The sequence below is a fragment of the Cryptomeria japonica genome, chromosome 5 (genome assembly GCF_030272615.1).
Source record: "Cryptomeria japonica chromosome 5, Sugi_1.0, whole genome shotgun sequence".
NCBI lineage: Eukaryota > Viridiplantae > Streptophyta > Pinopsida > Cupressales > Cupressaceae > Cryptomeria > Cryptomeria japonica.
The window spans coordinates 324,559,576-324,631,664 of record NC_081409.1 but is presented as its reverse complement, the minus strand read 5'-3'; the positions used below and the strand labels follow the sequence as shown (position 1 = coordinate 324,631,664).

At 37.0% G+C, this 72,089-nt stretch overlaps 2 protein-coding genes across 3 annotated transcripts; both read right to left on the bottom strand.

The window, feature by feature from the left end:
• Positions 1-13,739: 13,739 nt before the first annotated feature.
• LOC131062415 (cytochrome P450 704C1) lies at positions 13,740-70,389 on the bottom strand. 2 transcript variants are annotated; one of them, XM_057996070.2, is made up of 6 exons: positions 69,586-70,388; positions 66,783-66,998; positions 15,554-15,841; positions 15,073-15,417; positions 14,295-14,495; positions 13,740-14,208 (listed from the first exon to the last, which is right to left on the bottom strand). In XM_057996070.2, the coding sequence occupies exons 1-6, from the start codon at positions 69,877-69,879 to the stop codon at positions 14,017-14,019; spliced, it is 1,536 nt and encodes a 511-aa protein (XP_057852053.2). In that variant the 5' UTR covers positions 69,880-70,388; the 3' UTR covers positions 13,740-14,016. The 2 variants fall into 2 exon arrangements, with proteins under 2 accessions (XP_057852053.2, XP_057852061.2); XM_057996078.2 differs by lacking the exon at positions 66,783-66,998 and having other exon boundaries at positions 69,586-70,389.
• Positions 23,596-26,828, bottom strand: LOC131055596 (uncharacterized). The gene is made up of 5 exons (XM_059221444.1): positions 25,964-26,828; positions 25,553-25,851; positions 25,046-25,443; positions 24,511-24,922; positions 23,596-24,400 (listed from the first exon to the last, which is right to left on the bottom strand). The coding sequence occupies exons 1-5, from the start codon at positions 26,698-26,700 to the stop codon at positions 23,814-23,816; spliced, it is 2,433 nt and encodes an 810-aa protein (XP_059077427.1). The 5' UTR covers positions 26,701-26,828; the 3' UTR covers positions 23,596-23,813.
• Positions 70,390-72,089: the final 1,700 nt, after the last annotated feature.

Here is a 72,089-nt window from a genome sequence, read left to right as displayed (position 1 = left end):
CGAGTGATGGGAGCACCTAAAGGGGCATTGTTCGAGAATTGGATGTATCATTATATTGAAGAAATATCAAAGGGAAATATGATCAATTGGGCCAAAATAATAAGTGATAGCCTCAACTTCCAGTTGTGAGGTTTGGAGAAAATGCGGACATTTAGCATGACCTCCTACCTTGTATACACACTAGCCAAATTTGTATTGTACAAAGGATTGATATGTAAGGGAAAAGTCGGGAATGGGCTAGGGCAGTACAAAATTTATGAGTACTATCCACAACTCCATATGCACAAGATTCAACATTACAAAAGGGTGAATAATGCTTTCCCCATGTACATCACAAGGCTGCTGCAGGGTGGGATTCACAAATGGTTGTCCAAGGAGGCAACGAAACTTGTTGATAAGTATGGATCGTGGTATATGCAATTTCCTACCTTCACATACCTATGGATTCAGGGATTTTGATCCAAACCATATAGACTTCCCACGTATCCGACATATAAGATTATTTTACTTGAGGTGGTGAGACAACTTTTGGAGTATGATTTCCTCGAAAAAGAAAAGCATAGAACGAGGATAAATCTCTTGATTGCACTTGGGAAGACATTGGAGATATGTCACATTATGGCCGCAACAAATTCAATTATTGGAGAGCTAGAGTTATATCGCCTTGGAACCTACAAGAGAAGAAATTGATTTGATGCAATCTAGAATATTGTGAAGAACAAAGGAGGAAGATTCACACATAGAATCAACATTGAGGACTATTGGGCTAATCTTATGGATGAGAATGCAGTTAGGAAGAGGATGTCATCTTGTATGTTAGTGGACTTCATGAGGAAGTGTAATCTTTTCTCCATCCCAAATCAGGTTCAAGATGATGGTGATCCTGTCCATCCTCGATACGTAACTGAAAAAGGATAATCCTATCTTGTCACCCAGTTGGAAGCAACCCGAGTTTGTGGATTTGAATGTTTTAATGAGAGAAGTAAATGATTACTCCAAGGAATGAGTTGACAAGTATGTTAATGAATTGAGAAAGTTGAATGTCACCTTTACCTATGAGAAGCTGAAAGATGAGGAGTTTTCTCTCAACAATGACGAAAGAACAATTAGTGATGTAAGGCCACATGATGAAGGAAAGGTATGCTCGAATAATCACAAGTGAGAGGCAAGGAGACTGTTTGCCAAAAGTCAAGGCAAAAAAAGCACAAGTCTAACACTCCTCAATCCGCAATGAGTTCCTCGCCAGTGAGAGAGAAGGATATGATAGAGAAGGACAATGAGTCCAGATGGGATTCCGATATGGAAATCCTATCGGAGAATAATCAAGAGTTACATGCTACAACACAGTCGACAACACATGATGATGATGAAGAATAGTTGGGATCTCCTACAATCCAACTGGAGGACAACATGGGAAACAATGTGGTAGACTTAACGAAAGATAAGGATACAGATGATGATGTGATTTCAGCCTTGAGAGGACTTGATCAAGACATGAGCCTCGAGGATGGGATGGAGATTTCTACTATTCCCGATTGATTGTTGTAGAGTATGGAGAAGAAGAAAATGATAGAGGTACAACCTATATAGGACATTGGTGATTTCTTAGCCATGATAGACAAAGGAAAAGAACAAAAGAAGGTTGAGATGCTCTCTAGGATTGCTAAAGATGATACAGGTGTTCGCATTGCACAAGTAATTGCCTTGATGGGTGATAAGACCAAAGATGCAGTCACTCCTATGGATTATCAGATCACCACGATTGACCTTAGACCAACTACAAAGAAACAAGAGTTCCAGGAACTTGATGATACGGTCAAGGCAATCAAGGTGTGATTTGATAGGACTATTCAGAAGAAAGATATGCTTGAAAAAGAGAACAACAGGCTCAAGGAATACATTGAAGGGATGAATTCCCAAAGGTGTGAGAGTTCTACTTTTGTCTTGCCTATTGCAATTGATCGCAGATTCCCTTTTGACTATGAGGCAGCGAGGAATATACATTAGGAGATTGGAAAGTGGATTGAAGATGTTTTGAAGCAAGCAGATGATTTTGTAGGTTAGCTTGTCCAAATATTTGACAAGACGACAATGCTTATATTCAATATACAATATTTAGAGGGAGTTTGGGATGATTTCCAACCAGTGTAGGAAAAGACAGTTGCACACCTCAGAGTGTTGAAGCGAATCTTGATGCCTACGTTGATCCAGGAGGTTGTTGTGCATGCAAGTGATGTTTATGATTTCCAAGGATGGTATTGTTCTTTGGCTATGCGGAAGTCTACTTATGATCATGCAAGACAAGAATTCACAGAGATGGAAGGATTGATACAAGAGATTCAATCAAAGATCCTTACATCTATTGATGAATTATTGGGGATGGATGTTCTTGCAACCAACAATTTACACTTAGAAGAATTGAAAGAAAAGATGAAGTTTATTTACTTCAATCAGTTAGAATATTTGAAGAAGAATCAGATAGATGATTTGGTTTCTCGTGTGGTTCACATCTGATGAGCCTAAACAATGGCTCTATTTTTATAGATTTATGATATAATACTCCTACTTAAGTCTTATGGTTAGATGACATTTGGATTATAATGTTTTCCTAAGATGATACCTTTCAAGTGTTTTTGAAACTGGTTTAACCTATGCCTAAGGATGTCATATAGTGGTTTTATATGATCTGTCTATGCAAATATCTAAAGTTAATTATCAATATGGTTTATGTTATATCATGTTAGCATTAGTATATACACATGTTGTTGTGCATGTTAATATCTTGATGCTGGGTCGACAAAGGTGAGGAAAAGACAGATGGCGGTTCAAAAGACTATTAAGTATGTAACCGCAATGCAGACCCAATCAAAGAAATGCAGTTATGATCAGGATCACTGGACTAGTTCTTCAGCAGATCGATTTATGAAAACATTTATAACTGTTCCTAGTGGATCTTAGATCTAGGAGGTGGTCATGCTATATTTTCTCAACTGTAGGACAGATGTTGTTCTACTGTCATGTGTTGACTTCTTCTTCTTCTTTTGTTAATAAATTATGTTCACCTATTTCGTAGGGATGTGAGAAGTTAGTTAGAAGTTTGTTATAAGATTTCCTATAAATAAAAGGGATCTCTCTCCTCTTGGGGATAGCAGGAAAAAAAAGATAGTATTTTGTAATACACAATTTTCTAGTGTTATGTATGTATTTTCCAGAAAAGATGAAATAAAGAGATCAAGTAATTTTGGATGACTAGATAAGTGTAATCTGAAGTTCTGGCAATACTCACTCAAGGGGGGCCACTTGGTGAGTAATCCTTGGTATGTTTTAAATTAGTTTTCATATTTCTATTATAGTTGTTTTCTGCAGTTGTATGTTCCTGCAACCATGACAGTAGAGTAGTTCCTGCTGCTCGCCAGAACTTTATCTTTTAATAGTAATTGTTTAAGGCAATTTCCAGTTGTAGGTTTAAGTATTAGTTTATTAGAGATTCTGTGTGTTTACTTTAAGAAGAATTCATTTCCTGCAGTTATATCAAATGGTTGCAATATGAACTTGGTGCACATACAATACTGGCCCATTTCAAGTTTACGTCCTTGGTTGATAACTAAATGAGCCTTTGCCACAGGAAAAGTTAGCTAATTAAGGATATTCAATCTCTGAATTGTGTTTACCCCTTAGTTAATATTCCAGTTGTGAGGACCAACAACATCCATAATTTACAGAAACTTATGCTGGATTGGGAAAGTATCTTTGATGCTTGCTCATATGCCTTGGATGTGATTGATGCGCAACAGGAAGCTTTACCCAACGTCACCATGGAGGAGCTCAACTCAGTCTTAGCCAAATTCTTAGAGTATGCAGCTATAGAGAGGGGTGTGGGACAAAATCTTCTAGAAGATTCCTTACTTGATGACTAGGTGTCATCCAATTGGACCTCTTCTTTTTTGTTACAAACCCTAATTAGGGTTTTTTTAGGGCAGTGTTGGCAAGATCTTGTCCCTTGATTCTAAATGAATCTTGGCCCTTCATTTATTTTGAGACTCTATATAAACCCATTTGCCTCTCATTTTTAAGAGATATTTTTGGGAATTTTCGTCTACATGCTGCAAATTTGAATACAAATCATTGAAGTTTGATGGTTTTGTTTAGATTTTGTATGCATTTTTGGTTCTTATTGCCTCCAAAATTTAGATTAGAATTTATTTCAAGTATTTTAAATTGAATGAAAGAATTGTTGAATACATTTGAATGAAATTCGTTAATCCATACCCCTAGCTTCTTGTTGATAGTAAGTTCGCTTTGTGTGGTCAACTGGAAATTGAATTGAACTTAACTTCAATTATTGTACTTCCATTAGTATGCATTGCCTTGATGGTATTGATGTTGATGGTGATAATTTGAAAATCTATAACTTTACCTTAGACGATTGCACTAAGCATGTGTTAAATTGTTCTTTGATGGTGAAACCTTGCCTAGTTGAATTTAATTGAGTCATTCACTACATCTTGCATTCTAGGTTTTAGATTAGAACTCCTAAACCTTAATCTCTTTTGCATTTTATTTGAAGATCCTTTGTTAGATTAGAATTAGGAGCTATAATTGCAAAATCATTCAACGTTATCGACAACATATCCTCATTCATGATAAGCTTAAAAAACGTGAACAATTATGTAAGTCCCCAAGTGGAAACAACATATCACATTAACCATTGAGTTACCCACATGTCAAGAACTGGTCGTAGAAACCTTGGAATCATCGTAGTTGATCAGATATTTAGCATCTGAGGTGATTTTGTTCAAGGGGGTAAAATACTTTGGTATTTTATGTTGTGTTCAATTGTGCCTAAAATACACATCAACAATACCATAGCACTCTTAGTCCACTACATTTAGCCACTAGGTTCCATCTTAGACCCTAGATATGCTTAGCATACATCTTGCCTAGTACATTATAATCAACATTCTAGCATCATTTAGTACGGTTTTGTTCTAACAATACATAACTTTTATTCTACAAAGTTAACTCACATTTTATGTGGATGTTGAAATTTTATGGAGTCATTTTTGCATGTTATAATCGATATATCTTAAGACAATTATATATAAATAAGAATACACTAGACTATCTTTTTAGACCACCTATTGAATTTGTGCTTATCAAAGTATATGGTTTTCAAAAAGCTGAATGCTACAATAGAGCATCTTCATTCATGACATTTTTGACATAAATGGACTCTACTACATGACACTTTTGCCTCTTGTATTTTTTAATTCTCTCTTTTCTTGATTTCATTTTCACTTTGTGGTTGTGTGTAGATTATATTTTTATTCATGTGGAGTTATTTAACACATGATATATATTAATTCTCCTTTACCACAAAATAGCACCATTTAATGGCTATGTAAAATAGAGGTGTTACCTTATTCATGTGTGTCATACTACTCATTTAGCCATCAAATGCAATATTTTGTTTAATCCAACCAGTGTACAAATAGTTGCTTATTGTCATATTTTGAACTATATTCCACTGCAAGAAGTAATGACACCTATTTTGGCACCATACAAATATCATAGTTTTCGGTCTTATATGATGGTCTATAATGCACAATTCCTAACTGGTAATTTGAAACTATTGAGTTCAAGTGCTTTGAGTGCAAAGCATCATATGAGATATTGATTAAATATTCTAACCCTTGTTGGCAATTGACACTCATCCGGTGGTCTCCGATGATTTCTGGTGATTTTTGGTGGATGATTATTGGCTTAGGGTTGTCATTGATGGCAAATCTTTATGGAGATCTGATCCGACGGTCGTAATTCCTCTTATCCGGAAGTAGGTGTTAACCGGTAGCGTGTTGACCGGTATTTCAAATAAAATAGAGCATTTTTTGGTCAGGATGTGTTCTGATGATTGTGGTGCATTGAATCGTGTTCCTGTTGATTGGGTCAACTTAGATACATTATTTTGGTGATCTGCACATATCTTTTTGGATTCGATCAAAGCCAACCTATAACTACATGTTACACCTTCAGGCCGACATGATGTGTGATCTATTTTGTGGGTATCGGTATATAAGTTTAGTATGGGCAATCTTTTTTATGGATGATGTGATTGTATGCGAGTGAGAGGTGATCAAGAATCCGTTTTGGCGCAGTTTCACGTGCGCATTCTTGATCCGGTAGCTAACTGAGACAGTGTACAAGGCAGAACGAAGAGGCTGATCCAGTTAGTGTTTTTGCACTTAACCGGAACTCATCCAAGCATAGTTGATGCTATTTTAGAGTTCATATATTGTAATTCATCACTGTAATAGATTTGTAAGTCAGTGAGACTTCCCTGAGGGTTGTAGTCTTCCGAGTTATTGTAATTGAGCAGTGAGCTCTAGGTAGTGTGTCTGAGTCCCTGTGCATTCCCATTTTGTAATATTGTTTTGCTATTGGCCATAGTGGAATAATATTGTGGGTTCAAATCCCACCGTGGTTTTTCCCATTTGGGTTTCCACGTAAAAATCCGGTGTTATGATCGTATGGTTATTTGTTTCATGTTTTTGCATTTCAGTTTTAAGTGTTTGCTTCCAATAGTTGAAAGTTAAGTTTGAAAATCTGAAAAACTAGTAGATCACTGATTCAACCCCCCACCCTCTCAGTGATCCTTGAATCCAACAATTGGTATTAGACAACTCAGTGTGGCACTTGAGGACTTGAGGACCTTGATGCAACTAGAAATGAGATCTGTACCTTGAAAAAGAACCTGAATGTTGCTGATAATCTCGTTAATGAACCAAAGGATCAAGCAAACATCTCTAGAGACAAGAGGAAAGAATCGATGGACAAACTGGAGGAGAAAGAAGATCAGATCATGAAATACCAAGATAAAATTGATGAAGTTAACAAGCTTGAAAGAAAGAATGTTGCCTTGAAGAATGAGATGCAATCCATTGTGATGAGGCTAACTAAGGAGATTGAGGACCAAAAGAAGAATGGAGAGAATCTGGAACAATCATTGAAGGAAAGAGTTGATGAATGCTCCAAGCTTACCTATGAGAATGATTAGTTGAATCTTGAGTTGACACAGTCAAGGAATAATGGTGAAGAACTTGAAAGACAGATTGCTATCTTGAGGGACGAACTTGCTACTGCTAATGAATACAAAGAAAAATTCAAAGCTAGCTCAGCAAGGCTTGATGAGATGCTGGAAAGTCAGAGGCATGGAAAGGACATGCGGGGATTTGGATATGAGAAAGGTGAATCCTCCGGATCTGGACAAGGCAATGCAAAACCTGATCAAAAGAAGAGCAAGAATCCTCTAGTAAGACAACCTAATGCTCATAAATTCAATGGTAGATGCTTTACTTAACAAGTTTGGTCATATGGTGAATCAATGCAAAAGTAGGACGAATGATGGAATGAACAACATAAATAATGTTCCTACATTTACCGGTCAGTGTTTCATATGCAATAATTTTGGTCACAAGTCAAATGTGTGTAGAGCAGTAATGAATAATTTTCAGAACAAAAGATGCTATGCATGTGGAATGTTTGGGCATATCTCTAATCAATGCAGGACAAGACCAAATCAGATGAACTTCAAACCTATGCAGAATAATGTTGTTTGTTGAGCATGCAACAAAACCGGTCACATTGCAAAATAACACAGAAACAAGAACAATGTTCCAATAGACAAGAGTAATTCAGCTAAGAAAGGAAAAGCGAAAGTAGAGGAGATCAAGGAGAAGAATGAGAAGATGTGGGTAAGAAAAGATGAATCCAGAGCTAACAATGGATCTGCACTCGAATCCGATGCAGGATCTTCTTCCGACAACTAGGGCTTTATGCCTTATGGGGAGTTTTTCATGCAGATTCTAAGAACCCCCTCTTCGGTGGTCTGCAATCGTTTCTGGAAGGTTGCAGAAGGATTGAATCACATATGCAGATGATATCCGGAAGTTTCAGAAGGATCTAGTGCTCCAATATGCAATTTCATGTAAATCATGGTAACTGGTTGATGCATTTATTACAGTGGAAAATTAGGTTTTCGAAGGATAAAGGTGCATTTCAAGACTTCATTTGTCACAATGCGATCAAGCGAGTAGAGCAGAGAAGAGAGTAAAGCAATCTGACAATTCTACAACGATTTCAACGACTCCAAAGTGAATTTCAGCGCCTGGTTGTGTAGCAAGTGAAGGAAGCCGCAATCAGGTGGAGCCCAACAAAGCAAAAAGGCAAAATCGAATCCTACTCCTACCGCAAGGCCCAAAAGAGAAAGGAAAGTCAAGACTCAACCTGAGTTCGGTACCCAAAAAGGTAAATCTAAATATGTTCCCTCGTTGACAACAAATCAGTTAATTGATGAGATAATTGTAGATGGCAATTTGAAGAATATTGGAGTTTGTTATGTAAATTTTGATGAAGGAGACAAGAAAAAAGTTGAGGAAGCAGTTGTACCATACTTGCACAATTTTAGTAAAGCATTAATTGAATTAGAAAAGACCATTCCAAAGGATTTGTACAATTTGATAGATGCTAGAAGAATGACTGCAAGTAAGATTGATAGGGAGATGAAGGAGAAAGAATTGATAAATGTTTGCACCTGTGTTTCACAAAGTGAAGCTAAAAGATTGGTTGAAGAGGCAAACAAAAAGGAATTTAGAAGCAAAAACATGATTAACAAAATAATGATTATAAATGTAGAAGAGGTGAGGAAAGAGACAGAAGAGATATGGAGGAATATAATTACAAATGACCCTTTGTACAAGGATGCATTCAAGTCATCTCAATCGGAAGATAAGCAAGGTGTTTCTGGAAGTCAGAAGGTTGAAACTCAACTAAAAGACCAAGGTAATACTCCACTTGATGCTGAGACCAGTGATGCTCCTCCAGTGGTGGATAGCTCTATAGCCCCTAAGACCCAACAGGTTGATACTGCACCAAGTGGTGACACCGGTGCAACAAATAAAGGGGATAAGGTTGAGAAGAAGGATGCTGAGACAACAGAGGCTAAGGTTGATGAGGTTGACAAAGGCAAAAGTATATCTGATCCGGCAATTGTCACTCCTCCGGTTACAGGGACCCTGCCTTAGATTCCCATTAATCTTGATGGTTCTGTTGATCTTGGGAAGATGTCTCCTGTTGAGAATTTTATGCTCGCAGTTGTTGTGCAAGCCCAGGCCAGCCAAGATTTGGTGAAATCGGAGACTAAAGATAAAAACTAATTTTGATGTCTATAGATGTTTTGTAGAAGGTGGCCCCCAATGTACAGATAGATTCAATCAACAACCCCTTTGGTAAATTGTTACAATTAATCAACAGTGTAAATACCAATTTTGATTCTTTGGAGAAGACAACCACACAGAAAGTTTTGGATAAGTTCAAGGATGTTAGGAAACAAACATTCCAGAAAATGATTGAAGATGATAGGGTGAGGTTAAATAAGAGATTGCGGATTATTTTTGACACATTGTCAGAAGCCGAAAAATTGTATAAATCTTGTCTCATTTTGCCTAAGTTCACTGTTGATATTGATGTTTGTCAAGGTAAGCTTGCTAGTATTTTTCAATCATTTGATCCTAATGCAACTCTAACCAGAAGTATTGAACGACATATTATAGCCCTCCATGATCAGATCTCAAGCCTTCAAGTGGATAAGGAGAAAATTTTGAGAAAAGTAGGTGAACTCCAGAACCTGATTGCCACTCGGTTGGACACTATACTAAGTAATAAGGTGAATTGTATGGACCGGCATGTATCATCAAATTTAAGAGAGTTTGAAATTCATGCTACTGTGTTCAGTGCATTTATCACAGTTTTGGACAACTTGAAAAGTGGGTGGGATACTCACTTAGGATTTTTGAAGACTGTTTATGCTGACCTCTTCAAGTATTTGTAAAGTGTTTGTCATCTGTATATAAATTTTGGATAACATCCCATCCTTGGCATTGCTGTCAAAGGGGGAGAGGGACGGTGAAAAAAGTACAGTGTGAATGGAGTGTACAAATTAGATTTTTGATTTTTGGGTTTTTGACCTAAGGGGGAGCCTTAGAATTCTTTCATTCTTGATCCAATGTACAGGTTTCACAATGCTAAACACTTATTCATTTTTCACGAATGTTGCCATCAATGCCAAAAGGGGAGATTGTTGGCAATTAACACTCATCCGGTGGTCTTCGGTGATTTATGGTGGATGATTATTCACTTAGGGTTGTCATTGATGGCAACTCTTCATGGAGATCCGATCCAGCGGTGGTAATTTCTTTTATCCAGAAGTAGGTGTTAACCGGTAGCATGTTGACCGGTATTTCATATAGAACAAAGCATTTTTGGGTTCGGATGCTTTCTGATAATTGTGGTGCATTGAATCGTGTTCATGTTGATTGGGCCGACTTAGATACATTATTTTGGTGATCCACACATATCTTTTTGGATTCGGTCAAGCCAACTTGTAACTACACGTTACACCTTCAAGTCAACATGATGTATGATCTATTTTGTGGGTGTCGGTATATAAGTTTGGTATGGGCGATCTTTATGATGGATGATGTGATTGTATGCGAGTGAGAGGTGATCAAGAATCCGTTTTGGTGCAGTTTCACATGCGCACTCTTGATCCGGTAGCTAACTGAGACAGTATACAGGGAAGAACAGAGAGGGTGATCCAATCTGTGTCTTTGCACTTAATCGGAACTCATCCAAGCATAGTTGATGCTATTTCAGAGTTCATACATTGTAATTCATCACTGTAACAACTTTGTAAGTCAGTGAGACTTCCCTAAGGGTTGTAGCCTTCCGGGTTATTGTAATTGAGCAGTGTGCTTGAGTGCTTGTGCATTCCCTTTTTGTAATATTGTTTTGCTAATGGCTATAGTGGAATAATATTGTGGGTTCAAATCCCATCGTGGTTTTTCTCATTTGGGTTTCCACGTAAAAATCCGGTGTTATGATCTTATGGTTGTTTGTTTCATGTTTTTGCATTTCAAGTTTAAGTGTTTGCTTCCGGTGGTTGAAAGTTAAGTTTGAAAATCTGAAAACCAGTAGATCATTGATTCACCCATTTCAATTTATTTCAGATTTCATTCATTGTAATTCATCACTGTAACAACTTTGTAAATCAGTGAGACTTCCCTAAGGGTTGTAGCCTTCCGGGTTATTGTAATTGAGCAGTGTGCCTAAGTGCTTGTGCATTCCTATTTTGTAATATTGTTTTGCTAATGGCCATAGTGGAATAATATTGTGGGTTCAAATCCCATCGTGGTTTTTCTCATTTGAGTTTCCACGTAAAAATTCGGTGTTATGATCTTATGGTTGTTTGTTTCATGTTTTTGCATTTCAAGTTTAAGTGTTTGCTTCCAGTGGTTGAAAGTTAAGTTTGAAAATCTGAAAACCAGTAGATCACTAATTCACCCATTTCAGTTTATTTCAGAGTTCATTCATTGTAATTCATCACTGTAACAACTTTGTAAGTCTGTGAGACTTCCCTAAGGGTTGTAGCCTTCTGGGTTATTGTAATTGAGCAGTATGCCTGAGTGCTTGTGCATTCCCATTTTGTAATATTGTTTTGCTAATGGCCATAGTGGAATAATATTGTGGGTTCAAATCCCATTGTGGTTTTTCTCATTTGGGTTTCCACATAAAAATCTGGTGTTATGATCTTATGGTTGTTTGTTTCATGTTTTTGCATTTCAAGTTTAAGTGTTTGCTTCCAGTGGTTGAAAGTTAAGTTTGAAAATCTGAAAACCGGTAGATCACTGATTCACCCATTTCAGTTTATTTCAGATTCCATTCATTGTAATTCATCACTGTAACAACTTTGTAAGTCAGTGAGACTTCCCTAAGGGTTGTAGCCTTCCGGGTTATTGTAATTGAGCAGTGTGTCTAAGTGCTTGTGCATTCCCATTTTGTAATATTGTTTTGCTAATGGCCATAGTGGAATAATATTGTGGGTTCAAATCCCATCGTGGTTTTTCTCATTTGAGTTTCCACATAAAAATCTGGTGTTATGATCTTATGGTTGTTTGTTTCATGTTTTTGCATTTCAAGTTTAAGTGTTTGCTTCTGGTGGTTGAAAGTTAAGTTTGAAAATCTGAAAACTGGTAGATCACTGATTCACCCATTTCAGTTTATTTCAAAGTTCATTAATTGTAATTCATCACTGTAACAACTTTGTAAGTCAGTGAGACTTCCCTAAGGGTTGTAGCCTTCCGAGGTATTGTAATTGAACAGTGTGCCTGAGTGTTTGTGCATTCCCATTTTGTAATATTGTTTTGTTAATGATCATAGTGGAATAATATTGTGGGTTCAAATCCCATCCTGGTTTTTCTCATTTGGGTTTCCATGTAAAAATCCGGTGTTATGATCTTATGGTTGTTTGTTTCATGTTTTTGCATTTCAGTTTTAAGTGTTTGCTTCTGGTGGTTGAAAGTTAAAGTTTGAAAATTTGAAAACCGGTAGATCACTGATTCACCCATTTCAGTTTATTTCATATTTCATTCATTGGAATTCATCACTGTAACAACTTTGTAAGTCAATGAGACCTCCCTAAGGGTTGTAGCCTTCCGGGTTATTGTAATTGAGCAGTGTGCCTGAGTGCTTGTGCATTCTCATTTTGTAATATCGTTTTGCTAATGGCCATAGTGAAATAATATTGTGGGTTCAAATCCCATCGTGGTTTTTCTCATTTGAGTTTCCACGTAAAAATCTGGTGTTATGATCTTATGGTTGTTTGTTTCATGTTTTTGCATTTCAAGTTTAAGTGTTTGCTTCCGGTGGTTGAAAGTTAAGTTTGAAAATCTGAAAATTGGTAGATCACTGATTCACCCGTTTCAGTTTATTTCAAAGTTCATTAATTGTAATTCATCATTGTAACAACTTTGTAAGTCAGTGAGACTTCCCTAAGGGTTGTAGCCTTCCGGGGTATTGTAATTGAGCAGTGTGCCTGAGTGCTTGTGCATTTCCATTTTGTAATATTGTTTTGCTAATGATCATAGCGAAATAATATTGTGGGTTCAAATCCCATCGTGGTTTTTCTCATTTGGGTTTCCATGTAAAAATCCAGTGTTATGATCTTATAGTTGTTTGTTTCATGTTTTTGCATTTCAGTTTTAAGTGTTTGCTTCCGGTGGTTGAAAGTTAAGTTTGAAAATCTGAAAACCGGTAGATCACTGACTTACCTACCCCCGGCCCTCCCCGCCCTCTCTCAATGATCCCTGAATCCAACAACCCTCACTAAAGCCTACTTCAAGAGATGGTTCAAAGAATTTACCATTTTAATAACCACAAAATACATTTTAAAAATACTCATCATCCAAACTATCTAAAGGCGTATTAATAAAGGATCCTATATGAACTTTACAAGATAAATGACTACGGAAGTCTAATAAAAAAATCTAGAATAAACAAAACTAGATACATGACCAAATACAGCCATGTGATAAGTGAACAAAAAAATAAAAGAGAAGAGAGAAGAGGGGAAGAAAAAGAACATAAAAAAGAAGCAAACACTAATAGTATTAATCTATTTGCCTTATGTTTACCCAAAATTGTTCTCATATTTACATATCATGTTTTCTTCTATCATTTATTATTTTCCAAAAACTGGTTGTCATTAATGATATATTCTAGGATGTAATTCCAATATTTACCTATTAATTTTCCTCAAGCCCGGAACCACAACTTGAACTCTGACTAGTTCAAATAGTTGAAGAAAGACCTGGATATAAACAAATAAATTATATAGTCACAATGCAAAAACAAAAAGAGTGCCTTGAATGTCTGGAATAAGTATTTCAATAAACAAAATTTATGTTTTAGGAGATGAAAAGGAAATCCCAATCTACAAACACTATAAACTAAGCCATAAACTTAACCTAAGAGGATATCTGACATTACAGATACTTATTATAATAACCATCTTCCTTCTAAGTAGACATCTGAATATGATTATATTACAATGATCAAGGAAAATGTCAGATTACCTACAAAGGATATGAACTAAAACTAAATCATATGCCTTATAAGCTGTTTTCACTTATTATCTGACCGACATTTGATATGAACATTTAATCCATCTTCATTCATATGGAGTGTAAGTGAAGGTTGATATGTGACTTCCTTCCCTTCAACAGCTTCAAATTTGAAGAAACGAAGAAGAACGGCAGCAACAATCTTCATTTGCAGGTATGCAAACTCTTTGCCAAGACAGATGCGAGGTCCCGCCTCCAAGTAAACAATGCATGTTGTGTTAGTTTCAAGAAATAGAGTGGTACCCTTATCATAGTAATTTTTATGTTTGGTTTACTTACTTGAAATGCTGTGAATTTGAAAGGTGACTGAGATTGGAAAACCCCATTCTCAAGCCATCTTTCAGGCTTAAACTCCTTAGCATCAATTCCCCAAAGATATTCCATTCTGCCCATAGAGTAAGGGACATAGTTCACCAAATCACCTTTCTTCATTCCATATCCATCTGGAAGGGTATCATCAGAATCGACATGCTTGGCATCCTGCAGAGTGTTTTGTCAATTTTCAATTAGCACCTAGCCATAACTGTCAACCTTCCAGTTAAATCAAAATACAGAAAATAGACTTAATTGTAATCCTCAATACAGAGAACAAACTAAATTCTAATCCTTAATACGGAAAGCAGACCAAATTATAATCCTCTTAAATAGATGGAATACAATGGCATGGTTATTGGGCTATTGTTAAACACTGTTCATTTCAACAGATAAAATGTGAATTTTGATCAATAAAAATTCAAAAAATACCAATTTTTGGTATGGATGAGGTATAAATTTGCTATTGACTAATTGAACATTGAACCAGATGACTTTTAAGTAGAGTGCAACTATTTATCCGCATTTATTTAAGAATTTTTTTTATTTTCTTGATTCTCAAGATAGTACTTTAAAGAACATAGAAGTCACATGGAACAAGCACCAAGATAACAAGATGAATCATGTACCATAGATGATAGAAAGGCCAATATCCGGTCTGTGCCCTAAGGTGTAAAAGAACAACTGAAATGCAAAAGATAAAAAGCATGGAACAAAAATACTTAATGAATTTAAATTCTCTTACCACCGGAACAGCTGGGTATAAGCGCAATGTTTCTGATAAAGATGCGTGAAGATAGTGCATCTTATCCAATACCCTGTGTGTTAGACCTTGGGCAAACATACTAATAGATTCTGCCAAGGATCCACATTCATTTTCCTCAACCACATCATGAATTTCTTGAAGAATCTTTTCTTCAGCACCTGGATTCTTGCAGAGCAGAAAAATGAACCAAGCGAGTGTAACTGCAGTTGTGTCCCTACCAGCAATTATGAAATTCAGCATAATGTCCCGTAGATACTTGTCAGATAATTTTTCTGGCCCTTCTTCACTTAATCTAATAAAGCGAGACAGTAGATCTGGCTTTTCCTGTAAATATTTTCAAAGTCAGTGAGGAAAAAACAAAAATAGTTATGAGTACTGTAAGCCAGTGAAAAGAGAAAGCTTAATAGTATTTATATTGAGTTCTCCATCACCAACAGGATTACTGTGAATATTTCCTTACATTGCCGTTTTGTGCAGAAATCTCTTGCCTTCTGCTTTGAATGATCTTGTAGATAAAATCATCCACAGTTTCGATACTCTCTCTCAAGATGGCCTCTGATCCAATATTGAAATATCTTTTGAATTTCCAAGTAATGTCAAGATAACGCCATAAAACCATACCATTTGCAGTATCAAAAGCCCTTGCAAAAGAAGCTTCTGAACCAGAGTTCGACTTTGATAAGCTGTTCATCTCTATCCCAAAACCCACTTTGCAGATTGAATCCATTGTTGATTTCAGTAAGAGACCCTAATTGACAATCATCCACAACATTATATGGTTATTATCAGCTGCAAATAGGAATCAAACTAATGGATATATAATAAATTAATTTAGTGATATGTCCCTGTTAGGGCTTAGTATACATAACTTCTGGTAACTAGAAAAATCTACCCATAATTTGACAAAACATTTGGGTAGTAGGTTTCCCATTAGTCCACGGTTGGATCCTGATGGAAAGTGGAATATACATCAGAAAACAACAGAAAAAATCTGAAATTTACAATTATAACAGTGAATACTTGGAAGCAAAATGATTACAACATTAATGCAGTATTAAGGTAAGAGTAGGGTCTCATGATGTGCGCTACTGCCCCAATATTTATGCTGTGGGAGGTCCCATGAAATAATATTTATTAAGCATATGAAAATTGGAATTGTTCTCGTAACAATCAGCTAAGCAACATCTTATGAGTAAAATTTTGAGCTTCTGTTTAAGAGTGGGATATAAAGTTTTAGGACCCACTTAGAGCAACAGTGGAGAAGCGGGTTTTTAGGACCCATTTAAGAGCAACATTGGAGAATTTTTCTGCAAGGGAAATTTTACAAATGGTATCTCAAACTCCTAAAGATGTGTAGTCAAGCTGTGATATGATATCCATGTGATCATATGACAGCTAAACACTCATAGATTTATTCAAATCTACCTGCAGGAAAAATTTGGGGAAACCCTCTTGATGGGATTTCATTGCATTTCCACTTAATTGTTACTTCCATTAATTAGTTAGTATAAAGAATTTATACCACGGGCATGGGATGGTAGTAGTTGTCTTTAGCAAAACTATATATTGTAATGACTTTGTTACATACCACAAACTGACTTCTAAGATACCTTTAGTCTCAATGTAACTTGGACTCGGGTGGAGACTCACCAATTGTAATGTTTTATTTTGGGGGGGTGTGTGTGTCTGTAAACAAGATCACTAATGAGTTTGCCTTATTTTATTTTACATGGACTCTAGAATTATCATGTCAACTTTGATTTTATGAATATATTTATCACTATCTTGGACTAATATTTATTTGTTGAAATTATTATCAATCTTGCAAGTGACAAGGTGCAAGGTGATGCAAACTCTGTGGTTCTATCTTTGATAAAAGGTTATGCTACCAAACAGATCCCTCAATTGTTTATGTGTATACCCAGTCGAGGTTCAATGTTTAATCAATTGTAAGTACCATGTAGGCAATATAACACTTAACTATAGTTTCAGCCATCTAATTGGTTTGAGTTCAGTGATTCTAACAGTATTGAAAGATATGTTTGAATACCTTCTCATCTTTATAGTAATAACATAAATGTCAAACATTTTTAGAAACAATGGAGACACAAGTGAAGAAGGCAAGAGCATCGAAAAACCCTAGCCGCAACGGCAACAACTGGCAGCTCTCGATCCCTTCCTGAAGTGCCTTCCTCCCCCTGCAATAGTGATGGTGGATCTAATGACGTTGGTAGGAATGATGCGAAGAAGGCGAGAGCATCGAAAACCCTAAACGAAACGACAACAACTGGCAGCTCGTGATCCCTTCTTGGAGCGCCTTCCTCCCCCTACAATAGTGATGGTGGATCTAATGACGGTGGTACGGCGATGGCCGCAATACTACGACAGACGGCTCTATTTTGTGTCCCCTTTCTATGGAAGCGGTTGTGTCCTTCCTTGGCGATTGTTCTGCACGCAATTCTTCCTAAAATAAAGTTGTTGGATGGCGAGGAAGATGACCCAAAAGATGCAAAGAACATTTGGGGCCATGATTGGAGTCATGATGCAAATGATTCTAAGGACAGTGGAGGCATTGTTGATGTTAAGGATGAAGATGACCTTCTCCTCGACATCTTGTTGGAGGCATGTCTGAAAATGTGGGGCTTTGGGAATGATGGGAAGCTTGAATTTGGTTTGAGCTATTTGGTTCACAAGTTGCAAGACAAGCTTGTTCCTTCTAGATCATGCTTTGATGACTTGGGACTTGCTCTTAAGAGGGGTTTTCTTCTGCAGTCCCCTAGACTTTCCATTGATGTGGTCTTTGTGCCTATTGTGGATTCTTGCATGAAGGCTACTATTGCGGTTTGTGTGCCCAAGACACTTGATGCATTTTTGCATCCCACCCTTGGTAGTCCTTTTGTGCCTAGTATGGAGGCTTTGTCCCTTGTTGTTGCTCCTGATCTAGCTCCAAGGGTTCCTGTTGTTGCTCTTGCAAATAATGTGTTGGAGAAAGTCTCAAGGGCTTCTAGTGCGGTGAGCTATCCTGGACATGGGTTTGCTTCCCCTAACTAGGCCTAGGTGGAGGGGAAGGTACTTTCTGTCCTTGATTCCCTCTTGGTTAAGACAACTGCACAATTTCAGAACTCATTGGTTGGGAAATTTTGCAGTAATCATCTCAAAATTGATGTTGTTCGAAGATGGGTTTTCCAGATTCAAAAACTATAGGTAGAGGTTTTCTCTATGTTGAATAATTTTTTCTTGTTTTCCTTTTCCTCTCCTGAAGATTGCCCTACAGTCCTTTAGGATGGCCCTTGAATTATGGGGTCGAATGGCCTTTGTCTTAAAAATTTGTCTCCGGGGTTCAACCCTTTCAGTGATGACTCCTTCAAGTTCCCTATTTGGGTTTGTTTGTCGAGTCTGCCTTTGGAGTTTTGGGACAAAGAAGTTTTCATGCTTATTGCCAATACTTTGTTGCTGATAAGCTCACTAACTCAAGAAACATTTACTATATGCTCATTTTTGTGTGCTTGTGGATAAAGACAAAGTGCTCCCTTCTCAAATCACTCTTTGTTCCAAACTCAGTGTTTGGGTATAACAAATCGATTTTGAAGATTCGTCCACCATTTGTCAACATTGTTGTAAAGTTGGCCATGCAACTGCCAACTGCTCAAGCATCAAGAAACACCACACCATTTGGAGGAAAAAGTATGTTTTGCCTACATTGAGGAATGTTCCACTTCTTTTGAAGTTATGCAGAAGAATGAAAATAGGGGAAAAGCTCCTATAGAAGATACAACTATGGATCTCTCTTTAACAATTCCTGGACTGGTTAATGGTTCTGCCAGTAATCATCTCTCTTGTTCCAGAAAAAAGAAGTATTGAAATGTTGAATCCTTATTCTAGGATGCAGCAAAAATTGTTGGATCAATTTGGCCTCAAACCACCCTGACTTTGGGTTGGTAGGTTCTTTTCCTATCCATTGTTGTTTCTCTTGAGTTCCATGTTGTCTTGTTGTGCTTAATGCCTATCTTTTCTTACTTTTGTCTAAGGGTTAGGGCCCTTTCAAAATCCCTACTTGCCTCAATCAAAAACATAAATGTCATACATCTTTTGGAAATTCGCAATATTTATTATTTAGTGTAAGATAAATATAGATATAACATCATACTCAACTATTAAATGATTTGATCATTGATTTATAGGTCTCCTCATGCAAAAATTTAAGAAAAAAAAGATTAAATTGAAAGTGAAATGGGGTGAGAGTAGTTTGAAGGATGCTGATAAGAGATGTACAAGTGCTTTAAACTCAAGACAAGGTGCTGAACACAAAAAAATTTTAAAATGTAAATCTAAATGTGCACTCTACACTTTGAAAAAGAAATGCCAAACTTCTTCAATGAGCGTAACAGGGGTGTTTGGAGAAAAATGGGGGCAGACTTGAATGCAGATGGGAGGATGAAGGACAACAAATGGAGAGAAGATAAGGTCGAGCAAGGGGAGGTCAATTGGTAGAAGTGCAAGCAGGGGGTCTCATACTATACACTGAAGAAGATTACCAAGATTGAGGGAGCTAAAATTTTGACACGAGACTTGCAAGCACATCTTTACCATTTCTTTGCTACTGGTGATTTTAAATGTTTCTTTGGAAGGCACTCAAGGGTGTTGCTCCATAAGCTCTTGTGATTGATAGCATTTAGAAAACATAGTCGTTTCCTTTTATGTATTTAGTTTTGGCAGTTGCTGAAACCCTAAAACCCTAGTTGCACACCTAGCATTAGGGAAATATGTATTTTCATCAAGGATGTCCATGTTTAGTATTTACATTTCTGATTTCTCATATTGATAGAACAAAGTTTAGAACTTATCTTCCTTGTAGTCTAGATTGTTGTAGATTTCTCCAACTTCGTTGTAGTCACACCTTACCAACAGAAAAGATTGCCTTGGTTATAGACAACTATAGCCTTTCTAAACCAATTACTTTGCTTGGCTATGATAGATAACAGGATAATAATAATTGCCTGGATAAAAGTTTAGAACTTAAGTTGAGCTTTTAGTCCAGCACAACCCAACACATACTAGTTTATATCACTCACTTCATCCCTTAGGTTCGGAGTTTAATTTGACACTATCGTGTTAGATATACATGTGTTGGAGTAAAATCTTACATTAAACATGAACTATTTGACACAATGTCTTTATGTAATGTTGGTTTATGTACTCGACTCCTTGCCAAAAGTGAACCATTTGAGACTTAACCACTATTAAATTTGGCTTATTATTCCAAATTTTGATAGCCTTTTCTACCAATCTTTGAACACGTGGGAAAAAAAAAGACTTCAGAATGGGCTATATCATCCCAAATATTACTGAATATAGTTTTATCATAAATTTGATTGACTAGTTTTACCAAATGTTTGTAAAAATGTGTGCTCATATAAACAACACCCAAATTGATTGGCAAATTGTTGTGCTAAATGTGTATAAAGATAAAGCTAACTGTGTGGGAACCTTGTTGAAGTCTTGAGCATATTATGAGCTAAAATTGTAGTCAAAAGAAATTTGTAAATGTTGGTTACACAAAGAAAGTTACAGAACAAACCTAAGATTTGAGTATCTCGAATCAGTTCCAGCCTTATCAATTTATAGACTAACGGGTATCATTGAGAATAGAATTAATGTGTCTTTTCAAGTGTTTGGACTTCTAAGTAGGTAGGAAGGAAGATATCAAGACTGTTTACCAGTGAGATCAATGTATGCTTACCTTGAGACTGTAAATGGATTAGAACTTGGCATTGAGTTTAGGACAAGTCTATAGCTTTAAGAATCTTCTTACAAAGTAAGCTAGAATAAAATTTTAGTTAATGAGCTCTAGCGTGCTTTAGCACAATAATATATTTGTTGAGATATGGACGACATAATAAAAGGGGATCAATCATGTAAATTTATATTTATGTAAAATAGAGGACTTATTAACTGGGTTCACCGATATTAGGAGCAATGTGTAAGCCGAGATTTGGATAAGCATAATGGAATCCTGATTATATCTTCTTGAAAAAATATTCTTGGGTATGTATTAATGAATTCCTGTTCCGCTAGTAAACTTAACTACTATAAAATGGGGGATTGTAGATGGGAAGAGAAATGTCTAATTGGTTAATGGTCCAATTGACCTACCTAAGGCGTGGAAATTAAGGAAATACCTTTTTCATGTTTCCTTTGTCAAATTTATCTAGGAGATTGAACTAGTCATCACCAAAATGTTTCAAGTAAAACTAAAAACCCCTTGATCACATTTTATTGATTGTAAGAGGTTCCCACATGTGAGAACCCAGTTTGATATAGGATCCAATTTCTATGGTAACACAAATAGGGGATGAAGATATGTTCAATATGAAGGCACGAGTAGAGGGTTGCAATATCCTCTAGATGTAGCTTGTCCTCCTCCCAAGGTAATCACAAAACTAGTAAATCCTAAGACTTTCTCATTAAAAAGCTTCTTGATACTCCAGTATGACTGAAATCAGGGAATGCGCTTTGTCGATAGATGTGTTTAGATGTATCCCAAGGTTAGTTTGTTTTAGGAGCTACCTACCTAGGTTTGACGGTTATTGCTCGTCGCATGCCAATGATGGATGCTAGGAACCACCCACTTAACAAGTTCGAAATGGGTTGTGAGAAAACTTTCCAAAAAATACAAGAGTCTAGTCATGAGCATTAGGTTGTTCTATTGTATGTGTTTGATAGACTTCTAGACCCTTTCCAACAATGAACACAAGTATTCAGGAATACTTATTCCATCATTGCAACTAGTAGTGAAACAAAAAGGGTTGGGAACTTGGGCCCATGATGTAGTATGGGATGCACTTGTTTTCCTTTCCTTGCTTTCACATCTTAATTAAAGGCTCAAAAGTTGAGTGAACTAAGCAATAGGAAGTTGGAGATGCAAAATAGACGCATCCAATCCTTGTGACTAGTTGATTAGTTTGAGATGGTCCTATTAGGTCTTGCAAGTTTTCATGCCCCCATGTCTGTCATAGGTAGGAATTTGTGTTTTAAAATCCAAATTTGGGTGTGTATGTAGTTTTGGAGTTTTGGGGTTTTGTGTGCTATCATGCTTCCTTCATTGGCCTTGATCTCCACCTTGAACTTCATAAATCTATTAAATAGTGGATTGTCAATCTTTGCTCCATCACTATTTCACTTTCACACGTTCTCTTTCAGCCTGCTTCGCGTTGACAGACCGATCCCCAAACCCCACTTGCCTAGTCTTCACTCATCAGCATTTCTCTATTCTTCATACCTACATACTAATCGAGTGTAAGATTCAATGCAAGCTCAATCAACAATTCCTGCCAGCATTCTCTATTCTATCTACATTAATTCAGTTGTCAACATTTCACTAGACATCATCCTCCCTTGCCCTTTGAGCATGAGGTATGCTACTTCCCCGATCACCGATTTCCCACCATGAAAACACCTATGTTCGTCTGATTTCTTTTTCCCTAGAGACTCTTGATTAGGTTAGCACTGTTGACAAAGAAAAGAGAGGATGATGAAAGACAACTAAAGTTAAGTGTCGACGATTTTAGAGGGTTTTAGAACCTTTTGTTGGTGCTAACAATGGTTCCTAGAACCATGCCTGTCGTATACAAATGAAAGCGTTGGGAATTGATGAGGTTCTCACCCCCAACAAGCTCCTGATTCTAGGGTAATCCTCGATAAGCGAGAAGGAATGATAAGGAGGCAAGGGAAGGTGCAAAGTTTGATAGCTCCCGGTTCTCTTCCAAGTCTCGATGATCGATAAAAATAAAGTTAAAAAGATAAAGAAGTGAGTGAATGAAGCATTGGATGTTTCATATGTTTTGGAAACCCCCAGAACTCTCAATTGGTTCTAGTATCAATTCCAAGTGTCGATTTCGTTCTTGAGTGACTACAAACCCTCAACAAAGGAAAAGTGAAGGCTTTCAGCTAGTGATAAGGAAAAGAAAAGAGAGTTAAGGAAAAAAAGAAGAAAAATCAGAGATTTTGGGTCTATACTGGTTCCTAATAGTGTTGGAACCCCTGATAAAGAAGACAAAGGAGTTGGAGGTTCCAAGTGTTCCAAGAACACCTAGAATTGCCGACCAATTCCAATAAAAGCACAAAGTGTCGAATTAGTTCTCGATCAGCCACGAGCCACCAATAAAGGGCCCAAAATGAGTTTAACTACAATTTTGAGCCTACAACACATCATTTTTGTGCCATTTTCATGTGATCCGGAGTAATATCACTTAAGAAGATTGGTTGTGGATACCTCTAGTTTCATTCCAATTTAGAACTATGGCATGTTGTTGTTGACAATGAAGATTCCCAATTTGTAATGTCCCTACTTTGAAATATAATTTAATAATAATAATAATCATAGTTGAACTACTCCCGACTCGGCTCGACTCGCCAAGCCCCTAGGAAAAAAACTCGGCGAAAACTCGGGAAAAACTCGGCAAAACTCGGCAACTTAAAAACACACTTAAACTTAGTAAAAAACGCATTTTTTTTGCAATTTTTAATGAGAAGATGCATCCAATGAGTCAATAAATGATAACACAAAAGAAACAAGCTGATTCTAGATATATTTAAATGCAAAGTGTCTACAAAATCGCATCCTCATGAGGAATGCTAATGGCTGGAAGCCTGAAGCAAAATAGTAAATTACTAAATAGTTTTTGTAAAACCAAAAGTAAATACATCATCACAAATTACAATTACAACTTCCTCTTCCCAGCTCTAGCAAAAACATGGGGAGAGGTAGAACTAGAGGGTCTAGACTGTCTAGTCGTATAAGTCTGCTGTGGGACTGGGTGTGACTGTGCCTCCTCACTCGGTATGGTTGATTGAGACTCATCCTCCATCCTGGATGAAGCTATGTCTCCACCTGCCTCTGGCACTGGCAATGAATCCTCATCCTCATCCTCCTCAATGTCATCCAGCCTGAAACCAAATCCAACCCCCTCCTCCATAGCCTGCCTCTCCAAATCAGTGATGTCAGTGTCGGAAAACAATGGAGGTTGCTCCTGTGATGTCCAATCACCGTAAGGATCTATATCATCCAAGTCAATTGGACCACCTTCTAGTTCCTCTACCTTCTTTATGCGCAATCGAAGATTATATTGCACGTAGACAAGGTCATTGAGCCGTTTCTGCGCTAACTTGCTCCTCTTCTTCGTGTGGATTGCTTCAAACAAGCTCCAATTGCGCTCACAATTGGATGAACTGCAAGGCTGACATAAGACTCTGAGGGCAAATTTTTTGAGATGTGGGGTGTTTCCACCCCAATTTTGCCACCAAGCATCTGCAAAATAAATAAAATGGAAAAGTTAGAAAGCAAAGAGAAAAGAGAAAACATAATTTATCAATCATTTTAGTCTTTAGATCCCAAAATCCAAATGGCAAATGTTATACCTGGGGTTTGAGTGGTTCTTCCTCTCCTAGCTAGCTCTGAAGAGAATAGCTTACCCCTTCCTCCCTCATAATTTTGGAGCTCACTCACAATGAGGTCTCTCTCCTCAACATTAAGTACCATCCTCTCAATGCATGTACTGAGGCCCTCCATGACTTCTCCATTCGAATCTGAGTAAGAACCCCCGAACCTAAAACGAGGGTTGAGGAAGTACCCTGCTGCATGAATGGGTTGGTGGAGCTGATTGTTCCACCTCCTATCAACAATTTCCCAAATGGGATCAAATTTGAGCCTATCCCCCTTGTAGTAATTTTTTATAGACTCTTTGGCCCTATCCATGGCCTCATAAAGATATCCCATTGGGGTTTTATCCCCATCCACCAAGCGAAGAACTCGAACCAAGGGCTCTGACACCTACAATTGAAAAATACAAATTACAAAAAGATCAAAATTTAAATAATGAAGTTACAAATTAGTAATGAGAGACTTGAATCAAGAATAACTAAAATTTAAAAATTAAAGTTTTGAAGTAACAACCTTCACAATCTCTGCAGCCCTTTGTGCAAATTGGTTGTCGAAGACTATGCATGCGACAGCCTCTCCTTCAGGCTTCTTTGAATAAGGTGAGTTAAGCCATTCTCCACTCACAAACATTTGTTTCAAAGAAGTCAATGCAACAAGAATGCTTTGCAACGTCAAGAAAATCGTTGCAAACCTTGTGACACCAGCTCTCACCAAATCTTTCCCTTGCGTGTGTTGCCTCATCAAATTTAGGACCCAAGGGTGATTGTAGATATATTTGGTGATCCTCCTTGCATCTTCCACAACTGGAGTCACCCACTCAAGTTTTCCTATGTCCTCCAAAATAAGGTCAAGGACATGTGCTGCACAAGGTGTCCAAAAAAGAGTGGGGTGCCTCTCTTGGAGGATTCTTCCTGCAAAAGAAGAATTTATTCTTAAGAAATATGCAACCAAGTAAAACAAAGCCCACAACAAATGAGAATATTGCTAATGCCTAAAGGTGATAATTTAAAAGGATTCTACCTGCTGACACATATGCTGCTGCATTATCTGTGATGATTTGCACCACATTCTCTACCCCCACCTCCATGATGACACGCTCCAACATTCCAGCCAATGTTTCTGCATTTTTCACCTTGTTGGAGGCATCGATAGATTTCAAGAACACTACATTGTCCTTGCAAGCGACCAAAAAATTGATGATGGTGTGGTTCTTGCCATCTGTCCACCCATCAGAAAGAATGGTGCAGCCATAATTTGCCCAATCAATTTTTTGATCCTCCATCACTTCTCTTGCCCTAGCAACTGCATTTGTGAGCAACCTGTAAGTGCAAAGTGAAATTAGGTATTAGTACACAATTTTGATTTAATAAACAAGAAATCTAAAAAATAATTAAAAATGAAATCAAGTGGACTATGTAGTAATTTACTAACCTCCCACTCAAATCCCTGCGAGAAGGGGCCTTGTACCCCTTTCCTGAAACTGTCATAGCAGTCACCAAATTCAACCAATAAGCATTCTCCGCCACATTGAATGCAATGTTGTTGAAGTACCAAAAATCAGCAACTGCAATGTCAGTTTTCTCATGTACCTCCTTATTCCATCCACTAGCCTCTAATGATGGTTGTCCTCCAGGTGTGTTTCTGGGCACAAAATAATCACCTATCGAACCTGATCGTTGTGATGGAAGTGGAACAGGGCCCCGGCCAGGTACTCTACTAGAGGAAGCAGAAGCAATGGGCGAGCTGATGGTCGGTTTGCGGATACGTGGGCCACGCCGAGAGCCCACTATGCCCTCAAGTGCTTCTTCTTCCTCTTCAAGGTCAATAGAAACACCTTGAGATTCAGCTATGGCTGATCTCATGGCTAGTTTTGCCCTCTCCCTTTGCAGTTTCTTCTCTTCCCCAGCTGCAAGTAGGGCATTCATTTGTCTTTTTATTTCTTCATTGGTCCCAGGGCATGCTCTAGCATCATGCCTATCTATTCCTGCAAGGTGGTATTTGAGGCGGTTGATGCCTCCATGAAGTATTCTCTCACACTTTATGCATATAATTGACCCAGGATCGGGTCCCTCATAGGCATACCTCCATGCCCCATCTCTAGCACCTCTAGGACGGGTGCCTATAAATCCAGATGGGCATGGATCTAGTGGCCATTGCTCCCTTGCCATGATTAATGCTTACTTAACCTACACATACAAAGTGCAAAAAAAAATTAACATTTTAGTTAAACAATTTAGCACTAAGCAAACTATCTACATTAGTTTAAATAAATTTAGACATCATTCGAAGTTTTTTTTTTTTAAAAGTAGGGTTTGAATTTTTTTTTGAAAACTAGATTCTTCAAAAAAATTGTGAAAATTCAACAAGAATTGTGTTAAATCTTGTGTAAATAACTTAGAAATGATTTAGACTACCTAGGAATCATTTGTAATCAATCTAAATGCAACAAAAAATAAACAAATTGTTTTAAAAAAGCATAGAAAAAAAAATTAAAAAACTTACTTGGAATCTGATTTTCCCTTCAAATCCCCTTCAAATCCACTTGGAATCACTCAATAACCACCCCAAATCACCTTCCAAGCCTTCCAAATGAGTTTCCCCCTTCTCAGCCCAAAACATAATTGGAAAACAAAAAACAAATGAATTTTTAAGCCGTTTTCGGCTGTATTGGAAACACGGGCGAGTTTTTTTCAAAAACTCGCCGAGTTTTTGGCAAAAACTCGCCAAAAACTCGGCGAGTTTCCTGGCGAGTAGAAGTCATTACTACTCGCCAGGCCCAAAAACTTGGCGAGTTTTTGTCACTCGCCGAGTTTTCGGCGAGTATGTCATCTATGATAATAATAATAAAATTAAAATACAAACGAATAAAAATAAAAAAATTAAATTAAAATATAAAAGAATATAATGAAATATAATTAATTAAATTTAATTAAGTTAATGAATGGTTTCAAAAGGCATGAAATGATAAGTTGTGACTCCCTCAAATGTGAGATATAAAAGGGAGAAGAGAAACTCATTTGAGGGGGGGAGAATTTGGAAATGAGAAGTGCACATCTAAATTAAATAAGTGCAGACCTGATTATGAAAGGTTATGTCCCTTTCAAAGGGCAGAAATAATGAAGAGTTGCACTCCTTCAAAAGGTGCTAATGGTGAAAGAGCGTGTCTCTTGCCAAAGGGCATGGATGATGAAGAGGTCTGACCTTTCCCTCACATTGAGAGATATAAAGGAAAGGAATCAAAGCATCCAACAACATCACCATGGATTGGATCAGATCAGAACTGTTATTAAGTTAAGGTCAATGGCATCTTTGTGCTTGGTGGTATGCATGGGGGTGTGTTGAATATGTATGCTTAATATATGAAGCCTGATAATATTGTTATGTAGAATTTAGTAGTAATAATAAAATAGACTGCAATATGTGTGACAGTCATACTTAATTTCATATATATTAATACATGAGAAGTTAGTATACTTATAGTTTGAATCAAGTTATTACTGTCAGTATTTAAGCTGATGGGAATGAGATGTTCCAAAGAGGGGCAGTCTAAATCCAAGCAATAGGTTAAGTCCCAAGATAGGGTGGGGATCAGCGACCCATAAGCCTTGAGGGTATAGACCCAAGATAGGTAAGGGCTTGGATCTATAAACTTTGAGGGAACCTATTGTATTTGGTCTCTAAGCACTTTGGTAACATACATAAACCCTTCTCCCTTAAAACTGAAGTAGTAGCAGGGTCTGATATCTATATTAAGAGATTATGAATAATGAAATTAATCATCTAATGAGGAAAAAAATAAGCACTTGCTACTAACTAATTTAAGAATAACAATCAATTTTAGTATATTGAAATAGATCAGGTAGGGGACATGACACAATTCTCATGCAAGATGGCACTCCATGCACTGTTCGTTAGACCCAAGGCACAATAATCCTCACAGCAACATGCAGATTTTATTTTTCCTTTAGAAAGGGGAAGCAAAATCATTTAAATGGTTCTAAAATAAGTTTTTAGGAGTCTGAGAAGATTTTGGGCAGAGATTAGATGATTCTATGTTTTATTTTTGGGTAGTAGTAATCCATGATTATACAATTTTTTGTAACAAAATTACATACTTTGATCTGAAGCATAGACAAATACATGCTTTAAGTGTGTGTTGTCTCCACTTTGTGATGCAATATTATTTTGGATGGAATAATCAAGCATTGTAATGTCCATTAATGCACATTTGCTGCATTTGCATTGTTTTCATTGTTATTCTTTGTTCAAGGAGCATGTAATACCTTACATTGAAAAAAAAAAGATTTTTGCTGTCACAAAGTGGATTTCAAAGTAGGATCACATTGATAATCCTTTGCAGGCCGAATTGTTACAAAGTGATAATTCTTGAGTGACCATTGAAGTATATTGATGTGTTATGAAATGAATATGTATGTTGTAGTGACTTTGTAACCCAGAATAGGCACCAATCAGTTCTTCTCACCCCATACTTTAAGTGACTTTGTAACTTTTATTGCTTGCATGTTATTTTTTGTATCCCCATATCTGAATCAAATTAATTATCATGAACATATGAGAGTTATCTGCTAGGCATTGAGTCATAGATCTGCTGCATAGTTATAATCAGTGTGATTAAGGGAAACTCAACTAGGTTTTACAAAGCCTGAAGTGCAAAGGAAAGCACAATTCAAATTGTTTCTTGTTCATTGCCCTAACTTCTAATAGCTTTGAACATAAGATTGTGGTTAATTTTTAGTAGTTATTGGAAAACAAGTTGGGGAACCAACAGGTCCCATAGTGTAGTATGGGTTGCACTAGTTTTCCTTTCCCTTTTCACCTCTTCATTAAGCACTCAAAGTTGAATGGATTAGTTACATTCAATAAATTGGATAGGACTCAACCTTTTCTCACATGGGTAGACTTTTGCAAGGAAGGCCTCCACCACCTTGGCCCTAATGCATATGAATAATTTACTAGCACCCTTAACTAAATTATGTTAAACACATCTAGTGTGGGACTATCAAATAGAGTTTGAGGAATTGGTCAGCCAGACTTGTGGCCTTGATGAACAATTTTACATAAGTTGTTTCATAAGTGGTCTAAAAGAAGATCTTAGGACATAAGTTTTCATGTTTCAATTGGTCACGTTTCAAGATACTCTTGCTTTGGCTTGCCTTATTGAGGACAAATTTGCAGCCCAAGTTGCCAAGTTCTCCTTATCCTTTAGACCCAAAAAAGATGCTATAGATCGGTGGTAGCTAATTTGGCTCTAAAAACGCCACGATTTCTGCATAACATGAGGGTAAGTCAAAAATTACAGATCGCAGCTGTGCTCGGCAAAACTAGTTGCGTCTTTCATTTTTCAGCTGTGTATAACACAAAGGTTAGTCAGCTGTTTTGGAGCCAGATCAGCCATGTCCCTATAGATCGAGGTACTAAACACACCATGATTCATTGGTTATCTAGATAAGAGTTGGTTTAGAAAAAGGTCAACATGGTATGTTTCAATTATGATTAAAAATGGGCAAAAGGTCACAAATGTTGGTAGCAATGCTTGTATATGATTGATTCTATAAGGGAACATAGTTATTCGAAGGAATCTTTGGAAGAGGAAGAAGAGTTGGCTCCATAGGAACATGAGTCCACTTTTGATGCTCAAGTGTTTTCTCTTTCCTCGGGTGGTGTGAATGTGGTTTTGGGCATCCAATGATGGCAAACCTTAGGACCACTCACTTGTGACTATTCCCAGCTATGGATTAGATTCAACCATAAGGGTAGAGATTGTACCTTACAAGGACTGAAGGTGAGTGATGTTCAAATAGTTAGCTCATTGTATACAAAAATTGTTGAAGAATGGGTGTCTTAGCATCCTTGTGCAGTTCACTCTCTAGAGTCTCAACCTTCTTCAAATTATTCCCTTCCATCAAACTTGCATTGCTCCATAGATAAATATCAAGAAGTAATTGAGGACCCCAAAGGGTTGCCTTGCCCTACTATACACTCTACATTCTCATGGCCATGTCATTCCTCTCATTTATAGCAATCCTTCCTCCAAATATTCAGCCTTGTAGATATTTATTTGAGAAAAAGAAGAAGATGGCTACGGAGCTACAAGAGATTGGTGGCATTCATCCAAGTACCAATCCTTACTCTTCTCCTATATTCATGGTTCCCAAGAAAGATGATCTTTGGTGAATGTGCCCTAGTTTCTATTAACTTAATCAATTAACATCAAGGATAAGTTCCTTATTCTAGTTGTTGATGAATTTTGAATGAGATTTTGGGTGCCAATGTTTTTACAAAATTGGATCTTTGTTCTAGCTATCATCAAATTCATGTCAAAGAAGTTGATATTCTCAAAAACACCTTTAGAACTCATGAAGAACATTATTGATGATAGTAATGCTCTTTGGCTCAACTAATGCTCCTACCTTTTAGAGCGTCATGAATAAAGTATTTCACAACTACTTGCATAAATTTATCTTGGTCTTCCCTGATGACATTCTCGTATACAACCACAATTGGGCCAATCATCTTATCTATGTGGAGATCACACTCAAGATTGTAAAGGAGCATTTTATCTTTGCTAAGTGCTCTAAGTGTGCCTTTGGAGTCCAATAGGTGAGTAGAGTACAAATTGACCCCAAAAATATTGTAGTAGTGTGGGAGTTGCAAAGACCTAAGTCCCTCAAAAGTTTGCATGGTTTTTGAGGCTTGATGAGGTATTATTGCAATTTTGTTCACAACTATTGTAAATTGTGGGGTCTTAACCTCCTTGCTAAAAATGAATTCCTTTGTCGAGATAATTTTAGTTGATTTGGCATTTACTATTCTCAAGATTGCCATGTGTTCCACTCTAGTCTAGCTTTCCTTGATTCTCTCTACCCTTTATTCTTGAATGTGATTCCTCTTGCATTGGACTGGGAGTGTTGATGCAAGAAACCATGGCACTCACCTTCACTATCAAGCAACTTAGAAGGCACAATTTGGCTGAATTTACTTGTAAAAAAGATGTGTTGCCTATCCTCTATACTATACACCAATGGCATCATTACCTCTTGGACTAAAAGTTCTAGATCAATACATATTATCATATCTTTATAAATTTTTGTGCATCAAAAGGTATCCTCCCCTAAACAATGAAAATGGGTGACTAAAGTGTAGGACTATGATTATGAGATTATCTACAAAAAGGATAAGGAAAATGGTGTACCAAATGCCCTCTCACATCAATATGAAGAGAAAGGCACACTATTTTCACTATCCACCTTGGTACCCATCTAGATGGATGAAATTTGACGAGAATGGGCTACTAACCTAATAATTCAGGTTATCATTCATTAGTTGGAACAAGAGTCTTAGCCATGTCAGCATTCCAATGGACCAAACAAGTCTTCACCTATCAAGGCCAAATTTATTTAGCTCCCAAATCTCAAGTCTTGATTTCTTCTATAATTTCACTCCTCCCTTACTATAGGTCAATACTTGGATTTTTGAAGACCCATGAAAGAGTGAAATGATATTTCTTTTGGGATGACCTTAAGCTAGATGTCAAGACATTTGTAGTCGAATGTGATCCATGTCAATAAAATAAGGGGGAGAGTATCAAAGTCCTAGGGTTTCGCAGCCACTTCCTATTTTGAATAAGGCTTGGACTGATATCTCTATGGATTTCATTGTGGAGCTTCCAATGTCAAGTGATAAATAGGTTATTTTGGTTATTGTTGACCACTTGACCACATATGCCCATTGTTGTTCATTGCCTCACCCTTACACCACTATTATGCTCACTCAATGCTTATTTCTCCAATGTCCATGGGATGCCCCACTCCATTGTCAATGATCGTGATTTTGCTTTTACTAGAGATTTCTAGCAAGAATTGTTTAAGTCATGTAAAGTCTCTCCACTAAAATTTTGTCCCAAACTTGCAATCTTTCTGATTTTAGCTTGTAGACATTTCATCAAACATTTTACATACAATCTATTATGAAGAAATTCCGATTGCAATCACTTAAAAGAGCTGTAACTAAAATCCTAAATCATTTATTCATCATAAATTCATCCATCATTCATAGATTACTCAAGGTATTTTGTCACATAGTTAGTAATCATTGTATAGAACTAGAAAAAATTAAAATGAACAATACAGTTTTCTGTTCCAGAAATCAGAATTTTAAATGTGTAAATACTTATTTTCCTAACCTCCAAAATGATGCCAAATATACTTGCAATAATGAGTGTCAAAGCTGCTAGACTGAATCTAAATTTGAACGACACATGAGTGGTTAGAACCTCAAAATCTATTGTTACAACAAACAAAATCACATGAATCTTCACCTGAACAGAAATACCCTATGTTGGCCAGATAAGAATGGTCTGAAAACTTCAAGAAATGGCAACATCCAATCTTCAAACTACCTAAAACACATATGTATAACGGTACCTAGGGTTTGAAACCCAAACTCCAAATATTTGTCAAAATAAATCTTCAAAATACTTCACAAGTTTATTATCTATCATACATATCTTCAATAAATTTGAAACCTTCAACACCCAAAAAAAACCAATATAAATTTGGAAAGGAACCTCTTCAATCTTCGATCAATCTACACATCCTGTGAAATCCACCAAGGATTGGCTGGGTGGGTTTTCATCCATGAAACCAATATTGCCTTATGGTTTTCATCCTAGGGCTGTAGTTGAACAAATGCTCAAGCTCTCAATAGAGTTTCCAAAATATGAAATGTCAAGAATGAGCTTTCTTTCCTCCAAAACCCTTTTTATAAGCACTTTTTGCTTTAGGGTTTTCATCCCAGGGCTGTGTTGTGACCATTTCACACATCGCCCCATTGCAAATGGGGACCCCCTCTTTTTGCTCGTTTTTTTTTTCGCTCGCTTTTCGCTTCGCTTTTAGGGTTTTGTTAGTCAGTCAATTGTCTGGATTTAGGGTCAAGCCTTAGGGTTTTAATTGCCGTCTTTTTAGGCCAGAATCCAGTCAATTTTGAGAGCTTTTGAGCTTCTTTTGTAAGAATGCAAATTTTGAATGCAATGATTTCGCCAAAGTGGTCTATTTTCAATTGGAATTTTGAGTGCAGAGCTTAAATTTGTCTAAGTGTTGAAGGTGAAATGTGAATTTTTGTCCAATTGACTGATTTTGACCAAATTTTGACTTTTTTGATTTTTGATCCTGGGCGTTGGGAATGATTTGTTTTTGCCTCGGGAATTGATTAAACTTGTAAAATCATGATATTTTGGCCTGTAGGAGCAAAATCGCTCCTGTCCCTCAGTGAAGGATCGGAGCTCGTTTTCAAATATCTTACTGTCCCTGCAGAGTCAAAGTGAATTTCGAATTGCAAGTGATGAGGAAGGGCGTGATCTTTCCGTTGAATATAAATTGAAGAATTTTACGAACACGGAAGTGCCTCCAGGAGTCAAAATCGCTCCTGTCCCTCAGTGAAGGACCGGAGCTACAAATCAAATATTGCTTTGTCCTTGTAAGATTTTAATGATTTGACGATTTGAAGAGGTCCAAGGAGATATGTTTTATCAAATGAATATAACTTGAAGTGCCGACATGAAGGAGAGTGGTCCAGAATGCCAAAATCGCTCCTGTCCCTCAGGAAGGGACCAGGGCGAAGTACATTGTAGCTCCCGTCCCTCTCCCAGGGACCAGAGCGATATTCTTCATAGGGCATGTTCTGGACGAAAATCAAGCAAGTTATAAGTTTGAAGGCAAGAAACAGGGTGAAATGAACTCATTGAAGATAAATTGAAGATTACCAAATGTCAACAAAAGACCTAAATGCCTAAGTTCGCTCTTGTCCCTCTCCAAAGAACCAGAGCGATTTTTGTCTAAGACAAATTTCTTGCTAAGTTACAATCAAACCCAAGGCATGGATGAATGGAATGGAATGTTACGAATCTGTTGAAGATAATTTTAGAGGTTAGCAATGTGATGTGGAGCCTACAAGAGCAAGATCGCTCCTGTCCCTCTCCAAGGGACCAGGGCGATATAATGGTTATATTACCGTTCCTCCAAGTTCAGGACACTCCAAGGCGAAGAACAAGGTGGTGAGGACATTTTAAGACATCTCCATCAAGCACAAAGCATCAAGGGTCGTCAACATTGAACGAATTACATCAAGACTTGAAGTTCGCTCCTGTCCCTCAGGAAGGGACCAGAGCGATGTTTATTATATTGGCCGAATCCCTCAAAAATCACGTAAGGTCAAGGTTTTGCAAGGTCGTATGAGGTCCAAGGCATGATTAGAAGGTGATATACAAGGACTTCAAACATTAAAAGATCCTCAAATTGAACACAGAAGCTATATCGCTCCTGTCCCTCTCCAAGGGACCAGGGCGATTTGCTTGGGATTCTTCATTTTCCTTCAAGTTCATGCCAGGTCAGGGTTTTTCGGGATCACACAAGGTATAGGGTGTCTTTTGAAGATGATATGCAAGAGTTTTGAACGTCAAAGTGTTACCAATTTGTGCAAGGAACTCATATCGCTCCTGTCCTTTGGACAAGGACCAAGGCGATTTCATTAAAACACTCATGATCCTTTAAATGCATGTCAAGGCAAGTGCACGTGAGATCAAGGACGTCCTTCAAGAGGCAATGAAAGAAGAATCAAGATTGAAAGATCACACATTTTGGCTAGAGCTTCCAGATCGCTCCTGTCCCTCTCCAAGGGACAAGGGCGATAATCTTTCTAAAGTCTAAATGCCTTGTAAAAATCAAGTGGAACAAGCATGGAATGAACAAACAATGTTATTATTCGCCCTACAATGAAGATTAGAGATTAAAGATGCCAGGTCAAGGAGAAATTATGAGGATCGCTCCTGTCCCTCTCCAAGGGACCAGGGCGATATTTGCTAAGTTACATGTTATCCTTTAAAGATCACGTTAAAGCAAAATTGCACAAGGTTTAAAACATCGCTTGGAGGGCGATACGAAGGAAGTGAACGTTAAGATGAGCTTGGAATGGAGAAAACACTTGGATCGCTCCTGTCCCTCAGTCAGGGACCAGGGCGATGACGTATGTATATTTCATTTTCAAATTTGGCGCTCAAACAAATGTTTTTTAAATTTATTTTAAATGCTAAATCGATAATTTTTGAAATTCAATAAATTAGCATTTAAATGTTGCGCATAACATTTATTAATTATTTTGCCTTTAAAAAAAATCGAAATTTATTAAATAATAATGAAGGCATTTAATAATTAATTATTAAAATAATAAAAAATCAAAAGGAGCGCTTGGTATTTTAGAGGTCGGCCTTGTTATTTATTTAAAAATCATTTAAAAATTGCTTTATTTCACCAAAGTCGGCCTATATGGTGGTAAGAGGTGAGCGCTATAAAGGAGAGGTGAAAATCATTATTTTCACATTTTCATTTTCATCTCATATGCGATCAAAGGAAGAGGTGCGAACTATTATCCAAGGTGGAGCGAATTTCATTCCAAGCAAGGTGGTGCGAACTTGAGGTTTCCATTTGTGCGAACTTGTCAAATCCATTGGAGATCACGTCAGAAACTTGAAGGGTGGTGAACTTGATAAGAGGAACGTTGCTTTGAAGATCACATCGAGGACATATCAAAAGGTGGTGAAATTGATATTTTAAAGGAGAGATTGCGTTGAAGACTATTTACACGTCAATTTTGCCTAGGCGAATCCTTTTTATTTTGCATTCTAGAGTTAGCTCTCGATTTGAGGTATGGCGATTTGGTTTTATTGTTTTATTTGTTGATCGTCATATTTTAAATTTTGAATTTTGAATTTTTGAATTTTGAATTCCTAGCTCAATCGTTTTATTTTAGGAAATGATAACTCAAAGACTTATCATGAAGTTTCCTAAAATTTATTCTCTAATCTATGTTATTTATTGCAAAATCTAGCTTCTCATTATGAAATGTTGTGTAGGTATGGCAACCCCGAAGGCGGGAGCATCCACCAGTCGTTCAGCTCTCATGAAAGAAGATCAAAAGACCGAAGAAGTGGAGACCAAGATCGTGTCGAAGTGGAGCAACATTGGAGATACAAATTTAGGCAACTTTAGCACGAAGAAGTTTCGAGAGGTCCCTTACATTGGCAAGCCATCACCTGTCGCCCGGAGAATAATCGAGAGTGGTATCATTAAGGCGGCCGGCTTTCCTCCAGCTATTCAGTGCCATGAGTTGATGATCGAGTGTGCTCGTCATTATGATCCACAGTCCAGAACGATCGTGTCCAAAGAGGGAAACACTTTGGCGTACCTTTCAGAGGAAGCTATAAGTGAAGCTTTCCATCTTCCAGAGCACAGGGACATGATATACAAGAGCATAGAAGGAGCCAGATCAATGTACGAAGATGATCCAGATGCTTGTCTAAGCATTATCAATAAGAACTGGCTACTTAAGAGCCGTCCCCGTCTGAGCAAGGTCCCGAACACACCGCACAGGATTGATTTCCAAGAGGAGTACAGAGATTTGATTACCATGCTCAACCGAATTACAAGAGCCCCTCATGCCTTCTATTTTGAGAAGTGGATGTTTTACTTCATCCAGGTGATCGTTCAGGGAAAAGGTACGATACATTGGGCTAGGATGATTAGCCATTGCTTGGACGTACAGTTGAGGAGACTCAAGGCTACTAAGTCCTTCCACATGAGTTCATATGTCATTTATGCCTTGATTAGGAGTGTTGAGTACGCAGGACTACCTCACAGAGGAGTGATTGGAAGAGGACCCAGCGAGGTCAGAGCTTGTGATTCCTATGCCTACTTGCATCATCCGCCAGGGAGCAACTATAAGTTGGTTAATGATACTTTCACGATGAACATCACAAGGACGTTGCAAGGTGGAATTCACAACAGGTTATCTCAGGATGCCCAGGAATTCATAAAGAGGTACGGTGCTTGGTTCATTCAGTTTCCCAAGTTCACTTATATTAGAGTGCATGGATGTCCTTTACCTCCATACATGTTGCCGAGATATCCGACAGACAGAATTGTGTTACTTGAAGTAACAAGACAGTTGGCAGCATATGTGAAGGCATTCAGACACAGACATCAGAATGGAGTTCCAGTACCTATCATTTTGGGTAATTCAGTTGAGGTATGTCCTAATGCTTTAGCCATGGATGACGCAGAGAAGGAGTTAGCCTTGTATTCTTTTCCATCTTTTGCTTTGAGAGAAAGCTTTGATCCACATGGACATTTAGAGGAGACAGTCGGCAGAAGGTTTAGGCATGAGTACCAAATAGAAGATTTTATGATGAATCTCTTAGATGATCTTGAAGTGAAACGGAAAATGCATTCTAGATTGCCTTTGGATTTCATCAGGAAATGCAGGATTTACAGAGTGGCCGACCAAGCTCAGGACAGTGGCAGACATATCCAGTCTTCCTATGATCAAGAAAGCAAAACAATAAGGTTAGATTGGAATGAGCCCAAGGTCGTGGATTTAGCTACTTTGATGGCACCAGTCTTGTCTTGTACTCGCAGATGGGTTGACATACAACATTAGAAGTTGAGAGAACAAGGCATAGCTATGACTTTCACTTTGGAAGAGAAACCAGCCGAAGGTGGAGCTAGTGTGAGTGAAGGCAATCCTAATCCTAGAAATTCAGGTGAAGGAAACCTTCGATGTGCCAGTGAGGGCAATCTCCATCCAAGAGGTTCGAAGAGGAAAGAGAGACCTGGAAAGAGAGAATCTTCCAAGAAGAAACAAGAGGCTAACAGAGATCGATCATCCGGTACTTCTTCTAGACCTGAGAAGAGAACAATTCAAGTGGAAGAATCCATGGAGTCTATGGTACAGAATGATAGGCAGGAGGAAGGACAAGCACAACAAGGGTCACCAGATGGATCTCTCCAAGACCATGAGTTAGATGAAGATAAAGAAGACAATGAAATATCATCTCCTCCCAGACAAGAAGAAATAGTGCACAAAGAGATTCAAGTTCAAGAGACAAGATCGATTATCCCAGATTGGTTGAAGGAAAGATTAACCAAGGTGATCGTAGTAGAGGACGAGGACAGTGCAATTGATTTAGAGAGCCTTGTTGGACATTCCCAGGAAGTGACAAAGAAGAGAAAGGCTACCAAGATGTCCAAGATGATTCGAGATGAGACTGGATCCAAGAAATTGCAGATAGCTACACCGGCAGTAGACAAATATGAAGGTGAGATCCTAGCAGAGGAATATGATATACAGACATTTGAGCTAGGACCATCTACAGCAGAGCAGACTTTAGATGATGCCACCGATTCATTTGAGGCATTGAAAGACAAGCTTAGAGAAGAAATGGAGAAGAACAGAAAGCTTGAGAGAGAGAGAGGTGCATGGAGGACTTATTTCAATCACATCAATGAACCTTTGGGACGTCAGGATCCAGCTAGATCACCAGTGCAAGCACTTCCACTTCAATCAATCAGTGAGGTAGAAAGATTCAGGAACATGGTCCAACGTACAAGTAATTGGATGGATAGATCTCATACAGTGGCCATAGAATTTGTAACAAGGATGATGAAGATTATTCATCAAGCTATCCAAGTTCTTGAGATAATCCACAATTTGATGATAACAGTAGCTGCATTTGCCCATACCAAAGATGTCATCATTCCTGTCTTGAAGGTAATTAGACACACATCAAGGAAAGTTTTAGCGCAAGAGAAGATCTTGGATGGAGAATCTCACAGTTTGTTTCAGTGGTCAACCTTGCTCCATATGAAGAGTGTTTTCTTCGAGGACATCAGTGTTAGATGTGGCCAAGTTGAGGAGGTGATCAATCCGATCCAAGACAGAGTATTTGAGGTACTTCGTACCATTCTTGGCAGAAGGATAGAGGTCGAGACAGATGTGGATATGCAGGAGTTAGAGGATAGAATCAAGGTCATCTTTTGCAAGGACGCAAATGTTACAGATGAGCAATATGATCAAATGTTTGCCACCATGCTCCTGATTGAAAGAACAAAGGAACTTGAATCTACTTGGGACGCAGCTCTTCTAGATGCATTCGATCAGGTCATCCACTTGGAAGAGAGTATGAAGAATCTTCCCGAGATTCCAATTGCAGAAATCGAAGGAATCGTGACAAGATTCATTGCATATGCCAAAAAAGAACATTGGAAAGGGAATAAGGTTCTAGATGAAAGGTTGTTATAGATGACATGGCATCTTATTTGTCATTGGTTTATGTCTCCTAGGTTTTTGTGCCAAATTTAATATTTGGCTATGTATTTAATATTGTTCAGTAAAAAGGAGGCCATTTGTAACAAACCCTAATTAGGGTTTAGGTGTCATGATCTTGACCATTGATCTACTTTCGATCTGGACCTTTCATTGTAACTGGGGATGCTATTTATACCCCCATTTTTCATTTCATTTGGTAATAGTCAATAGTTGATGTAATAGAGAAGAGAGATAGCTAAGAGATTAGAAATTAGAAGCAATTTTATTTTGTAGCAAGATTGAGTTTTGAAGAGAGGAATTCAAGCAATTGTTGTACATGATGACTTGGAAATCAATAAAATATTGAAGTTATGGTGTTTTGTTGCAACTTTCTTGGTTATCTTCATGGTTGTTTAATCTACTTGAATCATGCTCAATCAAGGTAGTGTGTTAGTTTGAAGGACATTGTGTGAGACTTGATCTTTGGTAGGATTCGTAATCCAAACCACTAGCTTCTTGCTGATTGTAGGAACGCCTTGCGTGGTCGACTGGAGAATACTTTGAGTCCCTTAACCTTCAATCATTATTGTATCTTGGATATGTACCTTCGTGGTAGTGTCTTTGATCTTTGATGCATTGAATATCATTTTGTTACCTTAGAAGATCGCATCAATTTCAATTGAGTTGTTATCTTATGGCAAAATTGAAGTTGGTTGAATCTTGCCAAGTCTTGTCCATACGAAGTCATTCTTAAGGTTAGGCTAGATTAGACCTCTTTCAAACCCTACTCTTTTGTTATTTTTGAATAGTTTCTTAGTTTAGCAAATCTTGAACTTTCGGAATGCGTAAGACCCCTTGAAGGAAACAGCAAATCACATCATACCGCTGGAAGCTTGTCCACACGTAGAGACCCTACTAACAGAACCTTGGAGTCTTCCTAATTGATCCTTTATGCGAATCTTCAGCAGTTAGAGACTATTTTCTCAAGAGAGGATAAGATCCCTATTGGTATTTTATTCTGTGTATGATTGTGTACAAAATACACGTCAACAAGCTGTAGTTGAACAAATGCTCAAGCTCTCAATAGAGTTTCCAAAAAATTAAATGTCAAGAATAAGCTTTCTTTGCTCCACTCCTTTTATAAGCACTTTTGGAATCATAAAATATTATTATTTTTGTCCTCTTATTTTCCCCTCCAAAAAGTGACTATAGACTCTTTTTAAATAATTAACATAAGTTGTCTTTTAATTTTTACTTTTTCAATAACTTAAGATAGACTTTTCACCTGGCTGCTGGAGGAAGGTTTGGAACCCCCACCTAATCCCAAAAGTTAACTTCTTCTGGTGGAAGACCATACATGGTAGAATCCTTACTCAAGACAATCTTGTTAAACGAGGATTCCAAATTCCCAACCGCTGTGCCCTATGTAAGCAAGAAGAAGAAACCATCTTGCACATAATGCTAAGTTGTCAGTTTGCTAAACAAGTTTAGCTGAAAGTTTTAGAGAAACTTGAAGTGTCTTGGGTCAGAAGTGGCAATCTCCAACATCTCATTGAGGAATGGAAAGGTCCCTCCCATAACCCGCTGATTCAACAACTCTGGAAACAAATACCCCCACATGTTTGCTGGAGCCTATGGAAGGAAAGGAACGATAGAATTTTTAGAGACACTGAAAACTCAGCAGAGATTGCTTCTAGAACTATGTACAAAATGCTATTAGAGAATTTATCAGTTACTACTTGAAGTGTCCAAGCTACACCCTGACTCCCTGTGATGACAGAGTGGCCAAAAATAGGGGATTGTCTAAAGACTATGCCAAATTTGACAATTCAAAAAGGCTTGCTAGAAAGATGTACAAAATGCTATTAGAGAATTTATCAGTTACTACTTGGAAGTGTCCAAGCTACCTCTGACTCCCTGTGATGACAGAGTGGCCAAAAATTGGGGATTGTCTAAAGACTATGCCAAATTTGACAATTCAAAAAGGCTTGCTAGAAAGAACACTACCTGGAAACTCTCTAATCCTGGATGGTATAAATTATATTTTGATGGGGCTGCAAGACAAGAGAAGGCAGTTGGAGGTGGAGTTATTATCAGGGCTGAGGGACAGTTGATTGTTGTTTACTCGGGCAACCTCAATGGCCTTACCAATAACCAAGCAAAGTGCATGGCCCTTTATTGGGGGATCAAATTTGCCCTCTCTATGAACATTAAAACTCTGGCGATTGAGGGTGATTCAAAGCTAGTTATTGATGCTGCCAATGGACAAAGAAAATTGAATTGGTCAATGGAAGCTATAATGGAGGATATTTGCAAGCTCCTCATAAGTCTAGAGATCTATTCACAATTTCTCATACTTATAGGGAAGGTAACAGATGTGCAAATTTCATGGCGGCAATTGGACTGCAAATAGATGGTATTAGATGTTGGAGACAATGGGATTCCCTCCCCCAACAAGTAAGAAGACTCCTTAGGGAGGAAAGCTAGACAGATAAATTAGAAAATGGAAATCAAAATTAGTTGGTTTTGGTGCTCCCTGTTAAGCTTGCTTTCATTCCTTAACAGGGGCCATGAGAGATTGAATATGTTAATCCAGTGGCAGTATTTGACTAGGGTGGGAGATAATTTAAATCACATGACTAGACAACAGGCTGATGAGAGGTGGCAAGATGATGTGGCAAAGACCACAGATGGTAAAATGATGTGGCCTTGTCGTGCAAAAAGTACTATAGAGATATATATGCTAATATGATGGGATAACATCATCCAAAGGACAGAGCGAAGGGTGTGATAAGATATTCAACCGGCGGACAGATTTGGCAAGATCGCATGATCAATGCTACTCTTGGATTACCGATGGAAATGAGCTTTCGGCACGTGTGTAGTGTAATTACAAGAAAAGGGGAAATTTATGACATGAATAGTAATGATGCCCTCGATAATTTCATTGCTTTTACAAACCTCTCAGAGGGTTATTTTTACTATCAAAACAATAGTACCAAGATTAAACTTTTGAAGTGCACTAAAAACAATATTTCAGAGAGTGACAAAATGGGGGGAGATAGATTGAGAGCAGAGCCTAATAAGCACGATGAATTCAAAAAAAAGGCTGTTGTTTGGCATATTTGTAAGGAAGGTGGTGTGGCCCAATATATATAAGGCATGAATGGGTACGATAAAAATTTATCCATTTAATTCACCTCCTCATGGGTTGATCGCAAGGTCATGGTGGGAGGGATTTCATTTGAGATTAATGAAGAGGTGATTACAAAGGTTACGGGTCTCCCTACTACAGGGAGAAAATGGAAGAAAACGAGAAGGGTTGCAGACAATGAAAGCCTCAATCAATTTTTCAGGGAGGATGAAAGCCCTGTCAAACTTCATGGTGGCTTCGACAGGGAAAAACTACAAGAGCCCTGAGATCAGGTATGCCTCATGCTAATGAGATATTTTACGTTTGAGGGTAGATTCAAAGTTTTTTATTTCTACCATTTTCCCTTTCTCAATCATTTATGTAATCACTCTCTGGTTTCCCTTTCGTTTTTGCTTTTACACTCCTTGGAGTGCTCTATTTTGGAAGCCATGGAAAGAGCCAAAACCCAGGGTAGAAAGCCCATCCCCTTGCACCAAGGCTTTATTTTCAGTCTTTGCCATTTTCATCTGACCCTATGCCCGTCAAGACCATTTGTGGTTCAGGAAGCCCCCAATTTCCCTGCCCCCCCCTCTCTTAGCTTCCTTGACACCCCAGGACTTAGTAGGAAAAAATGCATTAAGAAACCAAAACTCAAGCCTCGCCAAAGCCCACTGGAAACCTCTACCCATAAAGCCACGGAGTTGGATTATGTGGAAGGAATGCAGAAGACCCCCCCACCAAACAAGAAAGGGAAAACCATGGTCAAGAGGGCTAAACTCACTATCCATGAAGTGGGTTCTAAAGACGAAGTGGCCAAGGAAACTGACACTCCCAAGAGATCTAGCAGGCTTGCTTCTAGGCCTACTACGAAGGGGAAGAAAAAAGGTTTTGAAGATTCGGAGTCTAAGGAGGAGGAAGAGCATGAGAGTGAGGAGATAGACAATAAGATTAAAAAGGTGTTGTCGAAGAAGAAAGTGGAAAAAGGAGGGGAGGAATCGGAGACTGATAATAGCTCAACCCATGAGTCTGAATCTGGTAATGATGGACCCATTGACCTTACCCAGGGCATGATGTCGGATGAGGTGGAGGGGACTGCAAGGGACTCACCAAGGACCCATAAAAATAATCAGTTGGAGACCTGTTTGAAATGTACTGAATTGGAGGTGGAGCTGAAAAAAACCAACGGGAGATTGACCGAGTTGGAAAGCAAGATGGCTAGCCTCTCCAGATTTGGCCTAAGGATGATGCATAGCTTGGCCACCACCCTGTGCCTTCTACAGCAGGAGGTGCTTAGCCAAGACAAAAAAGTGGATGAGAATTGTATAGAACTGTTCAAGTTCCTCACTGAAGATTGGTCAAATGTGCTACAACAAGCAAGGTGCAAGATGGGAAAAGCTCGCTAGGGACATGGTCCCTTATGTCTTTTCTTTAACTGCTTTAAGCCAGACTTGGCTAGACTCTAAAGACTGTATTACTGTTATGGTTTCCTTAGTAGTTGGTTAAGTTTGTTATAACTATTAATAGCTATGCTAGTATGCTGTGGAAGTGCTTATGGCTAGTCTCTTTTTGTTTGTTGTATGTGCTTTCTGGTTTTGTTTTTGATCTTCATAGTATGCGATTAATGTGCTGTTAATGTGCTGCTACTGGTTATCCGGTTGACTTTATGCCCTCTGGGCTGTTGTATTTTGGGACAGCACCCTTGTTTTGCTGCTATTAATATCAAAACATTTAACTATTTAATTATTTTTTGCACATCCAAGCAAAGCTACAAAAAATATTAAAATGGACCAAATATGAACTCCCACCATGCCAAAAATTCTTAAGCTCTCAAGATATTGAATTTTATGAAAATTGGAGCTTTCCAAAAATAGAAAACTTCTCCAACAAGTGTGGAGAGCTTGCAGAGTGTTGAAACTGCATCAAAAAAGTACTATTGGACTCATCTTGATTACCTGATCTCATAGGCACTATCAAAATTCCTTTCCAATTAAGTTGGCATTCTCTAAGAATTTTAGAACTTTCCAAGAATGACAGAATGGACCAAAAAGGGGACATTACAAGTTTGAAGGCACTAGCTTGAACATGGAGATTGTAAACAAATGCCTTGATACTTGTGTTGTTTTGTGTATGAGCAACAAGGACTATAGGTCAAGTGGTTACCTATTGTTGAGTGGTACTATAATACCACTTATCATAGTGCTTCTAAGATAACACCCTAGGAGGCCATATATGGTACTTCCCCACATTACTTGGGCATTTATGTAATGTCCCCTTTTTGAAATAGGATTTAATAATAGATAATAATGATAAAATTAAAATATAAAAAATAAAAAATTAAATATAATATAATTAAGTTTAATGAATGGTCAAAATGCATGAAACGAAGAGTTGAGACACCCTCAAACATGAGAAATAGAAGGGAGAAGGGTTCATTTGAAAAGGGATATTTTTATGCCCCTGATCATGTCATAATGGACATAACGATAAAGTTCACTACCACATTATAAGTAAATAAACAAATAGAGAAAATTGTCTTATTTAAGACTTCACAATTTTCTGTAACTCTAAGGCTGATCCCATCCTATCAAATAAACTGCACCGATGCATAAGATGATTAACACAGTTTTGGTCAAGACTTTACCCATGCGTCAGTTAAGGAACAGCGAGTTAACATTTATTGAACAGTGATCTTATTTAAGTGGCAATCTTATACCTTGTAAAGCTGTGATTTTAATGGAGCAATGATTAATATTAAACAACAACAATCAATTACTAACAGCAAAGCAGCAATTTAGTTAACATATAATTAATGTCAAGATGCCACGATCAGTTAAGAAGAGACACATCCTTATGAAACATGACATCCATTGCAAAGAAGGATCACACTTCGCTTTATCTTAGAAGCTATATAAGATCGATTTGCAAGAGAGAAGGAAATGTTCAAAAGATATAGAGATTGAAAATATATAAGATATTAACTCTGAGCAAGTTCAATTGACTTAAGGCAGTTTGGGATGAATTCTCTGTGTAAAATAATAAGTACTATAACTGTATATTTATATTTCTGCATATTTATTATTTATTAATGACTGCTGTCATAATTGCTTATACATATCCAAATAGATATCGATCTGATTTAATGACATTCTGCAGTTAATCTCATGTTATGTTACCATATTCCTTCATATTTTCTGAGTGCTTCCAGCCATTGTAGGAGTGTATGCCTGCAAGAGGGGTACGGTGATGGGGAACTTTTCTAGGTATGCCACCTCTAGGAGGGGACTAGATGGTTCCATGAGGCCAAGGGGGTACAGAGGGTACTGCCTTTGGGCCTAGAGGAGATGGCTTCCAGGGTACCTTGTTGTAGACTCATTCCCCTACCATGGTGCATCAATACAAGGATACCAATCATAGGGAAAGGGAAAGGGTTGGCAAGATGAGGGGATAACAGAAAGTGGACACCTCATTGGGTAGACCACCTCATATGGATGGCATGGGCCACATGAGGCCAAGAGGGATGGTATATCCACTCTTGGGCCTAGGGTAGAGGGTCCAAGACACCTCATTGAAGTTACTCTTCGCCATGCTCTCCTATGGTTAAGCCTCCCTAATGTGTTTAAATGATTTATAATTGAATTGATAATTCTGCCATAGATATACTAATGTTTAAATATTACAATCTACTCATTGCAATTGTTGTTGTAAGTGTTTTCTATCTGTTTGCAAGGTTTCAATCAGGTGAAGGTACTATGTAAACCCCACTTGTTTATTTAGAAATTGAGAATTAGGGCAAATTCCCAATTAGGGGACATTACACACATGGAGGAAGGAAGAAAGAAGGTAGCATATAAATCAAGGAAGAATTAATTGAAGGAATGGGAAGAAATAAGGAAGTGACTCTTTGAAAGGGCAGAAAATACGAAGGGTTGTACTCCTTCAAATGGTGGTAACTGTGAAATGTTGTGACTCTTGCAAAGGGAAGACATGATGAAGAGGTGTGACTTCTCCCTCACATTGAAAGATATAAAGTGGAGAAGGAATCATTTGAGGACATCCAAAAGCAATCAATTTGGAAAATAATTTATTATTTTCAAAAGACAGCAATGGAGGGTGGCGACTCAATTCTTATGAAAGGTGGTAACACTTTCGCCAATAAAGTATAAAGGATAAATCATTCCAATCATTCAAGTATTACTTGTCAATCATCCCTCACCAATACATCAAATCAGCACTCATTCAATCATCACTCATGAATCATAAAAAGCAATCATAGATTATCAAATGAAGCAAACAATCAATCAAAAAATCATCATCATAAATTATCAATTCATTCAATCAAACAAACACACAAACATCCATCATTCTACTTTACATAAAACTAGTATTAGTTGGGTGCATATGCTTTATAAGCCACCCATAGATAATAGTAAATAAAGATGTGGGTGCATATGTTTTATATATGTTACACTCTTAATCCTATAGTGTGAATAGAGTTATGAGTAGTCAACTTGTGGCTACCTTAACTCTTAATTAAGTTATATGATCATATTAGCAGTCCTATTTAGATAATCAAGTCACCTAAGATGTTATATTTAGATATCTAAGTTTACTTGGATGGCACTCAAGGCATAAGTATAGTGTATATAGGAGCCAGTGGTTAGTTTATCATCATTATATTTGTACACGTCTAAAATTAATTAAATTAAATATTTAATTAATTTAATCATTATAGTCCAATGATTAATTTGTCAATAAATAAATTATTTCCCTATGCTTCTAAATCACCTAAATTATTATTTCTTCTAATTTCCACTTGGTTAATTAATTGGAATTAATTAACCTAACCAGGGTGATTCTTAAAAGTCACTTTCTCTAATCCTCACTTAGCCTAATTAATTCTTCTATAATCATGCTTATCATTATCCCTCAATTTTATATTCTTCTACTCATTCTCCTCATGTCACATCCTCCTAACTTTCCCACTTGCAGTCTAATCCCTCATTAACCCACCTAATCACTCTTCTTAATCACTTGCACATTCCTAATCACCAAGATTAGGAATAAGTCAACCATTTGCCATAAATGGTTTGTCCCCCTCCATCCTCCAAACATTAAATGCACCAAGTTTGGTCATGTCAAAGGATTTCAAATCCTTTGCACATCCCCATGCCCTCTCTTCCCAAGGAATTTTTAATTCCTTTCTCCTTTTATTCTTCCCACACATCCCATATTTTGGAATTTTTAATTCCTCTTCCCTTTCTCCAAGGAATTTATATTATTTTTTCCCTTCCCAATGTACTTGGGGATCTCTTCCCCATGTACCTTAAAGGATGTGGAGACAAGAAATGCCTTTATGGCAAATCTCTTGAACCCCACACCTTGTCCTCTCAATCCTCTCCCATATTCTTTCAATCTCCACCCTCCATTTCAAATCAATCTTGGCCCTTCATTTGAACCTCCTCCAATCTATAAATTGGAGTTTCCTCCATTCATTTCCATATCCATCTTTTGTGCAAGTTTATAATGGCCTTTTGAGAGCTAAAGTCCCCATTTGCATCACCACAATGCCCAAATCACTCCACACTTAGCCAATTTCCCTCAATCATACCATCCATCCATTAAATCCTTGGTTGTTGTGTAGTGGAGAGCAATCCACATCCTATCAAGGAGCCAATCCAATCAAGTGAGGAAGAGGCACATTCTTCACTTCATCAAAGGCTCAATCCGAGGGAGAAGAAAAGGTATAAAAGTTTCATTTGTGCATTTGATGATTGTTTTGTGTATTTATGTTTGTTATATGCATGTGAACACCCTAACCATTGCCTCATCTCCAATATTACAAATTGGTTTCTACTTAGAGACTTTTGGAGGTTTTCATCCTCAAAGTGGCTTATCATTCTTAAGTAGTATCAAGTATTTACAGCATATTTCATTTTATATTCTTCTCTTGTGCAATTCATTTCAGTACAAGTGGTTTATAACATGATCTTGGAACATAAAGGCAAGAAACAAGGCAAAACAAATTCAAGTTGGGAGATCAAACAATAAAGTGCATATCCCTCTCAATTTGATAAATTTTCCTTGGTTTTTGCAGAGTTTTTCAGGAACATATTAAACTTGCTACAATAGATATTTGAGGAACATATTTGAGTTATCACTTGATGAGCTAAAGGGGCTCTATAATGAATGGTTCATAAGGAACAACACTTGCTGAAGGTTTTGCAAATGGGGTTGTGTTGACGTGTGTTTTGTACACAATCATACACAGAATAAAATACCTAAAGGCATCTTATCCTCTCTTGAGAAAATAGTCTCTAACTGCTGAAGATTCGCGTAAAGGATCAGTTAGGTAGACTCCAAGGTTCTTTTAGTGGGGTCTCCACGTGTGGACAAGCTCCAGTGGTATGATGTGATTTGCTGGAATCACAAGGGGACTTACATTGAACTTCCGATCTGCTTTGCTGGACACAGGCTCTTACTAACTTAGATTAAAAAAAATGGAAAAAGGATAAGGGCGAAGAGAGGATCTAATCCTAATACTAAGAATGTAGGAGCAATGATTGATCTTTGACAAAACTCTAACTAGATCTTGTTTTGACATCAATGGAACATCTACACAAGACTAGTGCGATCTTCTAAGGGAGCTTTATGATGTTCAAATCATCACCGCAGGCATAGATACCATCCAAGTTGATGCATATCAATGAAGAGGCGACAAATTGAAATTGAGCTTAAGCTGAACGATTCCAGTCGACTACACAAGGCAAGTTTGCAATCAACAAACTGCTAGTAGTATGGATGTACGAATTCCACCATCAATCAATCACACTTCCTCCATTCATCTAATTATCTACCATCTAAGATTGAAGACTTCAACAAGAAACCATGCAAATTGCAAGAAAACGACATATTTCACCATTACTTCAATGAAAATGGAGTTTGTTTACAATCAATGGCAACAATTTCTTGCCTTGTCCTCCTATTCTACTCTAATTGCTATTCTATCAACTATATTCTAACTCTTCCAACTATTTACAACTCTCTCTAATCATCTAAAAATTCCTCTTTACAAAATGAAATGCCTGGGCTTATATAGTGCCCACAATACAATTTGAAGGCTTAGATCAATTCAAGATCAATGGCCAAGATTTTACAATGAAAAACCCTAATTAGGGTTTGTTACAACCATTACATAACATTTAATGCTTGACCAATGATAAAATTGTATTGCTTGGACACATGTCCCTTCTAGAAAAATCGACCAATGGATAGCCGGGGTAGGTACATCGGAGTTTGTGCCACCTTCCATGAGTTAAGTACATTGAATCTGGACATGCTGAGGTGGACTTCACTGACTGGAGGAGTGATGACTGGGATGCCACCTCATCTGACACTTGAAGCTTGCTAGATATTCAATTTGATGTCGTTGAGAGGCTATCTTTAATTAACTCTTGTTCTAACTCCTTTTGTCCTTGATGTGCAGGATGATGTACCTCGCCTTGGAACGCTGGATTGGAAGAGGTCGCCCTTGTCTTGGCTTGATCGTCCTGGCGAAGACCGTCCTGGCGAAGACCGTCCTTGATCCGGCTTGATTTTCCTTGAAGAGACCTCCATTTGATGCCTACACAACATTTCAAAATTAGTAACATGATTTTGCAATACATAACATAAATTAGAGAGCAAATTTTAGGAAACTTAATGATAAGTCCTTTATTAATCATTTCCTAAAAACAACTGAGCTAAGGCAAAACAAAATTTCAAAATCCAAAATTGAGGAAATGACGATCAACGTTCGAAATCAAAACAATAAATCCATATCGTCATACCTCTTTGAGAGCTTAACTCTAAAATGCAAAATAAAGGAATTCGCCTAGGCAAAATTTGAAATTCGATAGTCTTGATGTGATCTTCAAAAGAACGTTCCTCTTATCAACTTCGCCACCCTTCAAGTCTTGGACGTGATCTCCTCTTCAAGTTAGCAATTTCGCCATCTTTGATATGTCCTTGACGTGATCTCCAATGCCTTGGACAAGTTCGCACTTCTTTGGATAGTACTAACGCCTTCCTTTGGATATAAATTCGCACCTCCTTGAACACAACTTCGCACTTCTCCCTTTGTCTTCCTTAAATCGCACTTGAGATGATAAAAATGATAATGTGAAAATAAAAATCTTTCACCTCCCTTATATAAGCGCCTCTCATCATTCACCCTAAGGCCGACTTTTGTGAAATAAAGCAATTTTAAACGATTTTTAATTAAATAATAAAGGCCGACCTTGACAAAATAAACCCAAGCGCTCCCTTTTGATTTTTATTAAATTAATAATTAATTATTAAATGCCTTTATTTTTAATTAATAAATTTCGATTTTTTACAAAGGCAAAAAATAATTAATAAATACATACCATGCGCTATTTAAATGCTTTTAATTAAATATCGATTTTTTTCTAGCATTTAAATAAATTTAAAAAATGTTTGTTTAGCGCCCAAAAATGAAAAAGTGGGAAGATACGTACCTCATCGCCCTGGTCCCTGACTGAGGGACAGGAGCGATTTTGCTCTTGTGGGCCTCATTTCACTTCATCACCTTCGAAAATTATATTCAACGGATTCGCAATGCCTCCTTTCATTCATTCATGCCTTGAGATCGGTTGAAATTTGGCGAGAAAATCATCTACAACAAAAATCGCTCTGGTCCCTTCCTGAGGGACAGGAGCGAACTTAAGCATTTTGGTCCTTTGTTGACGTTTGATAATCTTCAATTTGTCTTCAACGGGTTCGATTGACCTCCTTTCTTGCCTTAGAACATAAAATTTGCTTGATCTTTGCCCAGATCGTACCTTATGAAGAACTTCGCTCTGGTCCTTCAGTGAGGGACAGGAGCGAATTTGACCCTCTAGGCAAAACTTCATCATTTCATTGTTTTTTGATCAAGTCTGGATGTTCTATCATGCTCATTTCGTCCTTCACCATGCCTTTGATGTCTCGATTCGTCCAAACAAGGTCAAGAATGGCTCAACTAAGCATTTTCGCTCTGGTCCCTTGGTGAGGGACACGAGCGATTCGCCTTGGTCCCTTGGAGAAGGATACGAGCGAAATTTGACTTTTCGCACTCTCAATCAGGACAATTTTAATGGAATATAACATTTAAGTATAAGTTTCTTCTTTCTTATACTTTAAGTTATATTCCATATATACTTTCAGGATGTTTGAGAGTGGTTTCAGACCTCCAGGAGTTATATTGCAAAATCTAGTTTTTGGAGGTTTTTTCAGTTTCCAGACTTAGTCAAATTCAGGATCAGGGCATTCCAGACTTAGCCAAATTTCAGGATCAGGACCTCACTCAAGCCGGACTTGCTACCCTGTTGATCTCCCCGACAGCACTTCAAGTTATATTCATTTGATAAAATGTACCTCTTTGGACCTTCTCACATCGTCAAGACGTTAAAATCTTGCAAGGACAAAGCAAAATTGGATTTGTAGCTCCAGTCCTTCACTGAGGGACAGGAGCGATTTAGGCAATTAGCACTGTTATGGACGTCCCAAAAATCTTCAATTTATATTCAACGCATTTATCTCATGTTTTTCCTTGTTTTTGAACGTAAACTTGCCTTGACCTTTGTCTGGATTTTGCAAAATGAAGGAAATCGCTCTGGTCCCTGGGAGAGGGACGAGAGCTACAAGGTACCTCGCCCTGGTCCCTTGGAGAGGGACAGGAGCGATATGGTCAATATAGGTCATTCTCCTTCGTTTTTGCACCTCAAATTATATTCATTTGGCAAAGCATCTTCCTTTGGACGTCCTCAAATCATTAAGTCATCAAAATCTTGCAAGGACAAGGCGAAATTGAATTTGTAGCTCCGGTCCTTCACTGAGGGACAGGAGCGATCTTTCCCCTGGAGGCTTTTCTGTGCTCATGAAAATCTTCAATTTATATTCAATGGAAAGATCTCGTCGTTCTCCATTATTTCAAACGTAAAATTTGTCTGGACTCTGCAGGGACGATGAGATATTTGAAATTGAGCTCCCGTCCTTCACTGAGGGACAGGAGCGATTTTGCTCCTACAGGCCAAAATAACAAGATTTTTCACATTTTAACACTTCACGAGGCGAAAACAAATCAATTCCAATGCCCAGGATCAAAATTCAAAAAAGTCAAAATTTGATCAAAAATATTCAATTGGACAAAAATTCACATTTCATCTTCAACACTTAGACAAATTTAAGCTCTGCATCAACATTCCAATTGAAAATTAGACCATTCTGGCAAATTCATTGCATTCAAAATTTGCATTCTAGAAAAGGAAATTCAAAAAGCTCCCAAAACCTGACTGGATTTTGGTCCGAAAAGACGGTAATTAAAACCCTAAGGCTTGACCCTAAATCCAGACAATTAACAAACTAACAAAACCCTAAAAAAAAGCAAAGCGAAAACGAGCAAAACAAGCAAAAAACATGGGTCCCCATTTGCAATGGGGCGATGTGTGAAAACGTCACAACAGGTTGCAAGCTGAGTGGGTTTAACCTTGGAGGAAACTCCATGGTTAAGCGCACTCGAGTTGGACTGTACTAGGATGGGTGACCTCACGGGAAGGACCAATGTTTCACCTCTATGAGCATCACCTAGATGCAATGAGTGCTAAGTGTACCATTCATTCTCATGAGAGATGGGTTCTTGTGAACCACTACTCATGAATCATGGGTCAATGAGTTTGACTTGAAAGCTACACAGTTGAATCCTGATAGCAATATCACAAGATTTGAAGGAGTTATAATGGAATTAGGGTTTCCACCAAATTTTCTCCTAGGGTTGCAAATCAGTGATTTTTTTCCCTTTATTCACAAGATTTGAACAAGGGCATAATGATTCACCTACAACAATGATTTGAAGGTATTTGGAGTCATTTTCAGTAAGTTATTACAGTTTTAGGATCTTTTAAAATTTCACTCTATAGGCTACAATTTGTGGGATTTTTTAGATTTGCTTACATATTTGGAAAGCTTAGAAAAAATCATTAGACCTATACTCTCTAAGATTTTAATTTTGAAATTAAAAAAAGAATTAAAATCATCCAATCAAGTTTTGTTCAACCAAAAAAAAAGATTTTTCACAGTTGAGCCTCATCATGCAAGGACCCCAGGGCCCAAACTAAAGGTAGGGGCAAGAATTCCTACACACTAAGAAAGAGTTTTGACAAAGAGGATACATTTTGGAGTTTGTATTCCATGGGATAATAAAGTGAGCTAGTTGGAAGAGGGTGTGTAAACTATGTAGAATGATTAAAAAGACAAATGGCTAGCATCATGTTTGCAATGTGTAATAAGCCTACCAGTAAATTTGTCACACTTGTAAATTTTCTTTTTATTTAACTAAGATGCAATCCATCAAACAACTAGTGGAGCATGAAACCATTCAATATTTTTGAGTTTAATGTTCAAAAATAGATGCCAAACTTTTTCAAGTAATGGAAATACTCACAAATAGGAATCCAAATAATTTTTAAACATAGGAGCATTAACAAATCTAAGACTCGAGATAAATCAAAATACATTAGAAAAATTGTGGTGCAAACATTTTGTTAATAGCACAACATATCAAATAGAAGCACGCTGAGAACAAAGGAGCGAAAGGAAATTACTCAACAAACTGGAAAGAAGGAAGGTCTATAATGATGGGAGAGGTCGAGAAAGCGTGGGACAGTTGGACCTCCACCTAGCGGAGATGGAGATGAGATGTGAATATTGTTGATGTGGGTTGGCCTCCTTTGTAGAAAACAAGTTTGCAGGGGATTGCTAGGGTTTCAACTTTGGAGGTGGCTACTGTTGAGGATGTTTGGATGCAGGATTGGGGGGAGGAGGAGGATTTATCTTTTGATAGATTTGTTCTAGGTTTTGATGAGGATGATGGTTTTTTGTGATTATCTGAGGATGAGGTTGGTGGCTTTGCTCCTATGAGGGATATGATTGAAGAGGACGATGAATTGCTCCTGGACATTCTTTGGAGGCCTACTTGAAGGCTAAGGGGTCTAAGATTGCTAAACCGGCCGATTCAACTATTTTTTAGAAAGATTCTGGTTGGGGTTTGAGAGAAGGGTTTCTTCTCCCCCGAAATATTGACAATGACCAGATGGTTCCTGTGTCTTCTACTTTGGAAGTTTCAGAGGTTAAAAAAACTATGGATGTTGAAGGTTTTATTCAATCTAAGCTTGCTTTTAAAGGTTGCAGGATGGTAGCTGCTACCCCTCCTATTGCTGTTGTTGTCCCTTCCCCTAAGGGTTCAAAGGAACCTTGTGTGCTGGAGATTGAGGTGGCTACTACTGTTGCTATGTCCCCTAGGGTTTCTTTGGGACAAACTAGTTGTTTTGGTTTTATTAAGCCTTCTAAGTTTATGAAGGAAGAGCAGGTTGAACTCATTCTTCATGATTCTCTTCAAGCTGAATCAATGACTTGGTTGAGGAGCTCGCTTGTTCGGAGATTTTGTGGTAATCATCCCATTATTGATATTGTGAGAAGATAGATCCTTCAGGTTTAGAAGCTTAGCGGACATGTTGAGGTAACTACAATGTTGAATGGTTTCTTTCTTTTTCCCTTTTCCTGTGTGGAGAATTGCTCTAGGATTTTGCATGATGGCCCTTGGTTTTTGGGCATGAATGGTCTTTGTATTCGAAGTTGATCTCTTGGTTTTAACCCTTTGAAAGACACTCTCAAGTTTCCTGTCTTGGTTCATTTGCTAGGGCTCTATTTGGAGTTTTGGAATGAAAAGATTTTTATGATTATTGCCAATTCTTTTGGGCAATATTGTGCTACAAATAAGGTCACCAAATTCATGAAGTGTTTGTTGTTTGCTAGATTTTGCGTTTATGTGGAGAAAAACTAGGTACTCCCTACTCAATTTACCATAGCCTCTAAATTTGGTGAGTGGAAGCAGCAAATTGAGTATGAGGACTCTCCAATTATTTTCCATTCTTGTGTTAAAGTGGGCCATGCCTCCACTACTTGCTTGAAAAATAAGAAACAACAATTGTTTGGAAAATGAAGGATCAAATTCTTGTTTCTAAGGAGTCTTCCTTTCCTTCCATTCTGGAGGTTCAGAAAGTAGACATAAAAGGAAAATCCCCTATGGACTGTTCAATGAAGGATATTGCTTTGGAGTTTGTGGAAGGTTCTGCTAGTGATTTTATCTTTTTTTCAAGAAATTTATTTGGGGAGGACCTTAGTTCTATGATAAAGCAAAGCTCCTTGGAAAAAAATTTTAACTACCCTGACTTTCAGTGGGTTACCACCCTGTCTTTGAGCTGGGTTGTTGTAAGGCTTTGTTTTGCCTTGTTTCTTGTAGTTCTGTTGTTGTTTTGTAGTTGTTGTTTGGTGTTCTGCTGGGAATAATGCATAATCTTTCTCTTTGTACAAGGGATCAGGACCCTTTTAAAATCCCTGCTTACCTCATCAAAAACAAACAGTTAATAACAGCCTTATAATGGCTTTTATAATCATAAATTGCATTACATTTGTTAATCAACTGAAATACAACATTTTGTCAAACACTTAATATGCAACTGGAGTTATAATAAAGTAATACCCATAATGAATGCTGGAGTCACAGTAGCTGAAATATAATGGATTAATTTACTTCTTCGAACTGCTGCGAATAAATGTTGTCTTAATTTCCCATGTCACCCTTTGCAGATTGACCAACAAGTCACACAAGAGTCCAAAATAAGCTAAATATTATTTCCTTATATGCTGGGTTGCTTTTTTTGAAGTTAAAAAAACACACCTTCAAAGCTGGCGGCTGGATTTGAGGAGTCCTAACAGCATTAGAACTTTCCCTTTTTCCTTCAAATATTCCACTCATAACCTCCAACCTCCAAATGCCACCACATGATAGGAGCCAACCTTTAACTTTTTCCAAACACCAAAAGAGAAAGGCTCTATCAGCAATAGGACTCTTCAAGTGTAATTCCTATAAAGATGCGGTAAAAATCTGAATATTTGATCTGTTTGGTAAGGATAGCGGTAGTAAATAGGACCCCTAACTGCACTAAAACTCTTCTAATCACCTTTTTGAAACATGTGGCTAGTCAACAAAGGCAGCGATTTATTTTTATTTTTAACTTTTAGCATACCCAATGTAAGCGGCAGTAATAAAGTCTCCTAAGAACACTAAGACTCTCTTTCCTTGACCTTTTTAAACCTTTTGAATACCAAGCCATGCTGTATGGAAAAGCTGTTACAGTCCTAATGGCATAAGGTCTCTCCAAACCTTAAATTTATGAGTTTCCGAAAATCATCAATCACCATTTAAGCATAATTCCATGCCCTTTACTGCATTGATGCCATCAATTTAATAAATAGAAATGCAAATGGCGGCAAAAAACTTCTAACACAAGAATTAACTCTTCTTACAAATTTGTATTTGTCCCTAAACTTCAACAAATTTGTTATCTGCAAATCTTTGTAATCCTATGTAGATAAATCAATATTCCAAACTCTCATTTTTCAAATGTTAAGCCCAAATGTGAACTCTAAATGGATCCACCAAGGATTGGCTAGGTGGGTTTTAGTCCATGAAAACAAAGTAGCCTTAGGGTTTTTGTTTTAGGCTAAATAGTTGAACAATAGCTCAGACTCACAAAGAGTGATTTGCCAAAATAAATAACCAAAAATGAATCCAATGAGTATCCACCTCCTTTAAAACCCCTCTAGAATTTTTTGGAATATAAATTTTAAAAGCGCTTTTAAAATATTAATCATTTGAACTCCAAATAAGTGATTTTATAATATTTTATTTCTTGGCCCAAGTAAAGTCACTTTATCAAAATAAAATATTCAACTTAATAAGACAATTAATTAAATACAAATTGCTTGAAAAATATTAAACTTTATTTAATTGATTAAATTATTTATTCTTTCAATGCTTGGGCCGAAAATGGGGACATTACAAAACGAATGACCAATGAGGTAGGGTAGTGTAAGTTATCCAAGAATCAATATAGAAGATATCATTCTCACAACCAAATGAACAACCCCAAAACCCTTTTAATCAAAGTGGATCATCAAGACAAGCTAATTGTGATCCAAATCCTAACACTCATATGAGATCTAGGAACTCGATAACAAAGATGGATATGCATTAGTTTGATGGTAAGGATCCAATGACTTGGATTAATCAAATAGAGTTTTCTTTTTAAGTGCAACAAATTCCAAGTGGGCAAAAAGTGACAATGGCTTCCTTATATCTAGAAGTACACCAATCCACTCAGTAGCAATGGTTATATGCACACAGGAAGAAAAAAGCCCTGTCATGTCCCCTCCTTGATCATTATATATTCTAAATGAAGCAATTATTATTATTAATTACCAATGAATGATTATTTGGAATTTATTAAATATTATAATTTAATTAATATTTATTACTGATAATATTTTTGAAATATTCAAATAAAAATAAATTAATATTATATTATATAAACATAATTTATATTTATATATTTAAAATAATAAATATTTAATTTATATATTATACTCACTTGTTTAAATAACAGTGAGCCAGTAAGGGATAGATGGGCATGGGTTAGTATTCAACATTGGATATGATCAGTCGATTATTATGAACATATATCTGGCTCCATATCGTTAAAGATTACACTTGGTGGCCAAAGTCATTAAGAGAGTATCGATCTACAACAACGACCTCTTCTAAACACCAGTAGCCATATCGTTCATCATCGATAATTACAACTCATCATTCTCTAACTATATCGTTTAATCGATTATTAAAGAGACATAGTCGGCGAAAATCAAAGAAAGATGGATATCGAGAAAGCAAGAAACATTAAGATATACTCCTAAGTATTACGTATTGGCTACAACAGAGGTTATTGTAATCATAGTTTTAAAACTCGTGGACTCGCCACGGACTCGCGAGTCCATGGGAGCCACGAGTCGACTCGCCAAGGACTCGCGAGGCGAGTCCATCTGAAAGACTCGCGAGTCTTTTGCAAGGACTCGCGCGAGTCTTTTGCATGGACTCGCGAGTCTTTCAGATGGACTCGTGCGACCCAGAGAAAATGTCATGCAATCTTTAAAATTGAGTTTAACATGTGAAAAAATTAGGTCTCTCCGTCAGGATTCATATATGGAATATAACATTTAAGTATAAGAGAAATGTCACTTATACTTTAAGTTATATTCCATATACACTGTCAGGATGTTTGAGAGTGGTTTCGGACCTCCAGGAGTTATAATGCAAAATCTAGTTTTTGGAGGATTCTTCAATTTTCCAGACTTAGTCAGATTTCAGGATCAGGAAGACATTCCAGACTTAGCCAAATTTCAGGGCATTTGAAGATCAAGATGACATTCCAGACTTTAAGTTATATTCCATATATACTGTCAAGATGTTTGAGAGTGGTTTCGAACCTCCAGGAGTTATAATGCAAAATCTAGTTTTTGGAGGATTCTTCAATTTTCCAGACTTAAGTCAAATTTTAGGATCTTTCGGCGATGCCCCTTGACCCCAACTTGGGGGCGTTGCCCCGAAACCCCCGTCGAAAAATATGGGGGGAAATTGCGCCGATGGAAGTAGGGAAAATTTAACCTCCGAGTCTGATTAGGCTCCATATAAAAGCATAATTAGCATTGAAGAAATCTTGGTATTATACATTTTAGAGTTGAAAGTTTGAAACTATGAGTATGTGACATGTGTAATGTTTCAATTATGGCTCTTATGTTCTCTAAATGCATTAATTTCTTTATGTTTTTTTGTAAAACTACGGTTTTTTTTTTTGCCGAGTCCTTGCCGAGTCTTTCACGAGTCTTTCACGAGTCCGAGTCCAAGTCCAAATTTTTGGTTTGCCGAGTCCGTGGCGAGTCCGAGTTTTTCAACTATGATTGTAATGAATGGAGGGTCTATAGTCAGTGATCTATATTCAGTAGATGAAACGATATCTGGAAGGCATGAGTATTTGTTTTGAAGAGATGTGGAATGGTAAAATACCACGGACCATGAAAAGTGACTTCAAACGGTGCTAATAAAAATATGATCATTAGCTAAGTATAGTCGATTATACTAAGAGATTAAAACTCTTACGTAAGGAAAGGAAATTATAAAAAGTCATAACCGTTGTCATGAGAAAACGTGATCTTATTCAATGGACATATAACAAGTATATAAAGAACTTACAATCAGGAGATATGGTGGGGGTGTGAGTATAGAAATATGGAAGATAAAATTCCTTTGTTTTGAGTTATATCAGACTTAAAAGATAATAAAGGATTTACGCTTCCTAGAAATAATTGTTCTACATTTTTGTTGATAATAAGTGTATGAACTGCCGTTTAAGAAAAGAGATCATTTCAGAATTAATATACAGAATCTATGACAGTTCCGTGAAGTATGTTGTCTGATCTCTGTAGAGAATTTTAAAGAAGAAGTACATGCAAATTTGGAAAGTTGGAACGCTCTTTAGGAGTCATTGCCAAAGGCAAAATATAGGTTCCATAAGGAATACAGTCCTAAATCAGAAACAGCGACATATCCGAATTGGGTTTGCCTTCTATTTTGCCGCCATTGTTGCAGGCTTCTACAGTCAAATCTGAATCAGCCATCAACCTTCTTCATGAAAGGATTGCAGAAGATTATCCACCTAAAATTAGAGAGGGTTATCAAGATAAGTTCTTTCCTCCGAACTATTCCTTGAATTTTAAGTTTAATGTTATAATGAAATGAATTCAGTTTGATAAAAGTATATTTATTAATATATTACAACCCACACTTTAAGTTAGAGATTGTTGTTTTGGGACTGAATTATAGTAAGTCCCAAAAGGGGACATCACACGCCCTCACTATCATATGGTCAATTTGCATATAAGAGTTACAATCACCCTATATCAATAGTGTGTCATACAACCACTTCAAATAGTTAGCTAAACTACAACAAACAAGATCAGTCAAGGATTATATTCAACAATTCCAAAACCTATCCTTGAGAGTAGATACAATTCAAGAAGAGAACTTGAATGACTTATTACTAGGTTGTCTCAGGGATGACATCTAACATGAGGTACACATGTTTAGCACCATTTATATAGCTGAGTCTTTGTCTTAGCATGCTAGGAAAAAGAGAAGTTTTTAATTCCTAGAAGGCAAGGTTTAAGGGCATAATAGATAAGAGTTTTTCAACACAACCATTCCCTCAAACCACTAGATTGACTCCTCAACAAATTGAAGAGAGAGATGAAAGGGTTATGTTTTAATTATGATAGCAAATGTAGTAGAGGGCATAAATGTGTAGAAAAGAAATTGTTCTACATTGAAAAGCCAAATGAGGAGAAGAAGATGAATAAGAAATATTAGACACTGGCAATGAGCCAAAGGAAGAATCAAGTGATCCCCAACCAGCCATTTCCTGTCATACACTTTCAAGTATTAACACTGCACAAACTCTCAAGGTAGTGAGTTTTTTGAAGAAAGAGAGAGTGAGAGTGTAAATAGATTTAGGAAGTACTCACAACTTCATCAACAAGAAGTTAGTTGCTTGTCTACATTGCTTTATATTTCTCGCTCCAAAATTTTAGGTCCCAATTGTGAATAGGGGTGTTGTCAATTGTTTAAGGAAACACCATAGCATTAAATTATCCCTGGGTGATTATTGTCTAGATTTCCCAATGTTTTCTATCTCCATGGGTGCAACAGATATAGTTTGGGAGTATAGTAGTTTGCTACATTTGAAAGTTTGAAACAATAGAGATGAACTTCTAGGAACTATTCATCCATTTTCACTTAGAAGGAAGGATAATATAATTGAGAGGGTTGTGTACAAAGTCTCATAGATACTAAGATCTCATCAAATGCAAAAGATGCCTAACAAGGGGATAGATGATTTTGTGGCTCAACTATTTGCATTAGAAGCATATATATCGAAGGCTTTTGCACCACTAGATCTATAAGCAGCTGTAGATAAGCATTCAATATTTTTTGGAGAGATGACAAAAGGATTGCCTCCTAAAAGAGACCATGATTATGCCATTCAACTTGAATCAAGGAGCCAATCACCCAACATTGAGCCCTATAGGTATCCATATGTACAAAAAAGTGAGATTGGTTCAAGAGATGCTAGAGGCAAGTATTATCAGGTATAGTCAGAGCGTTTACTTCTCTCCTATGATAATGGCGCATAAGAAAGATGACACTTGGAGGACATGTCTTAATTACGAAGAGCTCAATAATTACACCATTTAAGATAGGTTTCCAATTCTACTAATTAATGATTTGTTAGATGAGCTTAATTGTGTTGTTTGTTTTACAAAACTTGATCTTTGTTCTAGTTATCATCAAATCAAAATTAGAGATTGTGATGTATATATGACAATTTTCCGAATCCATGAGGGCCATAAGGAATTTTTGGTAATGCCTTTTGGTCACACAAATGCACCATCAACATTTCAAAGTTTGATGAACTCTATCTTCAAGTCGTTTTTGTAGAATTTGTTTTGATATTTTCTTATGACATTTTAATATATAGCAAGACTTGAAAGGAACACTTGCAACATGTAAATCAAGTTTTGGACATTCTTGTGCAGCATCAACTTTATAATAAGCCATCCCAATGTGTGTTTAGAGTCAAAGAGGTGGAGTACCTAGGTCATATTATGTCACATGAGGGAGTCAAGGTGTGCCCTCACAAGATCAAGGTCACTGTAGAGTAGAAAATTCCTAGGACCCTCAAGAACCTATGGGGTTTCTCAAGGCTTATCGATTATTATCATTTCTTTGTAAATAATTATGGTAACATAGCATCACTTCTCATAGCTCTATTGAAGTATAATCCTTCTAGTGAAATGAGGCAACTACCAGGGCATTTGAATAGCTAAAGGAAGCCATGTGTATAACTCCATTCCTATCTACCCCCAATTTTTCTAAAACATTCATTATGGAATGTGATGCTTCACGACATGGCATTTGAGCAATAATCATGCAAGAAGGAAGACTCGGAGCATTTGAGAGCCACCAACTAAAAAGTAAGAATTTGTTGAAGCTAGTTTACAAGAAACAAATGTTGGCTATCCTAAATGCAATCAAACGATAGAGATCTTATCTAATGGGATGACACTTAAGCCTTTAAGGTAATGATAAATCTTGATAATATCAAATATTTCTTAAAGTAAAGTTTGTCTTCTAAAGAATAGAAAAAATGAGTCACAAAGATGTTGGGGTATGACTTTGAGATCATATATAAGAAAGGAGGTGAGAATTTTGAGGTTAATTCTATATTGAGAAGGGATGAAACCCCCAAAGTCACTATCGTATGGCATTCCCATCTTACAAGAAAATTGGGTAAACAAGATAAGAGAAGAGTGAGAGAAAGACAAGGATGCTCAAAATTTCATTGAGAAACTCCAATAGGATTTGAGTGTTTTAGGCAAATGTGCATGGAAAGGAAAGGCTTTATGGTACAAGGATAGGTACTATGAACCAAAGTTTTAAAACTCGGACTCGCCACGGACTCAGCAAACCAGAAAAAATTGGACTCGGACTCGGATTCATGAAAGACTCGCAAAAGACTTGACAAGGATTTGGCAAAAAAAAACGTAGTTTTATAAAAAAAAATAAAGAAATTAATGCATTTAGAGAACATAAGAGCCATAATTTACACATCATATGATCTCCAAATGGCAAAGACACAATATTTGAAATGTCATCATTCATACTCATAGTTACAAACTTTAAAATGTATAATAGCAGCATAAGTTTATAAATGTTTACAAAATTACATATAATGATAGGTCTAGATCTTGGGGGAGAGAGGAGAGACTGAGATAGAGAGTAGTAGAGAGAGGGGATGGAGGAAGAGTGATAGGGAGATAGATAGGTCTAAAATTCGGGGCAGATAAAGTGAGTGAGATAGAGAGGGCAAGTGAGTGAGATAGAGAGGGCAAGAGAATGCTAATAGGAGCCTACTGATTACTGAAATTTGACTAAGTCTGAAAATTTAAAAGATCTTCTAAAACCTAGAATTTGCATTATAATTCCTAGAGATCTGAAACCACTCTCAAACATCCTGCCAATATATACATGAAATATAACTTAAAGTATAAGAAAGGAAAAAGACATATTGAAATGCCACTTATACTTTAATGTTATATTTCATGTATATATTCTGATGAGGAGAATGAGACTGACTTGAAATAAAAAGATTTAGATAATTTTTTTGACGTGTTTTCTGGGTTGCACGAGTCTAGTCAAAAGACTCGCAAGTCCAAGCGAAAGACTCGCACGAGTCAATTAGAAAGACTCGCCAGGACTTGCATGGCGAGTCGACTCATGGCGCCACTGAACTCGCGAGTCCGTGGCGAGTCCACGAATTTTTAAACTATGACTATGAACTATCTACATTGGGATTCAATGCTCAAGTTTAAGGTGTTGGAAAAAATACATGCTTCTCCAATACATGGGCCCTCTAGGTTCTTAAACAATAATTATAGAATCAAGTAATATTCATTTTTGGAGAGGATAAAAGGTGATGTTCAAAATATTGTAGTAGATTGCATGGTATGGAAGCAAAATAAAAGGGAGACAATTAAAACTTCAAGTTTTTTGCAGCCCTTATCTATTCCAAGTCGAAGGTGGAAGGAGGTACCTACGAATTTCATCATTGACTTGCCTAGATCTTAAGGAAAAAATGCAATCATGGTTGTTTTGGGTCATCTCACCAAATATGCACATTTATGTGCTTTGGTACACCCATTTGTAGTAAGCTTCGTGGTAACAACCTTTATGAATACTATTTAGAAACTACACAGGAATCCAAAAGTTATAATAAGTGATCATGGTCCTATATTTATAACCAATTTTTGGACTAAGTTATTTTATGTTTGGGCACTCAGCTTGCTTGTAGCTCATCATATCATCCCCAATTACATGGATAGATTGAGGTGGCCAACAAATTCTTGGAAGGTTCTCTTCAATGTTTTGCTTCAGATAAACAAGAGAAACAGGTGCAATGGGTACCACTACTAGAATGGTGGTATAACACTCCCTTCCATACTCCTTCCAATATGTCTCCATTTTTGACACTATATGGGTACCGGTCACCATCAATCACCTCTTCAATGCAAGCATATCCAAAGGTTCAAACTGTTGAAAAACACATTCAACATCAACAAGAGGTACTTGCCACTGTCAAAGAGAACTTAAAAATGGAAAGAAAATAGAATGAAGAAACAAGCTGATCAGCACTTGTGAAAGGACTTTTTAAGTGGGATATTGGATCTTTGTGAGATTACAAAAATATAAGAAAATTTTACTAAAACAACAACAAAAAGATAACAAGTTTGCACCCAAGTATTATGGTCCTTATAAGGTGTCATAGAGGATTGACAATGTATCATATAAATTGAAGCGACCTAAATCAACAAAAATAAATCTAGTTTTCTATGTAGCGTGCTTGAAGGAGGTTATGGGCATAGAGGTGCAGTATAGACTGAGTTACCAAAGCTTGATGAGGAGGGAAAATAGTTTTGGATCCTAAGGAATTTCTTCAAACACGCACTAAGAAGTTGCAAATGAGCGCAATCACATAGTATTTGATCAAATGGAGGAACTCTAAGTCAAAAAAGATGCTATGTGAAAAAATGAGGATTTTGTGACAAAGTATCTATAGTTGATCAATGTTGAGAACATTGCTTCTTTGACTAGACAGCTTGTGGCTACCTCAACTCCTAATTAAAAGTTGTATAATCATCATTATAGTCTTATTTAGATAGCTAATTCATCCTTAGTGTTATATTTAGGTATGTAAGGTGGTTTAGGTGGCATCCAAGGCATAAATAGGGTATATATAGGAGCTTGTAGTTAGTTTATTATCATCACATTGCAAATTATGTTCTTCTTGGAGACTTTTGGAGGTTTGCCCCTTCGAAGTGGCTTATTACTCTAAAGTACTACCAATTATTTATAGCATATTTCCTATTATGTTCTTCTCTTGTGCAAGTTATTTATTACAATATGTCATCCCATTAGTTAGTTAAAATAAAATAGTCAACATGCATGGGGATGGTTGTAGTTGTCTTTAGCAGGACTCTATCTTTTGTAATAACTTCCTAAGTGAAAAACACCTTAGATATACCATTGGAGTTTATGCTCTTCAGGGAGGTTGCCTTCTCAAAGTGGCACCGCAAAGATAATAAAAGATTTTTTTGTTTTTCTCTCTTCTGCATGGTTTGTCTATAATATCTTATTCTTCTTACAGGTCCATTATAATAATTTTACTCAACTACATTAAGAGAAATATTTATTTAGCAATTGACTTGACGGAAGAAAATGAAGCCAAACTTAGGTGATGGTCCCATGGAAGGGAATATCACTCTAAGTTTACACCGCAGATAGTCACATGAAGTGTTTTTCATTCATGATGAAAATATAGGAATCTTCCTAAAACAATTCCCAGCAGCTACTGATTAGGTGTAAGGCTTTCAGAAGCTTTTGAAAATCTGACTACGAGCTTTATGGCTGCATGACAGTATGAGGGAATTTTGTGTGCATGAAATTTTTTTATAAATGGTAATTAATACTTATTAAAATGAGTATCAAAGATAAAATTATTATTTCTTGGACCTATTTTATTACAAAAAGATCGTAAAATAAGGGAAATACTCTCCAAGATTATACCCAGCCATTCCTGCCTGGAAAATTTAGGGAAAACCCTTCCATTGGACCATTGCCTAAAAATATAATTATCTGTTAGCTGATTTGGGGATCTACTAAACAGTTCACATTCAATAAAATCAAACCAAACTTAGTCTGTTTACTTCAAATACAAAATAAGGTTTCCAGAGATAGATTAAACCATTTGGAAATGATTATTTAGAAATCAAAATGCACCAATACCTAAGAAAAATCAAGAGAAGGTTGCAATACATATGTTTTACTCCTGAAAACCATCTTAAAGTGTTCCGTCTTACCTGCATTTCAACTATTTTATTTGTTCTGCATGCTTCTAATAAAATTCCAGAAAGCTCCACTGCACATTTTCGAAAAACAACACTACTAAAATCCTTCAAAATTTTGGTGGAGAATTCTAAACTTGATAATTTTCTCTGTTGCTTCCATTTCTCTCCATCCACGGTGAAAATCCCATCCCCAAGGAGATCTGCCATAATTTCATGGTTGAAATTTTCCTGCAAATGAAAAATATAAGAATCAGTACAATCCCATAAACTATATCTGAAAAAGGGTGCTTACTATGTTGAAACAAAGGGGTGTTTGTTATGTTAGGACCCAGGTTGTGATCTAGAGGACATAATGCCAGGCAAAAGAGAATATGGGCTCTAGTTACCATGCGATCACTACCATTAAGGTATGTACCTACTAAGATGAGCTCTAGTTACAATGTGATCGCTACCCTTAAGGTATATGCTTGCTCAGATGATCTGTAGTTACTATATAATTACTACCTATAAGATATACAAGAGAAGGCCGCTTATGGGAGAAGACCCAAGTTCCAATCTAATAGATTGTTGATTCCCAAAATTGAATATCAATTGTGATCTAGTTATCCTGTAATGATACCCATAAGCTGCCTACTCACTAAGATGCATTTTGTTTGGTAATCACTATCAACAATCTATATATGGAAGGGGTGTTTCTAACGAGAAGATTCAATTTCAATTCTATTAAACATGTTGCCTGCCAACACATCAACTCCGATTACCATGCATTTGCTAAGATAAATTCTGGTTAACATGTAATCCCTACTCTTGCTATCTTAGAAAAAAATCAGAAAAGCTGGAGAAACGAAAAATGAGAAAACCAAAACATTCTGCCTGTGTTCACCTTTTTAGATCATATGAGCTAGTTGTTTTCTAGCTTTAAATTGACTAGGATTGATCAAAATAAATTCAGTGCAATATAAAAGTTAAACTAAGTTTTCATTTATCCCCTACCCTAATATAGCTAAATAGAGAATAGAAAATAACTACAAATAGCAGGACAAGTAGTATTTATTCTGAGAAACTGGATTATTATATTATAATTTATTTTTTATATAGGCTGACAATATGGTTCTACCTGCTAAACGCCTTGCAGATTTAGGTAAAAAATCAAGAGTTTTTCAAGCATTCTGAAACAGGTCCGGTCTAATTGTACTATTGATAAACACAAAATCACATTAGTCAAATATACAAAAAATATTTTATCTTATGGATTCCTTCAATAATCATCTACATCATCAAGTGCTTCAAAAATTCAACAAGAGGTCCAATTCAAAATCATCATAGTTATATCTTAAAAATCTTACCATATAATTTCTTTCAAATAATCACTCACTATTTAGAGATCCTCAAACATTTTGCAGATGTCTGGTCCATAACAATTGTTGGTAAAACCAAAAATAGGACAGTAAAGTCTTAGGAAACTATTTACCCAATAAATTCCTTCAATAATCACCAACTATTAATGCAACCCAAGTTGGTCCAATAGGGAAATTTTGTACATTCCGAAATAGAGGTCACAGGTTTATTTATGGAGGGGTTGCATATTCTATCAAAAACAAATTTACAAATCAATGGATAAATAAATATTTTTTTTGTAAGGGCAGAGAGGAGACCAGGTGAAAAGGAAGATAGAAGTTAGGATAGATAGATTGAGTGTAAACTATAATTCCATGGTAAGAAGGATAAGAATGCTAAATCCTTATAAGGAAAAATGAGTTTGTCTGCTTCTAAGGATCAGAGGAGGAGGATTTCAGAAATAAGTGTCCAGGAAAGTATCATTTGCAAGGAGACAGCTTGTGAAAGAGTTAACACTAACAGAGGTAGGTTGGAAAGAAAAGAAAATCAGGTCTTCGGAAAAAGATAATGCTGCAGGCTATCCAGATTCAAGGTTTATTTCTTTGCAGGAGAAAGTTTAAGTTGATGTTGTACTGTGCTCACTTGACCAAGCCTTAACCGGTAAAAAAGTTTCTCCCTTCATTAAAAGTGGCATGCCAGGTGATCAGCCATTTGTCAGAATTACCAGAAATCCCAAAAAGATGGCTGATTTTGAGGTGGACAGGAATAGAGGAAGACCAAATTTGAAGGAAGTTCATATTAGAGAAACAGCAAATGCTGTTGCTAATGGAGCCAGTGTACTTTGGAACTAAGTGGTTCTAGAACTGCAGCCAAAAAGTATTAAGGCTGGTGTTTGGGTGGGGGTCTCTAACTTTGTGCTGCGTCTCCTGTCTAATTTCCAAGTTGTTGCAACTTTGTCTCGTGTATTACCTAGATAATTCTAGGCTGTTATCTGGATGTATTATTGTTATATCTGTTGCTTTCAATGTGTATAGGGTTGCACATATCTCAAAAACCCATATTTCCCCATTAATCAAAAGAAGAAAGCACAATCCTGTCATGAAATGCAATTACTAAGAAATTTAATATATTAATAAATATTATATATCATATTTAAAATAATCAAATCTAAACTGTATTATTGTAAGCACCATCGAACACAATATACTCATAAAAGAAGGTTTACTCCAATTGAATTCCCATAAAACATCAAATATTTGACATACTGCAGAAACACCACCTAAATATAAACCCTTCAAACCCTTTAAAATAACAACTTATCCCAATTCATTTAAACAATTTGCCTTATCAATTCTTTCAAATAACTAGCCAATATTTACTTTATTTCTTCAATTAGAAAAGATATTTTCTGCAATTTCAAAGAGCTAGAAAACAGATGTCAATTGATACTACAGGATTCTGGAACAGGAAGGCTTACCCTGCCATAATTTGTGAAATTGGTTCTGAGTATGTACTCCACATTTGCAGGATCAGTCGTATAAACATAGCTGTGAGTAGGATAAGCTAATCTGTATGTTTTATAGCGGTAGTGATGATCTGCATAGAAATCATGTATCCTCTTGAAATTGAGAATATGACCAACTATTGTAGCGGCCACAGGTGGGTATGAATCACTACTCCACTTGCTTTTGAAAATGTTCTGCAAAAAAAGCAGAGAAGCAAGTGCAATTGGGAGTAATACAATTGCTGCTGCAAATATGCTCAACACCATTCTTGTTGTTAACACAACAGTAGTGCAAAATTCGAATAAATATTAAAAGCTACTCCGATGCTAAACTACTTGGAGGAGGTTGTTTTAAGCTTTTACATGAAGTGGGTGTCCATAAGCAGTAGCAAATCGAAGTTTGGATTAAAACCCCAGAATTTGGATATTCTTGCAGATTGTTTTGGGTCTGATGAGTAGATGCATTGACAAAGAGTGAATTATAAAACGAGTCTTTGAAAATGGGTTTAAGCTTATATATGAAGTGGATGGCCATAAGCAGTGGAAAATCAAAATTAGGATAAAACCCCAGATTTTGGATGCTTTGCAGATTGTTTGTCATGGGCCTGATCGGTAGATGCGTTGACAAAGAGTAAGATAGTTTAGCAAGTATACTCTGAAACCAAATAAACAAGATAAAGATACCCCCTAAACCTAGAAATCATCAATGCATATAAAATATATAAAGGAATGCTCCATCGATGCAGATAAAGATAATGGTGTGTGACTTTTTCTTTAAAAAACGATGTCAGGCTAATATATCCACAGTGTCAGGCTAATATATCCACATGATTATGAATATATTCCACATTATATGTGACTTTAAAGTTGCAAATACACCGTTTTCTAATATAAATATTGTGAGATGTGATTTTGAAGTGTATATGTATCTCTAGAACAAGTACTATTTAGTGGCAAGTGTTTGTCACTATAGTTTTATAATAATTTATAAGTGGCAAGTGTTTGTCACTGTAGTTTTATAATAATTTATAAGTGGCAAGTGCTTGTCATTGTAGTTTTATAATAGTTTATAATTAAAATATTAAATATAATTTTATAATTTTTATTCTATTTATTTATTCTTTTTTTTTTTTTTGTTAATAGGGTTAGGAAGGTTGATCTCTTTTGACAATCTGAAGAGTGGTGTTTAGTGGATTGTCCCTGAATTTGGATGGATAAAAGTTAATTTTGGTAGTGCATCAATGGGCAATCTGGGCCCAAGCAATGTTGGATGTGCGGTCAAAGATCATGAAGGACAATTATTGGGGGTAAAATCAAAATCAAAATCACTTAGGGTGGCTACCAACAACTTGGCAGGATTTCATGTGGCTCTACTTGGTCTTGAGGTGGGGATAGAATTAAATGCTAAAAAATTGCACCTTGAGGGTGATTTATTGATCACCATCAATGTTATTCGACAAAATACCACCCCAAATTAGAAGCTTAATAGATGATTGGGGTCAATCAAAACATTGACAGGGAGGTTCTTGGACTTTAAAATCGGGTATATATATAGAAAAGAGAATACCTCAGCAAATGAAATTTCAAAAAATGCAGCTATGAGAAATCATGGTGTAGTGGCAAAGGAGGCTTAATAATTTTAGAGATCCTACTAATGATAGGGTGATGGTGATGCAAGCAATCATAAGGAGGAGAGCATTTTGTGCCTTAGTCTAGATATTGAGAATGTAAGCATGGTGGCATGCATGGTGGGTGCCAATTAAAGTGATGTGGCACTGGATATCCAACATCCACGTGTTAAGGATATTAAGAAAAGTGTGTGGGACAAGTTGGACACCAACCTCTTGGATTGTGTGTAAGAGTGGTTAAGATAGCAAGGACGACCGAGATGATTAATGTGAAAGGCAGTGTGATATTATGATATTGACACAAGGTAGTTGGCTATAAAAGGAGCGGGGGCAGTGGCTTATGTGTCACATTGTTGTGTCATTTTCTGAGAGGATAAGGAAGGAGTTATGGACATGCCAATACAGTTAGAGTCCATAAAGCGACAAATGTTTTTTCTTGGGAGAGGTCTTTGATAAAAGACTAGTGGCCATACTCACCAAAGACCATCCCCTAGTTATTCACGCGGTCAAAGCCATATTGGAGAAGGAATTCCTCATGGCTTACCACCAATATAGGGTGAACACAAATGTGTCTATCATATTCTTAGTTGTTGTCCTAATTGTGAGTGAGACGAAGGTTGGTTCTAAGGCATTATGTCAAAAGGTGATAAAGGATGCGTTTTGGGGGAAAATTGATGTTGTTATGAACAATGTGAATGAAAATCTACACATCTCATTGCCCCAGAACTACTATGTGGGGCATGCTCATGGTGGTATGGTGAGGAAATTTCCTCTCATCCAAACACTGGAACTAGATGCCATGAAAGGGCGTGGGATGGAGGTTGGAAAAAGCTTTGTCTTTTTACATAA

Coding starts and splice junctions, on each gene's coding strand:
- LOC131055596 (XM_059221444.1), bottom strand. CDS start 26,700: ATGGCAAGGGAGCAATGGCCACTAGATCCATGCCCATCTGGATTTATA. Junction 25,852..25,963: donor CGCAGGGATTTGAGTGGGAG/GTTAGTAAATTA, acceptor TTGCACTTACAG/GTTGCTCACAAATGCAGTTG. Junction 25,444..25,552: donor AGCAGCATATGTGTCAGCAG/GTAGAATCCTTT, acceptor CTTCTTTTGCAG/GAAGAATCCTCCAAGAGAGG.
- LOC131062415 (XM_057996070.2), bottom strand. CDS start 69,879: ATGGTGTTGAGCATATTTGCAGCAGCAATTGTATTACTCCCAATTGCA. Junction 15,842..66,782: donor ATAAAATAGTTGAAATGCAG/GTAAGACGGAAC, acceptor ATTGTCAATTAG/GGTCTCTTACTGAAATCAAC. Junction 14,496..15,072: donor TATACCCAGCTGTTCCGGTG/GTAAGAGAATTT, acceptor AACACTCTGCAG/GATGCCAAGCATGTCGATTC.